Source organism: Hyposmocoma kahamanoa, unplaced genomic scaffold (assembly GCF_003589595.1).
Source record: "Hyposmocoma kahamanoa isolate Upper Pololo Valley unplaced genomic scaffold, ASM358959v1 99879, whole genome shotgun sequence".
Taxonomy (NCBI): domain Eukaryota; kingdom Metazoa; phylum Arthropoda; class Insecta; order Lepidoptera; family Cosmopterigidae; genus Hyposmocoma; species Hyposmocoma kahamanoa.
The window spans coordinates 1,198,594-1,270,682 of NW_020656077.1; the positions used below are offsets into that span (position 1 = coordinate 1,198,594).

Genomic DNA, 72,089 nt, shown 5'->3' on the forward strand with positions numbered 1-72,089 from the left:
CAACGAGCTGAAAGCGAGCAATGCTCGGCATTTCTCTACGTGATCGAATCGGAAATGAAGAGATCCGTAGGAGAACGAAAGTCACCGACGTAGCTCAAAGAATTAGCAAGATGAAGTGGCAGTGGGCAGCATAGCTCGTAGAACTGACGGCCAATAGGGCAGAAAGGTGACCACGAACCGGAAGGCGTTCAGTGAGACGGGCCCCTACTAGATGGACGGATGACCTGGTAAGGGCGCCGGGTAATCGATGGATGCACGACGCGTCCGACCGGCTAGTCTGCCAATCTTTGGGGGAGGTCTATGTTCAGGAGTGGACGTCTACTGGCTGATATGACGATGATGAAAGAAGAGTGTGGATTTTCCCTTCTACAAATCCCCGGACTTCTCGGAACTGATTGTATTTGAACATGCGCATTATTTATTAAAATTTCAGTACATTTGAGACGAATTATTATTTCCTATTAAATATTTGCTATAAATTATTGTCTCAAAAATAATAATGAAGCTAGTTGTGTTTCTGTAGGTACGTATTTAAATACATTAGCCATTTAAAAAATAAACATGAGACAACCTATATCCTGGAATGTTTAGAAAATAAACAGTAAAAAGAAGGAAATCTCATACGCATCGATGACGAAATGGATATGTTCTTGCTAGAAAACGTTCATACTTTAGGTAACTTCCTCTTCTGAACACTGATTATGAAGCAAAATTGCCAAATATTGAGTTCACTTTTGTTTGTTGTAGAGTGAGAATATCCTTTTTAAGTTGTAAGGTAAGTCTGTTTATTTTCTTCAAGACCATACATGAGGATGAAATTTTTTGGGCAAACTAAGATGACCTGTAATGCACGCGGGATAGTCTGATATTTTTCCATGAGTTGGTCTATTAGTAGCAGAGCTAAATGTTGAATTGAATGCATGAACTAAAAGAAAATGTGTTTTACGTTTGGTGATCTTCTGTTATGCATTCAGTGCATATTAGAGACGTTATCATGCGCGTACGATGCAAGTGAGCTTTAAACCTCCAGTGTTCAAATCTCAGTGTGTTTACAATTAGAGCGGAAGTATTATAACTATAAAACGGTCTGTCAAAATCACCATGCCGTCTTGGTTGAACTATAGTATACTTTGTACATGTGCTTTCTAGAATGAGAACACCACATTGTCCAAAAAACCATATTTTCATTTCATTTGAAAGGCTGGTTTCAGAGTGACTCGTGTTAACAGCTCGCGTTCACAAATTACATAATAACACGTCATTTCCTAGTGCTGACGGTGTGGTCAGCGCCGACGATGGCGACCGTGCGTGTTATTTGCGCCCGCGTATATACACTCGCGTAGCTCCGATACCAGCCAAATACAGAAGTACATACAAACAGCAAGCAGAAGCAAACCTGTCTGGGTCGACTAAATTTAATGCTTCGTTACCTAACATGCTCTTTCAACTTTAGCAGTGATTAAGCAAAATGCAGTATTGGATACGGGCACATTAAAAAAACAAACATTTCTGTTTTTGCAACTGTGGCAATAGGTGTTGATATATCTAGATAAATAAAATAATTATAATTGAGGAAAAATTATTGAAAATTCGCTCAGCTTGTCGTAAATATGTATTTATTCAATTAAAACATCATTGTAATATTTATTAAATATTCTTATCTTTATCAAATAGACTGCGACAGAAAGTTTGACAACAAGATGTTAATTACACTGACTTACAACTATAATACTTTTAGCAATAAGTACTCGTATTAGTAGACTAACTTACATTTTCGTTAAGTACATTTAAACATTAAATTTGGAGAGAGAGGTTTACAAGCCTGTTCTTTGTGGCTCAACGCGGCATGGCTATCGTTTTATTTCGCAGTACTGGGATACCTAATCGGACAGTATAGAACATTTTACCTAAATTACAAGAGAAATCTTAAAATTTATATGAAGCATAATGTTTTGGACGAAAAAATCTCACACCGGCTCGAATAAGAAATATTAATTTATACAAGTATATATAAAAGGGCTCATAATAGATATTTGGTTTTATATTTATTTGGGGCTGAGAGTGTTTAGTCAACGCAATAGTTTGAAGCTCCGTAGCTGCAAATGCCAGGGCCGTGTCGGTTGCTGCGGGGCAGAGCGTGAGCGAGTGTGCGGCGCGGGGGGGTCGCGTCAGCGGCGACGCCCAAAACGCAAGAACGAGTGCACCACATCCTGCCGCTTCATGCCCGTATCCAGCAGCTGAGGGTAGTCTCGTACCAGAGCTGTTAAACAACATACAATCAACCTCTGTTTTGACCAACGACCTTTATAAACTTTGCATAACTCACCTATTACATTAGTTAAAAAAGAAATATTAGCATACAAGAATTTTACCAAACCTTACATCCGTAAACGTTTTAAAATTGTCTCTAATCATTTGGAATACGCGCTGTAGATGCCCGATATTGTTTTGAGGCTAATATCGTAATGTCTGAATACTAACCTTCTAACTTTCCTGGAAATAAAAAAATAAAATAAATAACTTAAAAAAAATAATATAAAAAACCGTCAATTAAAACAAAATTAATAGCAATAAAAAATTGTATTGTAAACCCAGGCTAACGGTCTACTTGATGATACACTCCAGTGTAAATTGAGTGCAGCTGTAAAAAGTAAATAGGCAAGGCGGATTTCAGAGCGACACCAACGGCACATGCGCTTAGAGCAGTGTATGTGTAGGTATAGGTATGTACGTAGGTACACATCCGATCGAAAATAATAAAACCGTACGTTAAAATAATCGCGTTCAAAAAACGTAGTTTAAAATAGTCACCTAAATTGAAAATGCCAATTTTCAGAAATTCCAATTATTAACATGATATGACATATGACAATGATATGAAATATCAGAAGTTAATTCAAAGATACAATGTTGAAATGTATTAGAATTGTGAATTTAAAAAACGATTTGCCCAAGTGCAAGAACTTTCGAGATTTTTTTTTTTCAAAAATTTGCATATATGTATATAATAAATAGTCGTTGTTGCCAGAGCAGACCTCGTTCAATTCGTTCGACTGAAAATTAATATCAACAAAACAATTATTGCCAAATACTCCTAAAGAAATAAACCACTTGCCCAATTAGAAAGCTAAACAACATATTATTGGATGAAACAATCCAGTCACTCCAGATGTACCTCAGACATAATTTAAGGACTCCTCGGGAAATACAACAACTTTTTATAGTTTAAAAGTCTGTATTACTTTCATTTTGTGCTATTTTTGTATAAACATTGAAACAACTTATTAATATATGAACATATTTTTTGACTTTTCATAAAAATATTATTTTATTATATTATATTTTAGTTTTATATTATCGTAATTAGCGAAAAGTATGAAATTAGTGATTAAACTCCGTAGCATAAACAACCTAAGTCATTGACATTCTTGGTTATTGCATTAAATTATTGAACTTGAAAATTGGCTGAACAGACACAAAATGAATATTACAGCTGACTACATTGACTTACAATTATGTAAGTCAATGGCTGACTACGATGGTTTTACCCAATTGTGATTATTGTATAAAAATAATACACCAAAAAGTCGACAGATGGCATTAAAAGGTCGGTTTCATAAAAAAAGTGACATTCATTGTTTTTCTCGTGGAGTCTTTATTTCGAGAAAGGTTACGGTTGAACAAGGTTTTTAACAATAAAAAACATCTGTCTATAAAACATATATCTATAAAAGCAAAATTTTCTAAAAAAAACCGACATCAAAACTCATTCATCCCTTAGTTTGCCACCCGTAGAGGTGGAATATTTCCTTCAAATTATAAATAAATGGGACCACTAATGAGGTGCCCTCTTTCCAAGGAAAACAGAACCATCAAAATCGATTTACAAATTATAGAGTTATCCCTAACATACGTACAAAAAAACAGTCGAATTGATCCCTGCCTCCTTTTTTTGAAGCCGGTTAAATAAGGGTCAGGAAACGAATCATAAAGGTATACGGTAGCGAGACGTGCATAACGACACAAGGGGACAGAGAATTATTGGAAGCGTTTGAGATGTGGTGTTGGAGATGAATAAATGGAATAGTGGAAAGAAGAAGTAACTGGTAAAGAAAAGCCTATTAAAGACTATAGAGAACCGAAAGGGAAACATGTCTAGGATTCTGGTAAGAAAGAAAAATCGTGGGAAAGAGAGGCAGAGGAACACCGAGATAAAGTTATTTAATCAGATACGGGAAATCAAATTTAGGGCGTTGGACTCTCCAGAGTACCTACAAACTCTCGCCAATTGCGATCAATCTGTGATTGTTGCTATAGTACCTACTATTCATTAGATACTTAATATGTTTAATATTAATTCGTTTAGGTAATTTTAGGCAATCATAACAATTATTATAAATAAAATTGATGTAATTACCTACTTTACTCTCATTCTTGTTTACAAATCCAATCAACATTTTAGTTATAGAAACCATATTCAATTTAGTGTAGCTATATTTTCTCCTCTTTTTCAGATTATGTGTATTTTGAATAATGATATTCAGGTGTTTTTAATGTAAGTCTATAGAATTTCGTCAATTCGGGTTTTGATATTTCGTAATTCGGTCGTAAGATCATTATTTATTTTATTTTATTTAGCATTTTAATTTTGGGATTTTAACCTCATGTTTCACAATTTTCGATGTTGAGATATGTAACCCACGATGATTTATCTTTCCATACTGTTTTGCATGTATTCTCTGTATCACTCTGAAAACAGCCGAATAGAAAAAAATGCAGCTGCAGCTCTTTATAGAGAAAGATACCCTAATGCACGTCACCCAGATTACCGCGTATTCATGAGAGTCCATGCTTGTTACTCAGAAGGAAGAATGCCTGGTAGTGGTCTTAGTGGTATTAGCACTGGAACTGGAAGAATACCTCGTGGTGACAACGTACAGATGGTGCTGGAGGAAATTGAGCAAGATCCTTCCAATAACCGTAAACACTAAACAGGGCAAAACTGCAGTTTTTTTGCTGTCAACTCAGATCTACCTATTATCAGAAAAATTACAGCATTGTGGTGTAAAAAAAAATCTAGGGTAGGAAACATTATCATAGAAATAAGAACAGGGAACTATTCACTTTTAACAGCAGTTTTGCCACTCTTGCTCTAAGAAGTAGAACACATTTAGCCACAAGTATGTGACAGTCCTCCCATGATGTGCGAGGACGTGTAATTGGAACGCTCTCGATCCATCAAGCCGATTTAATAACGACCAAACAAAAATGCGAGTAATGTCATTAGGCACAATACTCACTTTGCTCTTTTTCATCGGCTACTTCGGAGTAGAGTTCAAGGAAGGTGTTGAGCGCCTGGCAGAATCGCGCGGCACGGGGGTCGTCCTGCACTGCGCCAACACAGAGCGGCTCGGGCGCAGCTGCCACGTCCGCAGCGCACCAAGCCACCACGGCGCACAGAACCGCCACACGGTACGCTTTGATGCTGCATAATATGGACAAAACTCATTAGGACTGACGACTGATTGGAACATACAGCCATTTTGCTATACCAAGCAGGGGCTTCAGCCTATTATATTTATATACTAACAGGCTAGCACGACAGGGCGCGACTTGCGCGAGAGCGACACAAAACGCGAGACGTATGCGAGAACCGAGAACATATTTATCTGACGCTTTATGTCGCTCTCGTGCAATCGCGCCCTATCGTGCTAGCTATGTAGATGTAGGTACACACGCCAGCACATCAAGCTACACATTGACGTATCTTGTTCCGTTGCACTGGAGGCGATTTTCGAACAAAAATATGTAGTTTGATGTGCCGTTGTCCGTACATACTACAGTTTAACCTAATACGCACTATAGTGCCTACGATGAAGAATAATCAAATTGTGACGTTATCTCTGTCTCGTTCGAAAACTGTTTTGGACTCAGTACCCTCTGCTTAGCACATACAATACTGCATGTGCACCTATCGCATGTCGTCGCGTCAGTGGTGAAGTGATACAATCGCGAAGTAATTTTTAAGACAAAACAATAAAATTTTCAAAAGTAACAAACGCAGCAGCTATATACCTACAATGCCATTTGCATCTATGTACGTATTTGATATGAATAACGATATATTAGTTTTATTTCGTATTTAACATTATTATTTAAATTTATTTTATCAGATTTACAAAAATTCTACTTTTTCATTAAATGTTACTTTCCGTATAGTTCATGTAGACCTTAGAGGATGGAAAATGTAGACATAGACTGAGAATCTACTTACGATTCTGCCCTAACGTTTTACAAAGTTACGAAAATCATAAAAAATAAAATGTTTACTTTAAAAAAAAAGTTTTTACTTTAAAATATTTTTACTTATTATACTTAAAAGTTACACAAGGTAGGTGCCTAGGGTGTTAACTTGACAGCTATTTAAACAACAAATTAATCAATCATTTTGCACTGATCAATGTTTATAAAGTCATTTTAAATCCGGAAAAATAGTTTCATTTCCTATTGTTTAAAGTTTTATTTAAAGTTAAATAGTGTTATAAGTAAGGCTGCTAATGTAATAGTATTATGTAATAAAATTAGTACACTGCCACTCAAATAACAAACCCCCTTACAGGGTATTATAACACATGTACATACTATGAACTCAAAAATATTGTTAATACCTGTTATTATGTGACTATATTATAAACTATTTCAATTGAATTGAACTACGACGAGAAAACACGTGTTCCAGACAAATTCGGAAAAAACGTAAATGTAAATTATGCTCAACTTTCATATTTTTATATAATAAACCAATTATAAACCTGAAATGAAAATTGCATCTATTACTTAGCTATAAGTAACTTACATAAATAAACAACTAATTATTTTATCAGCAAAGCAGACAAAATCTCAAACCAAATTCTTTGTACCGAATTTGGCCCCTTTTATTTTGTGATAATCTGTGATGTTCGGGTTCAAGAATCATTTTGTTATTCGAGACGGCTGCAAAGGAAATCAGCGTCGGTCCTCTGCAATTTTTCTCTTCACGTCCTTTGTGGTAGTGATAGTAAAGCGACGCGAAGAGAAAGTTTTCTTTGCGCCTCGCGTTACTGTTCTGTACATTTCTGAACTAACAAGGTTCGCAAATAGCATTTTATATTTTCTCTTGTCGTATGTTTTTGTTGTCCATAATACGTTTCTTTTCTAAAGATGGTAATTTGTTTATGGAACAGACTTCGCGTAGACTTTGACAAGGAAGAAAAAACTATGTAGTGTTCTGATAAGCTTTTTTCTTCTTTTAATATACTTTGTTAAACTGTGACTAAGTATGCAGAGATCAGTGTTTAATAATCCACTTATACGTTCCGACTAGGGATGCCGCAGACTTCTACATCCGATCCGCAACTGCGGATCGTCTGCATATTCTTAAACATCTACATCCGCATCCGCATCCGAGATCCGCATAAATCAATACTGAGTTTTTGCGGATGCGGTTTTTTTGCAGGTCACGACAAGATAGTCGGAAAGGGGCCTTAGCCAATCAGGGATGCAGGCAACGACCTGTTTGTTTTATAAACAAATAAATAATTATTGACTTAACTTACGTTACGCGCATGGCAGCTGGGAACAATTTTCAATTGTATTTTAATTGATTTTCGTCACAGCTTGTTAATTTTTGTAAGTTTAAGTATAAACGATGCTACCGATATAAGTGTCAATAAATGCAAATATTCCATCCAAGTCTTTTCTAATTGAAATATGTAAAACTTTTAATATTTGTTATAAATAGTAATACAAAGATAGAACACTTAGGAAAAATTCCTTCGATACAGCCAAATTCGAACAGGCAAATTATATCTTTTTTTAAATTAATAATAATGTAATAATTACCAGGCTTTATCGGCGAATGTGAATCAAGTTCTTTTTTCATAAAAAAAAAACCTATTTTTTTTCACACATCCGCATATATATCCGCATCTGCAGATTTGAAGGTGGAAACATTTGCATCCTTGTCCGCATTTGCAAGTGTCGTCATAACCCACATCGGCAGCATTCCTAGTTCCAATTCCAACGTAACAGGGAGCCTACTCTCGAAGCACGAAATTCGTAGTTACGGCCGTTTCCCCACTATGGAGATGACCTACGGAACTACTCTCGAAGTCTGTCAACGAAAAGGCGGGGCCGTTCGAAACTGTCAAACCGCGTTGTCATCATAGATATTGTTGTCATACATTCTTAGTTCTAGCACTATCGAAACTCAAGTCTGTAGGTCATGCACAGGGGGAAATCGGTCGTAACTACTGATTCCCTGCTTCGAGAATAAGGCCCCTGGACTGTACTCTAGATACTTTTGTGAATCGACTCCTACAATAAAAGGAACCTAAACAACGACGCGATGTATTGGGGAGGTCACATAACGCAGATAAAAACCAATAAGTTTCATGTTACACACAATGTGCGAAGCATTCCAATATTCAGGGCTCACACGATTGTAAATGTTTCCCAAATACCGAGAATTGCCTTTTATTGTGATCGAATACTTGTAAGATTCAATAATAATAATGTTAAGCGGTTAACATATCGCTCAGCATTATTATTATTCTAGAACTGCGGTAGAAATAGTAAGGGAACCTTACCTTCAAATTATAATTATGTTGACTGTGTGCGTTATAATACCGGGTTATAACTTGAAAGTTAAAGTTAGGGGTCGGGGTATATGGTTATTTTAACGCTACCTGTTATTTCACTTTTGAAACCAATAGCCATGATGTCAATAACATTAAAATGGCATAGGTCTTATCATTTTAAACTGCTTCTTTGGCCGAATGGTTACCATACTGGTCTGCCACGTTTAGATCCCGAGATCGAATCCCGGGCCGTAAGAAACATTTGTATGGCCTACATTTAATTCTGTCGTGAGTTCGTGAGAATGTAGAATTACTTTTGTTAGACTCTTTTTGATACGCAAAGAAATTCGACACCCTTTTCGGATCACTTTTACCATCAGCCAGTACCATTGATGGTACAACTGATATGATTTGGCCCACTAGTATGTACCATGATACAAAATAAATGTCCCGGTGTGAACGTTTATATCGGTTTTTGACACTATTATCATACCACAAAAAAAGATCCGTTTAGGTATGTATATTTATTAACCCCGACGCAAAAATAGAGGAGTTAAAAGTTTGAAGCGTTTGCCTGTGTACCTGTCTGCTGCTCAAAAACTAAAGATCATCATCTCTTTTTAACCGACTTCAAAAAAAAGGAGGAGCTTCTCAATTCGACTCTATTTTTTTTTGTATGGATGTTACGCAATAACTCGGCATTTATGAACCGATTTTGATGATTCTTTTTTGTTAGAAAGAGGATACCTCAATATTGGTCCCATTTAAATTTGAAGAAAATATTCCACCTCTAGGGGCGGCAAACTAACTAACACTTCCCGGTACCCGATTTCAATAAAACTATCAAATAGATGGTGAGGTAGGTTTTTTTAGATTACGGATTGGGTTTTTTTTTAATTTTAGTAAAACATTCACCGAAAATATATGTGTACGTATTTGCTATTTAATGTTACTAGTATACTGGGTAACTTTTCGCAACTAACTAGGAAAATATTTAATTATTTTATTTCAAACAAATCACACTAATTTCACCTAGTCTCATACACGAGAATCTTCGTACTTTTAATAAATTTATATATAATAAATCGGAGTAATACATTGAACAAAAAGTAAACCAAAACCTTTTAAACCTTATATGCCAAATTACTTCTGCTGCGAATAGAAACCTCCTACGTGATATCCAAAGCAACTAACTGCTGATCCAATAGGGCCTTAACATCATTTTGCGTTTGATGCTTAACTGCGTCGTACTTAAAAATCGTATAGAAGGTAATCTGCCTAAATATACTAGTACAGCGCTTTCCATAACGGCCTAACTGATAAGGATAAGGCTTTATTGGATAACGCCTACAATAGAGACGAAAGCCGTCCGCAAACAAGTGGCGATCCTCTCAATCCCCGGGTAATCTGTTTGTACGCTACTATAAGTCGAGACTCAAACTTTTCCTCGCCCAAGCAGCTTTATGTTATTACTTAATTCTAGCTAATTTCTTCATTTCTTCCAACGACAACAAAGTCAGAATAAATTGTAGTAGGGGAGAGTTGGTTATTACCGCACGGCTGATAATTTCGCGCTTCTGTGTATCTCAATAACTACACGCTATTTAGAGTTTACAGTGCCCCAGTATCATAACCTGACACATATTACTTCCCGCATGAACGCTATCACTTCATTCTGAGCGATCATTCGAAGATTACGCGTACTAAAAGTGTTTACACTTATTCAATATAATTTTACGGGTGTATTCGGTAAGAGGTAAGCCACATAACATTTTTATTTTAAGTAATAGTGTTAACATATTTGAGAGGTTATATCTACAAAATTCTTACGGAAATATAGTTTGCTTTTTTATACTATTTTGTGGTTTGAAACCAAAGTGGCTGTGTTTGACAATGCCTTGCTTAGAGCACGGTATCATCAGATTTATGCACGGAATTGTAAACTATAAAAAATTATTTGGCTAACATGTTGAATGTAAGTTGGAGTAGAAAAGAAAAAACGAAGCTAAAGAATAGTTTCGAACAGCTACGTAAACAGTGAGAAGGATAAGTTTGTGGAAAACGTGTACATACAAATATGTCGAAATAATAAAGATAAGCAAAAATTTTAAAAAGGAAAAAGAAAACTATCAAATATGGAAAGAAAATATCGACAATAAAGAATTATTTTTAAGACTAAAAACATAACCATCTTCAGTTTGGTAGCTCTTTGAATGAAACATCTTCACTTTCATTCAAAGAGCTACCAAGTCTACCAGTTCTTTAAAAAATAAGTACATGGAAGGCAAATGTTATTCACCTATATACAACTTTTATTTATTGTTGAAATTTTAATACTCGATTATCTTGATGTAAAAGATAAAATTCTAGACTCTTATTAATACACACGAGTCTATGCTTACTTAAAAATTTGTTTTTGTATTTATATCATATAAATTTATTATGGCACGGTTTTATCAGACCTAAACACGATGTTATCAGACCAGTTTGATAATATTGCGTTATCCCATTTTTCGAAAATTTTGCAACAACTGCCTTTTGCATTTCTTTATGAAGATTATGCTATGCGTGTACCCAATAAATTACCTACTTACGACTATAAATTTTGTTTTTACAAATCAAGCCTGAGCTTAATTATAGGCCTTATTGCTTAGGGGTTCGGTATTACCCAACTCTCCCCTACTTACATACGTAGCCTATGTTCATGTATTTTACTGGGTTTTTGTTTTGGGTTTGATTACTATTAGTCTTCCAAAATTATCCTTCCATGGAATCCAACAAAGGACAAATTTACTCAGTAGTTATTGTATTTATAAACTGGTTTAGAATGAATAGAAAATGCACATTTAAAGTTTCTTGACATTTAAGTACACAATGGATATTCACGAGTTCAACTATTCAGCATTCCATTTGACTTGAGCTAAAGCTACAAGTGTTCCTGAATTGAAAATTAATGGATGGATAGAGTGAATAATGTGTAATTTTAATATAACTTGAACAAAAAGACAAACGTCTGGTGAACAATTTTGTAATGACAATTTTAATCAGTTTAATATATTTTATTGACACTGCAGTGCTGTTTTTATATATTTTAGCACGAGCCTAAATAGTGTTTAAAAAAGTGTAACCGAGATTTTCAGACAAATCGATTAACTACGAAAGATCGGCGAAATTTCTAGCGCTCAGTATATCTACCTACTTATTTACTTCAGACGTTGTTATTCCCTCATCGGCATAGATATTTTCATAGCCTTAGCTCATATAACGCAATATTCGCATTCATTAAGAAAAATGAAGTCTGCAATATGCAGCACGCGAACCGAAGCGTAATATCTGTAGACATCAACTGTAAATGTTCTTTGCGGTGATCGCTTCTGGAATTTGAGCTTTATTTGATTATAAAAACAGATTTCTTTTTAATAGATTGTTTAGAATTATTTAGAAGATAAGTAGAGGGATATTTTTTGTTTCATGTGGACTTTGCTACGCGACCTTACCTGATGTGTACTATCTTCTCTTTTCTAACTCAAAATCGTTCGGTCAATGATTCGTCTAACGTAATTATTTGCTGGTCCTATGAACGGACATTGAACGTAGTCCATGTATTTTCATGATATATTGTAGTCTTTTTTTTAGTTCATTTGTATCCGCGGTTCGCTGTTTGACTTATATTCATACTACTTGGCTTTAGGTGCGATTTGTACGCAAGCTTATTAGACATAGGTTGAAACAAAATTACAACTTTCTTTTTTTTTCTTAAAAAGTACTCAAATGTTTGTGGAGCCTCTGTGCAAAGTTTTGGGGGTTACTTCAGCAGCAGTCCCATTCAAATTTGAAGAAAATATTTTAACTGTAATGGTGACAAATTAGAGTAAGAATCCGATTTATTGGATTCATCCACGTTCCGCTAACCGATTTCATTAAAACTTCGCATAAATGTAATTCCACAAACATTTGAGGTCGGTTTTTTTTAATAAAATAGTTATAAGTATTATAAATTGCAAACACTACTAGTATAACTACTTAACAGTATCATTATTTTAAATAAATTGTACATATATCGCATACCTCTTTACGTCTCTGTGGTTGCTTATATCGGCTATATGCCGTACAATAATTAGGAGTATTGTTTACAATATTATCTTCATACCTATAGGAGCATCGGGTTTTTAAGTTCCCTGTAGGCGTAGAATAACGAGCTATTATTTTGAAATTAGGTTCAGGTTTACAAATTATCGTTTCCGACAACAATATTATATTTTACAGAAAATCCACGAAATATTACTCCGGTTTTATGGTGCCACAAAAATTCATAGTGTAAGCTCAAGTTTCCACAAATGTACGAGAGTAGGTCGGCCGAAAGCGTGTCGAAAACATTACAAAGGTTATTCAGACTGTAATCCGAATAAACGAAAAGCGCTCTGTGTCGGCGGAATAATGAATTCTACACAGAATCTGGAACGCCGTACGGAGATCTTTTGTACTTTGCTTTTTACTTACTATCATTGTTTTTAACAATGAATATTGCTTAGCTAATGGTTTGGTATTATTATTTTAACATAAATTTCAAACGTAAACGCGCTTTTGAAAACATCCTCAAGTCATACGCGCCCCACGGCTAGGCTCAGGGCCTAAGAACAATATCAGAGTCCACATCCAATGAGTCCAACGTGGGATGTTGATTTACAAACTCAGTTAACTGTTTATTGACCCTAAAAATTGTTAGGTCAGAACGCCACCAAGTAAACAAAAATATAAAAGATCTAAAACCGTATATTCTGGTGTGTTTACATAGACAATCATAAGCAAACACAATTTGTTTTTACACGAGAACATAACACCTCTTTCAAATTCAAATATGTGACAAATAATCTATTGGCCAACTCTAACTTTAGTGATATGCACAGTGCACTATTTCCACAAAAATAACCTAATTAATAATCACTATAAATAGATTCACTTACTTGATAACAGTCATAAATACTTCCTTTGATCACTTCTATTTATTTATCCAAATTCCTTCATTTATTTTAAACATAATACCTACTAAGTTATAAACGAATCGCTTTGAAAAGTAAGAATATGAAACAATCTTTATACTTTAAAGTACTGACGTGATTTGTTTCAAATAATGATTTAAAATTTTAAACTGTGTTAATTGCTATCGAGAATATTGAATGAATACGTGTCGACGCTCCCGCATCCCGCGGGCACTTACCAGGAGTTGGGCCATAGACCGCATTAATTTATCTCGACACTTTGTGGCGCCAGCCCTATACAGATGTATTAAGGTATGTACATACCTAAGTCTTACTCACTCATACTTGGCTACTAAGCATAAAGTACAAACTTGAGGTGATTTTTAAAACAATTAAATTGGTCAGTAAACGATCTGCAAAGCTGTTTGTAGCAGGTGCAAAAATAAGGTGCCGGCCGGAAAAAAAATCACCGTTTTTTATGACGCGAAGTGACAACGCGACGTCCAAGTACGAAGAAGTCATGTGCATCACCGCGACACACCTGTCCATCAGTTGCAGTGCCACTCAGGACTTTAATTCGGTTTAAGGGACACTGCCACTGCGCTCGTCACGATGAGGCATAGGTTTTCGATTCCCATATGCCTGTAATTTCACCAACATTACCTTTCAAAACCGGAATACAGTAATAACTGCTTGGCGGTAAAAAGGTGGCAGTACTTTCCGGGACGAACTCTTCCACTTTACTACTGTAGTTATTTAAAAGAAAAGTTTTGTAAGTTTTAGTAAAAATAGAACTAAGTATTTTGTTTTGATTTTTCGTCTTTGGTTTTTAATCATTCTGAGCTAAATATGGCAATTTCCAATCACAAATTAAATAAAGTGTACTTTGAAATATTTCAACTGAGAATTACATTTATAATAAAATCGAACATCAACAAGGAACATAATTATGAATTTGGTAAAACATAAAAATTTTCTTCTCATTAAATGCAAGCGGCCAATCAAAATTTCTTTTATATAAATTCAAAACTGTTTTTGCTAAAGTCGTTTGTATCATGAATACTATCTTTAGTTATTTTTATACTTTTTATTATTATTTATTTATAAACATAACAGAATTTACATATAATTAATTAATTATAATTATATATAAATTCCGTACAATTGTACGGTGTCACGTTATCCAATTTTAGTTTTATCGTACACTGCGACTCGTCATATAGTAGCGTGTTATTTTACAACTTGTATATTTTAGTTTGTATTCCTGTTTAAAACAAACATTGCGTTGCGGACGTATGCGAAATCCTGTTTTGCCTTATACGAAACAGAACTCTTTGATCTTTGGGATATTTCGAAATAAATCCTCTTCGATTTCTGGAAGTAAACAGGCTAAGTGAACAGTCCTGACTAAAAGCGAAAGTGGCTTAATAGAATTATTTAAATCATTATAATGCGTCGGTCTATCTTCCCGTGGCTAGATTTTTCTTCCACGAAATTTATTTTCCATGAAAATTTATAAAGATTTTGCAGTTGATTCAGAACACTGACTTTATTCCTCTCGATTCTAATTCGTTTGTTTTTTTTTTGTATTAAATTAGTATACTTTTTTAAAGTCGTATTCTATCTATGCTAAACCGAACTTTGACTTCGACTAAGCAAAGATGGCAAGTTCAGCCAATTTTTCGTATTTTTAAATCTAACTTTCAATCGCAAGTGTCGGGGGCAGTCGATGTAACGATAAAAGTAGCAATGACATTCTGATCTTTTTCCAGCAAAAGGTAACGATTGCTTGAAGGTTTAATTAATATAACGGTGAAAAAACAAAAACGCGATTGGTGAAACTTTTCTAAGAGGATTTATTTCGCGCTTGCACAATTCCCAATTATATTTTTGTAATGGCACGTTTGTTTACATTTTCGATCGCAAATTCTACCGTGTCGAGGATTTGGACGTGTATTTGTCGACAAATTAATGTAGGGGATTTCTATAGAGTTATGTTTGTTTCCTTAATGTAAGCTCAGCATTTGGAATCATAATGTTCTGTATTCAGAAGTAAGCTACAAGTAACAACTATGTTCCATTTCGACATTTTTTTTATGATATTAAATGACAGGATGAAAAAGTCGTGCGTCCATGTTAAGCGACACGCTTGTCCGTAGCAGTGCACTCAGAGCTTTAAATCGCAAAGATCAGAGGGGCACTGCCACTGCGCCTGTCACCCTGAGACATAAGTTGATAAGTCCCTGCCTGTAATTTCACCAGCACCCTTACCTTTCAAAATCGAGTAATACTCATATTATTGCTTGGCGGCAGAAATAGATAAGGTGTCAGTGCTTCTCTGGACGAAATATTTCTTAAGGAGCTCCGCTACTACAATGTCATGTCAACAAACGCACTGAGCTCCCTAACTGGGCGCGCGGCGATAACTTCTTGCAATCCTATAATACATCGACTTCGCATAAGTCCATCTGGTAGCAGCTTTAGTTTGTCCAATTTTAATTGAATGTAATAACGCACATAAAATATAAGATCGTATTCCGGTCTCCTGAACAAACCGATGTCACGGCTTTCACAATTCATTTGCAATTCACGGATTCGGCTATTTTTAGTGTTGAATGAATCGTAGATCAAAACGAACACGTTCATCTAATGCTATAATACCACTCCTTACTTGTGTAAATAGTCTAAGTTTACTAATGGTATTCCAAAGTCATCTTACGCCATTTACAATTCAATAAACCACTATTAATACAACGAAACCCTTCGCAGCCGAATGTAAAACGAACTAAATTCACTACATAATTGGAACTAAATCTCGTGTCTGTCACCGAGAAGGTTTATTAGTTTCCCGGCGTGTGCGCCTGCCGTGGGATATTGTAGAAATACATTCTCATTTGTGTCTATTTACACCTTGCTTTAGCGGACACTTGTCTGGATTAAGTGTTTATTGTTTATCGCTTTCTTTCTCTTCGCTTTATTACATTCAGGAGTTCTACTTTTGCAGGAAAACTGTGAACGAAGTCAGTAAATTTATTGCGAAAGACATGTGTAATCCCTTTGGTATTTCTACTTGTAGCACGAAAGAGTGGAACTAGTAATAAGTTTTATTGTGTGAGTTTTATATTAGTGTCTGGGAATAGTGTTTTGTGTTTTCGCATATTCGTTTGTTTCATGAAGCGAGAGGTGGCAACGACTTGCACCTATCTATGTAGTTAATACTAGATTAGGAAAGTTAAAAGTGTTTTCAAGATCGCTGTTACTGGCGTTACAGTTCTAAATTGCGTCGGGCTATTGGCTTGGCACGCTAAACACGGTCTCGCACACTATTTGTTACAATCAATTGGACAGGTATTTTATTTATTTGACACCCTATTCTGTTTACAACTCTTCTGGGAACATTCAGCAAATAGCTATACACTTTTATCGTCCATAGATTATAAGATAGGGTGGATTTGGTATTCTTGGTTTGGCTTTTAATTCTCTGATATACATAACATTTATAGATATATTAGTACCAATCAAAAAACTTTTCGTTCTGTGTACCTATAGAACAGTTCTGATTTTCTGAGAGGCTATATTATATATATTATATATATATTAAAATGAGAAAAGTTCGATCATCATCATCCAGCGCCGTACCCTGGGGCATCGTGCCCAGAAGGCTGGCAACATTCATCCTTTTAATTGCTAAACTTATTCTTTGGCGGAAATAACTGCCAGGCTTGTGGTCACAGGGGGCTTCTACGAGGCGATCCTACAACTCGTTCGCTAGAAGTTTCGCTTGTGATCCAGGGACCCAGGGTCTCAACCGCAAAAGGTACAAAGCTGTAACACTCTAGAATTCTAATTGTGAAATAAAGGAATATATCATACAATTCAACTTTAAATAGATTTTTCGTTTTAGTTCTCCTGATTACTTGGTCTTAACAATGCGGGTTAAGACATGATTCTCTCAAACACACAAATTGTTAAGACCGTACTTCTTTCTACTTTGCTTCTTAAACAAACCTAGATTTGGGTTAACAAATACACATGCCTCATTAATGTAGAGCGATGGTAAAATTAAGTCCTAGGATGCTTCCCTGCAGTATTGACCTACGAAACCACTTAACATAGTTGTTATATTTAATTTTGATACTTTTTCGCAATATATGTGTCACTTTCCGCAATAATAAATTTCGATAAATATTAACTACAATGAGATTATATATGACGACATGCGACATTCAAAAATGATATTATAACAATTTTTTTTTCTAAAAGGATATAATTATTTAATTGTACAAACATATTATTAAATTAATAATATAATTAAACGTATTCTTAATTGATTTCATACAATTAAGAATACGAATCGAGGTTGCTGGTGTGGTGTATGTGTTGATGTCTAGTACGTTGATAAATATTACACCGAGTGCGTGTTTGTTAATAATAATGGTTCTTTTTTAATTTCAGTTTTAGTTACTTACCATTAGGTAAGAATATACGAGACTGAAATGATCTAAATACAATCAATTACTAAAAAGTTCTACTTTCTTCTCAATTAATATTTCTTGTTTCACTGTCTATAACTTAATTTTTTATTGAATTGATATTTAATTATTTTTCATGTGAAATTACTCCACTAGTTTGTTATAATTATTAATACAAAGATCGAACACTCAGAAAAAAATCCTTCGATCCGGCCGGATTTAATGCCTGACGCTATATCAACTAAGCCACGGAATGAACCAGTGGACCTCACGAATTTTTCTATGTGCTTGCGTCCTATCTTAGTATTTGTTTTTTCAACGTTTTAGTCGTGGCGCCATCTATGAAAAATCTACGATATCTATAACTTGTCTCAGGTATGAACCGTCATTACTTTAATAGTTTTTAGTTATTTCATAGTCTTTACTTCACGGGAATATGTGCGACCTGGGCCTACTCTTGAGGTTGTGCACGTACGTCTACCTTGACCAAAATGTCCAGCTTGGCAAGCATAACTTCGAGAACGAAACCAAAAGGAGAATTCATTTGGACTGGGCTGCATTCGGGAAATTTTGCCACTTACACAGAATCTAAAAACAACGACATTCAAACAGTGCATTCTGCCGGTTGTGTCTTACGGAGCCGAGACTTTAACAGCAGGCTTCTTCCAGAAATTTAAAGTCACTCAGCATGCGATGGCACTGGAGATTCTCTGATGAACCGACATAACTCACAAAATCAGTAAGTTTAAGTGACAATAGGGCGGACAAGTCTGCAGGAGGGCTGATGGCCAATGGAGCAGAATTGTTCTAGAGCGGTGACTACGAAATTGAGAAAGGTGGCCGGCAGCGGCTAGATGTAGGCGACACCGGACCGGAAAAGTTGGTGTGCTCACTGCTCAGGGGGAGGCTCAAGTCCAGCAGTGGATGCGTGTAAGCTGATGTAAAAAGTTCATTTGTTGACCAACGTTAAACAGTACATAGTTGCCAAGTGAATAGCGCTCCAATTTCGCTTCTTTGCCAAAACAAGCTAATTATGCATAGCACTAACCTTTATGTATTTTCCTATGAATAAGTATAACTATTCTCGGGTTCACTTCTTTGTCACAAGTGGGAGAAGTCGTTATCTATATGCTAATCAAAAAAATACCTATTCCAGCATTATTATAAATTCATTTTCTTTAGGCGGTCACTTGGTACTTTAATTGCTCCCAGGACTTGTGAAAATGTAATTTACATTTCAAAGAAAGTTACAGCGCGGTAATGCAAGAATTAAAACACTTTAATAAAGCCGTCTTTGAACAAAGACTTTCATGTATTAAGGCCATATATGTCACAGGCATAAATTTACCTACTAGTGCATGATTCGCTTTTACGAGCAATAGGGGGAAGCTGGGCAGATTCGTACACTTTTTTTAACTTTAATTTTGCTATTAATGCAATTTTAATGAATATTTTTTCTACCTAATTGATGATATAACTAATAAACATTATTAATTTAATCTTTTCTTGCATAAATAGCATCGAATAATTGAAAAATTTTGATTTTAACAAAAAATGGGAATTGTCCAATACTGCCCTACCTGTGGGGTACTTTGTTACATCGCTTGGGGCACTTAGATGTGTGAATCAACGTAGTGTGCCATTCCTGGTTGCCACGTATTATCAGCACTAGGTGATCAACTGTTCATAAAGTGTGACGCTATATGTGCCTCAGGACCTACCAGATCAAGACTTCTTTCTAGGGCACGTAGGGAAGTAGAAATACAGGAGGAAGAACTGACTGTAGCGCAAAATGTCACTAGTTCACCTCTTTACAATAACTTATTGAAACAGTTTTACATTTTTCGTACAAAATAACTAATAGGGCACTTTGATACGTACCAAACTGCCCCACTCACTAGTGTATAAAAGTACTCCAACGGCCACCTTAAAAAAATATTTATTTAAAAAAATCTTCATATATTCTCTCAAAATCACATGCAATTCTAGTTATTGGAAACACTAGTTTACAAAGTGTTAAGACATAAAACCCTGTAAAGTGAACAAAACTGCAGTGGCACTCGTATTTGTGTCGCTTATTTTTTTAGTCAATGACTGTGAAAACACCTTGTGACCTGTCGAACGACAACGGCTAACAGGAGAGCTGCATTATCGCACGTACAAAGGCATGTTTTAGTTTATCATAACTAATAATATGTTTGAAGGTATGGAGATAATGCAGTGTATGAATGTACCCATTACATGATCATACCCCCTGTATCAAACTGCCCCGGTTCCCCAACGAACAAAACATTTTGTACATAAGTAGCAAGACTGCCAAGAATCTCGACAGCTACAAATAGAACGGAATAGAACAAAATCATTTATTTCATATTAGCAATGGATAATATCGACTCACGAGCCGACTTATCGTAAGCGACATTTTTACCTAAACAGCGCTTTATATTGCAAATGACATATTAAACTATAACGGACGGTCGAAATACAATGACTTCGAATAAAAATTATTTATGTAACAAAATCACACAACAGGCAACTTATATTAGTTCCGTCGCGCACTGCTAGATGGCATTGGCGTCGAAATAGCAAATTCTGCATCGCGGTGTTAAGATTTTTCCTCGCGGTATGACTACTGGCGGCGATGCGAACTTGAATGGAATCCAACTCACTACGCACGTAGCTCTACTTCCTTGTTTGGAACTCCGCTTTAGATCGTTACTGTTGAACCTACTGCACCTTACTACGCTTCGAGCGCCGCTTCTTAATTGGAACTGCGCCTTAGAACGTTGCACTAGTTGTTGCACCCTGTGCCGCTCCCTAATTGTAACGTGCGTACAGGTCCTCAACTACGTGCCGACTAGGGGGAGTCCTTTCCCACTGTACGTACCCCTGAACTGTATGTACTGTTTATGTTGTGAAATAAAACCACCATATTGGAGAAAACCTGGTTTCCCTCTGCCACCCCAATAAGAACTTACTACATTTATTAATTATGACAATTTCTTCGAAACAAATTTGTCTTCACCGTAAAATTCATTAGGTACTTTTTAGGTATATGGGGGAAGGTGTTCGTAGAATTTGGGAGCTTAGTAGCAGTAGAACCCTATGAAAGAGTTCGTCCCGGAAAGTATTGTCAACTTACCTATTTTTACCGCTAAGCACTAATGTGAGCACTATAGGTACTGCGTTTTGAAGGTTAAGGGCATTGGTGAAATCACATGCACACGAGACTTGTTAAATTATGTCCCAAGGTGACGGGGATGGCAGTGCCCATCAGATCTTTGTGATTTAAAGTTTGAGTGGCAGTGCAATTGTTATGAACGGGCGTGTTGCTTACCACGAGGCGCGCAATTGTTCGTCCCATCACTGGGTATCATATAAAACCTATTACTCGCTACGATAGGTTCCAGGGACACATGGACAGGGACGATAGGGACCACGTAAATTCTGTTACATTTTCGTATGACAAATATGCAGCGCTTGTAACGATCACTAAAGAATGCAACTTCGAATGGACGCATAATAGAGGTAGTGTCATCCCGCTGAGTTATGACTAGGACTGATTAGAAGTCGCCTCGGCCACAGTTTAAACGTAAGTTGACACGTCTGCCGCGATGTCACCACGATGGATAGTGGCTACATTATGCCGCAACACGAACCGCCCCTTATTAATTACATCTCTGCTAATAGCCTTGCCTTCAAATGAATAAGCTACATATATATATATATTTATTTATTTATTTCGTTTATTGCATTGTCACACTTATATTAATCTAGGTACAGTAGGTTTTAAATGTACATGTGACACCCTATAAGGGCACAGCAAGTTTGTGAGGGTACCATTATTACAAAATTGTCAAATAATAGTAAAAATAATAATTGCATAAAACTATTATAAAGCTAAATAAATTTGTTCATATAATAGATAACAGATATTGAAACATTTTAAATTACATTTCGTCCTCGAGAAATTCCTTAACACTATAATAATTTTTATTTAATAGAAATTCCTTTAAACGTTTAGAGAAAATTTTAAAGTCTTTCGTTTCTTTTAAATCAGTTGGTATGTGATTATATACTTTGGTTACCATACTTTGAGGTCCTGAACAAACTAATTTTAATTTAGAAAATTGTACTTGTAGCTGATGAAGGTCTCTATTGTTGCGCTTATTCCCGGTTTTTGGAGTAAATGAAGTTGGATGGTTTCTAACAAATTTGCACGACTCGAATATGTATATATCTGTTAAAGTTAATATACCTAGTTTTTTAAAGAGGGGTTTACAAGAGTCTGTCCGTTCACTACTCGTCAGTATCCTAACACACTTTTTCTGTACTACAAATACATCGTTAACGTTAGTTGAGTTTCCCCATATAATGACGCCATAAGATAATCTTGAGTGACAGTATGCATAGTACGCTGCGAGGGCAGATTTAAAGTCAGTAACACGCTTTAAGTGACGTAGGGCGTATGTGAACGATGACAACTTATTTGTCAGATTACGGACGAACGATTTCCAGTCCATGTTTGTGTCGAGGTCTAATCCCAATAGAGTTGCAGTGTCAACAGCAGTTAATTTTTGTTTATTGTAATTATAGTTTAAAGGTAAAGGAATTTTTTGGGAAGGCTTAAATTGAATTAGTTTAGTCTTATTTAGGTTTAATTTTAAGTTATTACATTCAAGCCAATTGTGAATTTTGTCCAATATGAAATCCAGTTTATTATTTAATTCATTAGTGTTAGAACATGGTACAATAACTGATATATCATCCGCGAAGAGAGTACATTGGTCATCCAGTTCATGGGGGAAGTCATTTATGTAGATCAGAAATAATATACATCCCAATACGCTACCCTGTGGGATAGAGCCCTTCATTGATACTTCTTCAGACCTGATATTTTCTATCCTGCCCGTATTAAAGTTAAGTTAAGTTAAGTTATATATATAAATATACTTAATAAATGTTGTTGGGTTTAGGCCCGCTAACGCCTAACCTCTGTCGGGGAGACCTATGGTAGGTAATGGTGTGTTCTGGCTGATAATGATGAAGACTATTTAATAATGGGTTGGCCAAAAAATACGTGCGGTTTTTGCCACATTTTTTTAATATTACTTAGTCTATAGTCATTTTAAAAATAATATTTAACGCGCATTTTAAGAATAGGCGGAAAAGTTTTAAGTTTATAATTCATGAAAAACGCCTAGTACGTTCTGGTGAATTGTAAAAGCATGTTTGTAAATGTATCGTATTTCTGACCGTTTATTGGTAGTCATAATTAGCATGTCATACTGATATGACCAATAAGAATTGTTTGTATTGATGGTCGTATTTAGTCAAAATTAACACCCCGTAGGCATTATTCTTGACTTAAATGATAATAAATATAAAACAAACATCATCTAAGTTTTTCTTTAAATCTCTTTATGCATTTCATCATGTTAATGCTAAACTACACACATCTTCCCAAAGCCGTTAAAAACGACTAAGGTTGGGATGTGTTACCTGATCCTCCGTATTTGCTCAACATTTACAAAATTATTTGAATGGACACAACTTTGACAACAAAAAGACCTAAGAACGACACTTAGAGCTATATTTTATAAGTAAAGATAGGATTTTCTATGAACGGAGAATTCTAAAACCACCCGAAGGATGAGGAAAAATTGCAGATCAACATGGACACTGCACAATTGGTATTTTCATATAGTGACTTCCATCAAACAACACAGTATACATATCTATCTATAGTGTACCTACCCTCAAAATATAAATACCTCATTAAGATAGCAGAACAGTGATTATGTGCATTTAAGCAAAAATATCCTCAAAACTCACAAAAAAGCTTTAGAAGACAACAGACGGAATTCGTGAAAAATGGTGTTTAAATGGCCGGAAGATATCGAAGATAAAACCGAAAATCGAAAATAACGATACACAATTAATTTAACGACTTAAAAAGAATCAATCCTAATAATTCACCCTTTTGATCAGGATCATAAAAATACAGGTTTTTTTTTTTTTTTTCACTTTTCGGTCGGTTCGATTCCCAGATAAGGCAAGCAACTTCTGAAAAACCTTTTATTACAGTATTACTAACTTTAAAAATAAAATAATGTCTCCAAGAAGCAAAATATCCTACCTACAATATTCTTTCCATAGCCGTGGGACATTCAAAGGTTTTTTATCAAATTGTATATTTAGTTGGGAAATTATATTAACCTTTGAGACTTTGTACGTAGATATGCTTTACTCACTGTACTTTTCAATTGATGTTCGTATAGGTATCACGTATACCATGAATAAAACGATGCAGTGTAGGAAGCACGCATATAAACGATGCATACCCATACATAATACGTATTCAAATAGAGAGAAAAATTGGTTTCGTATGATAAAAAACTGAAAAATATCGCCAAAAGATTACTTGATTGTAAATTCCCTAAGCGTATATTTTACACACGCAAAAGTACCTACGCTATATCTATATTTGTTCGCACGTTTTAGCGCAGTGCCCGATTGCACTAAAAGCTTGATACAACTAACAGATAGATATGTTATAATATGATATTCGTATCAGTGTATTAATCTGTATTAGTACTATGATAATAAATAAATAGGGAGGCGGTACTGATGCATTTTAGCATATAATAACAGTTATTAAGTAAATGTATTCCGTAACAGACAAAACACATATTAATACCAGTACAATAATAATGATTAGAATATTATTGTTCACGCATATTATTACGTTTAGTTTGTTGTGTAAACATAATTTTTATTTGGTTTAATGCTTTTTTTATAGAAAGAAAACCTTTTATTTAGAATATATTTTCGGTATAATGTGGTGAACAAATAGGGTTAGTTGTATTTGTTAATACTAGATGGCGTTAGCAATGTTGTATGAATATTCTGAATCATGCTTGTAACATTTCATTTTCCCGCATATATTTAGAGAATACCAGTGATCAGCAGTGTAAGGATTTTTAGGACTCAAGAGTAGGTACGAATGTAAAATCTGTAACTGTAGTTATTTTTTAAAACCTCAAGTCTCTTGAAACGGCTTTCTTATCGTCAAAAGAAAAAGCTTTTGTGCTACGATTTCAAAAAATTCGAACACATTCATTAAACTTTACAGACAAACCATGTGTTCCATTGGTTTATATGAGATTTGTTTTGTGTATTTACTGAGGCGGTATAATTTAGACCCAAAAATAGTAGTCACCCGGCTATGTTTATTTGAGAGGATCAAAGTTTACACAAGTAACTTACTTATGTACTAGTCTAGAATAATTAAGGTGGGTAAGGTTAAAAAAGTATTTGGGCGTCTTCAAGCACTCATTAGATGCTTATAGAAGCGCTGTTGCAGTCATTTCATACAATAATGAAAAGCGCACCTGCAGCGCCACTATCGTGATATGCAACTAAAAACAAAAATTAAAGAGTTAAGGGGCTTCTTCGAGGGTCTAATTTGAAGCCGTTTGTTGTTGTTGTTGAAGGCGAATTGTGTTTTAGTACCATATAAATAATATTTAAAGTAATAAGTTTATTAATATGACAACGAATACATAAATGTCATTTAGCAAATTACGAATTCATTCAATTGTATTTTAAGTATACTTACTATTGTTAATGAATGACTTTTTTGGGCCAGCAGTAGATATGTTTATAGCTAAACAAAAGTATTTTTTTTACAAGAAGTGCCTAGCAGTGGAACGTATAAGTGGGTGCTCTCTGGTTTCCTCGAAAGTATGTAAAGTGAAAGTACTGCCATCGTGCCCATTTCTGCCGCCAAGCTGTAATGTGAGCATTACTGGGTTCCGGCTTTGAAGGTTAAGGTTGCTGGTGACATTACCGGTACTTGACAACTTATGACTCAGGGTGGTAATGATCAGATCTTTGCGATTTAAAGCTTTAAGTGGAACTGCAACTGTTATGGGCAGGCGTGTCGCTTACCATCAGGCGCACGACTCGGTCGTCCTATCACTTGGTGTAATAAAAAAAGTGTATACTAATTTTTTAATCGCAAAATTAATACTACGTCCTTAGTAAAATTGTGTTTGTGACACACTACAGTCCACTATTACAAAAAGCCACCATTGGTGCTTACACTAAGTATGCTATTCACAACACCAAAATATTTTACTATATTTTATAATAATATATATACCTAGTAAAATATTTTAATATGTCAATTAACCCGAATACCGATTTTCAGCATTAATTTCAGGAATAATATGGGAAATCGCGTGTCTGACTAAATCCCTAGAGACAATCGATTATAACCCGTAACTTCTTTACGTACCTCACGACAACAACCCTCCTATTATTATTATTATTATTATAGATCAATGCAACTTGCGACTGAATAAATTTGCCACTGAATGAGTTAGAAACCCTCCTACATAGTAATGGCTGTTGTATTCTGATTCCAGACTCAACAATGCAAAAATAAGGGCACCACCATGGGTGCATTTGCGAGTTCAATAACGCTGCATAGACCATAGCTAGACCATGTGTCCACCTCCTACACAGCTTGGCAAAGGGCAAGCAAGTCATGGATGAAGGCAGTTCTGGAAACGTGAAAAATTCAACCCTGATACAATTAACCTCCACTTGGCATTAGTATTGAAAGTTATACGAAACATTCGTTAGTTTTATTCATCCCGTTTACATTAAGACAGTTTTGCACAACATAATATGTCGAAATTAGATTTCTTTACCGACGTACGCAACGATGAAATAGTGGTAAGTGTAGTTTTATTAAAATATAATAATCCTTAAAATCAATCGATTTAATAATCATCTTGAAATGTCTCAAATTGCACCGTTTACACTGCGAAAATATATATAATTTAAATTGGATTAAGGTAAAAATATTACTATCTTTCTGTACATAAGTCAGTACGTCAGGTTACATAACTCACAAACTAAAAGATTTAAGACTACAATGAATATGGTTTAAATCAGCACTCAGAATGTCCATACGCCTTAACTCATGCCAGAAATGTACATGTAAATGTCATTTTCGTAAACAATGAAATTCCAAAGTTAAATTACGTTTTAACATAGTCTATGTATTTATTTATTTAAAAAAAAATGAACAACCTAATACAATTAATATTTACATAGTAATATAATAAGTCTCTATTGTATACCAAGGACAATTACAGATTTTATTAATTATCCTTTGATAATTTAGTTGCAAAGGGTAGAATAAATAATATACGTTATGGTAACGTAAATAGTGATTTAAGCAATACTAAATGTTCATCAAAAACAACAGCGAGTAATTTATAAACGAGAAAAAAAACGCTCATGTCGTATTCCGGCAAGTACTTACTTACAGATACAATAGCATTAAACACAATGTAACATCCGTGCGTTAACAAATTAACCTACTTACTTACGCTTATATTAAACACTACTCGTTAAATGCAAAAACAAATCAATTAGATACAATGCAATTAAAAAACAATGTAATATATTAAATATTACACATAACATTAATGGTGTTGCGTTCTCTCCAAAGAGCTAATTTCGCGTGTTGCAAATCTTTACAGGTGCATCTACACTTTGAAATTTTTATGTATTATACATTATTTTACTTCCACTGTCAGCTCCTTTCTTTGATTTCTTTCTTTGATAATTTGTTTGAAAAATAATAAACAATTCGCCACGATAGTGACAAGTGAGATTCGTTTTCATAAGAACGATCCAACTCGGGGAAACAAAAGATCATTTCATTATATAAATACTGTGTTAACAGGTTTGTGGTAATTTAAAATAACTGTGTAATATTCTTGACAATTCTACAAGGGAAGTGAAATGTGAACGTGATTGTAGCAGAAGGCGAAAACAATCGAAGGGAAAGAATTTCCTTTGGGGCCTTCTTTCATTGAATGCTCCAAACCAAACAATAGGAACCAATAATATAATTCACAATAAAGATCTGTAGTAAATTAAATTCTGCTGTACTACTATATATGTATACTACCACTATAAGCCGTGGTAGCTTGACCTACCGTCTCTCAAGCAGAAAGTCGAAGGTTCGAATCCGGCCTCGCACTCCTGAGTTTCTCACAATTTACGTGCAAACTTTAATTTGAAATTTACCATGAGCTTTTCGGTGAAGAAAAAAATCGCCTCGTGATGAAATCTGCACGTTGAAGAAGGTTCACAACCCTCGGAAAATCTGTGGAGTTCCCAATCCGCAATGGGCCAGCGTGACGGACTATGGCCTGAAATCTCGCATAAGAGGAGACCCGTGACTCGGCATGTTTAAATGGGTTGATTATGATGAATTAATATTATGATAACGTGGAATTTGATATATATGACAATGGAAACAGATTTTTATGGTGGTACAAAGTTTGTACCTACAAGCACTCGCAATACATCAACACGTGTATGTGATTCTAATTAGTTAAATTCTAGCTGTCTACGTCCGATCAACCTTGGTTACAAAGAAGTGAGGTCTGCTGAATAATTCCGTAGTTCAATTGGGAGAGTGGTTAACCCCGGTCTGGCAAACTAGGGGTCTAGTCTCTATTTCCGTCCGACATCCGTCCGAAACAATTACTGCCAAATAAGCAATACTTGACTAAATGAAAAGACGCGTGATGCGAATGAAGCTTCATACTGGATACTTGTCTTTTAATTTTGTCGAATATTACTTATTTTACAGTAATTGTTTCGGACAGAGATCGAAAGCGGCCCCCCAGGTTCGAATCCAGCCGGATGGAAGGAATATTTCTTTGCGTTTGTTAGATATTGTATCAATAATAACACCAAACTAGTTTCACAAAAAATATAGATATAATGGTAATAAAACTTAAGTAATATTCGATAAAATAAACATTACATGCATTGCATTTATGTCAACATTTTGCCGTATCCAAAAAGACTGTACCCACTTCGCTGTCGCCAAAGACCTGAGGGAGCTGAATGTGCCAAAATGGTCTGAACTGGCACAAGACCGTAAGAAATGGCGTACTCTGATTCCTCACCGTGACAACACCCAAACTTATAAGTTCTTTACAGCAATTTACTTACGAAGACAGAGAAGTAAATCGATCATAACACTTGCCTTACAATGAAATTGTTTCCGACGAAAGTTGAATTTTATTCAGCTCTTCTAAATATTGTTAGAAGTTAATTGTTCGGAAAGCCGAACAATTAATTTCTGACAATATTTTAATTCAGCTGACATTCTTGAAATGTATAAGAATTTTTTCTTTGTGGCGCAATTTCGTTTAAAACATATTGTAATATTTTCTAAGTGTAATTGCGTAGAATTGAATATATGTTTTAAAGAAAGATTATATATTACAATATTATGCTCCTCTCATACTATACTATATATGTGAACCGTATTCTGCCTCTTCTCCTCCGTAAAAAAAGTCTAAACAGGTAATGGAACTGGCACATATATTATCATGGGGAAACATGATACATTTTATTATACGTAAGTCCATTGCTTATTTATGTCGAAAAACATCCAATTCCAATTTCTTTATAATCGGCACCATCGAAATCCACGATGATTTTGTAATGTCAGGATTAAAAATGACTATGTACGGTAGTTAGTAGAAGTTAATAAAATAAATATGAAAATTATGGTGATACACGCCAACGTCCAGTTGAAGAAAAATACTCGGAAAATTTAATGGATGGAAACATTTCTAATAGCATTTATATCCTGACTTAAAAAAAAATCGCGTTTCGATTGTGGTCTGAGGTTGGTTAAAATCACACAAAGCGCCCGCGGGCACTATATTAATATAATATTAAGTCGCTCTCGTACAACGATAACTCTTCGATTATTCGTTTCAGCAAATATTAATTCTACAAATATGTCCCAGTTTTCATGACACTGAATTTATGGCTTTTCATAAAATTTTCGATTTCATGCGAATGATTGTGGACCTTACAGCACGAAGTAATTTTAACATTCACCGTGGTCGTCGCCAAGAAGTCGTAAACGGCTAAACATAGTTTTGACTGCCTCCATGGTCGACGGTTACTATGCTGGACTACCATACACGTTTCGGGTTCAATTACCGGGCCGGCAGAAATATTTCTATGACCCACTTTTATTTCTCTGGTGAGTTTGGGTGTAATTTGTGGTTGTCTATGTGTAGGTACATGGCACCCGCGATACAGAATTTCCCTAGTGCGGAGCTAAGTGTGTGATGTGATGAGAGCGTGGGTTATTTATTTATTTGTTATTTATTTGAGGGCTTCCCCAATTTAAAGCCACCACGCATTATTCTAGGCCACCTACGTACTATACTAACCTTGAGACGAGAAAGGGCACAACTGCTGTATAAGTACCTTTGTTGTGCCTTTTTTCGTTACGAGAGCAGTATATATTTTAGTAGCATCATCTAGGGAAATACTGCCAGCTTAACAATCACTGCAGTCAAGCAGTAATGTGAGTATTGTTGCTTTTCGGTTTTGAATGGTATGTCTGAGGGTGACGGGCGCAATGGCAGTGCCCTCTAGATCTTTTCGATTTAAAGCACTAAGTGGCACTACAACTGCTATGGACAAGCGTGTCGCTTACCACCTGGCTTCGCTTCGCTTACCAACCGTTGGGTTTTTATTGATGATACCTCGTGACGGGACGATCAAGTCGTGCGTTCATCCCGTCACTAGGTATGCACCCTTCACCTGATTCTCGATCAACCTAGTCATGATTCTCCCTCGAGAACCTGTCTACACAATCGGCTGCCATTTCTGCATTCTGTGTGGCCAACCAATTAGATAGATAAATATTTACTTCCAAAACAACGCTAACATTACATACATACAAATTTTGAACATATTTACTCTAGTCGAGCTGCAGATGGTCATCACATCAAGCGGAATCTTGATTATTATGGAAGCGTATACATTTCCACTATACACCAGTATACATTGTATTTGTGACTTTGTGAGACTATGGTCAAGAACAGCAAGTTTGTTTTATTGTTCGTATTGATATAATTAAGTCTACGTATCACTATTTTTCACGAAAAATTACTGTTCTTCTTAACATAAATTACATTTTCATAAAAATGCTATGATTAACGTCACGTAAGAACGTTAATTTCTTTAAACACATATCTCGGAGACACTCTGGGCCCTTGGTTTGTAATTTTCCCTGACAGCACGTCTTTGCAAAACAGAGATTCTATTCATGACGGCGGCATTCCCAATATAGCTGTTTCTACATCTGAAAATTTTCAAATATTTTGAATCGCATACGTAGCTAAGCCGTTTCGACAACTTATTTATAAGTATGTGGATCCAAGTAACATAACGAGAAGCAGGTTATGAACTGCATAACAAACCATCGAAATTTCACATCGTTTAGGAACATTGGAGCCTATTAACTATAAATTATAAGGAAGTATTATTAGTTAACAAAACTACCTCATGTTTTAGCCCTTCCATGAGGCTAGGTAAGTCATTAATGTAAACTAAAAATAAAAATGAACCTAGAATTGTACGTTGATGGACGCCTATGCTTATTGCGGATCTGAGGTACCCATAACTTGGACCCCTATGAATTAAATCATTAAAATACGATTAAGAAGGTTGAGGTCACGTACCACTAAACTGTAAGACCAAAATTTCCTGACCAAAGTATAAATCCGTCATTTGTGTCTTTCATGCATTAAATATATGTTTCATGAATTTCAACACTAGTATCGGTGATCGAGCGACCCCGAAAGAAAGAGTAACTACTCTTAAACTTAAGAGATTCAAGTTATTCCTTGAAAAAATGTGCCCAAAATTAATTGAGTATAATTTTAAGAAAGTCTGTATTCAAATAGGTTTTGTAATTGGAAGGGTCTGAATTACTGACAGATTCAAAAAGAGGAATAACTTTAACCCAACTCTACAAAACAAAGTACCCAATTAAACTACCCTTGAACTTCAAAATCAAGCGTAGATATCATCTTAAGTCCAATACTCCAACAAAGTGTGAAATGAAGTGTGTATTTCATATAATTTATCTCCTTCATTTGATTTTAAGATGCTTGTTTATTTAATTTATTTATTTTATTGTGCTTGAATGTTTTTTTACTAAATATTCTTTTTTACTGTACTATATCTTTACTCATTTCATTACAACAATGAGTGACCCCGTTAATGTTTTATAAAGCAAAGGACGACAATCGGTAGCTAAATTCCTCAACATCAGGTTCAAGATCGTAACATCGGCAAATAATTAATATCTTCTTAGTTCATTCACATTCACAGAATACAAGACATTATACAGGCGTATAATTTATATTAAGTTCAAAAATAGAATAAAATATTGTTGAAACTTTTATTGTACAACTACTAAACTGAACTAGATAGCAGTAGATCGTAGTTTAGTAGCAGAGAGTTCGTATATGGAGATACCCTTGCCACCTTTCCTAATGACTGCCTCAGTGGCCGAACGGTAACCTTGCTGGACTGCCACGCAGATGTGTGTGTGTCCGTGGCTCCCGCCTGTATATACAGGGTTTGCTTAGTGCGGGACTATGTATTATTATTATTATTTCTGCCGCCAAGCAGTAATGTGAGCATTGTTAGGTTTTGAAGAAGGGTGCTGTTGAAATGACACCTGGGACTTGTCAACTCATGTCTCGGGGTGACGAGCGCAGTGGCAGTGCCCCTCAGACCATTGCGTTTTAAAACTCTGAGTGGCACTGCAACTATTATGACAGGTCTGTCACTCACCACCAGTCTTACGTCTTGTTATCATAAACAAGGTCCCGTCTCTTGGTACGATAAAAATAACAAAATATGCATCGTTGTGAGTTAAATCAATAAATTGTGTTGCATGGAATTTGCGTACATAGTAGTTAATTACTTAATCCGTCTCAAATACCTTTACAATGTAGTCATGCCTTTCTCGAAGCTAAATTACCGTAACGACCAATTTGCTAGTCAAAGGGAGTTTGTAGCAACTCGTATTTCGGGAGACCTGTAGTAAATTGTTGGCAGCATACACTAATGGAGTAATTTCCTCTCGTTTACACCGAAAGGACAGCTGAATGTTGTTTTTAAAGTAAATAAGCATTTAAGTATAGATTATAAACCTAATCCTATTGAGTTGCCAGAAAATGAGCTCAAAGAAATGGTTTCCGAAAAAAAAAATTGGATAATTTGTTACCTCTTCATAACAAAAAAGGAATACACATTTTAATTCAATTAAATAAAAGTTTCATGGGTTGCCTACGTGTCCTGAAGCCAAAGGAGAAGATAACTAATTAGCTGTTAAGTGTGACAGCCTGATGGACAGCCAAGGAGCGGACACATAGAAAATTACAATTTCCTTTTTAATATTGGCACACAAAATAAGGACTTCGTTATGCAAGTAAAGCAAATTCTACGTACACTGTACGAGTGACAGAATAGTCGCAGTCGTGATTTTAAAATACAGTGGCATTAGTCAATATATACATTTTTGTGTAAGATCCAACTAGTAACGTGTTTGTATAAATAATTACAAATGTGTTTATTCTTCACGAACTAACACAGCTTTGCAGTTATATAATTGAGTAACTGATTTACCGTTCTTCATTGCGACGATTCTTCATGGCGTCGGATGTGTTTTTAGTATTTGTTTATGGTTTGAAATATTGATATATTATAAAATGTAAAGGATTGAATTTAGACAGGTAAGCATTGACCTACCAACAATGCAAGTAAGGTATAAAAATAAAAAAAATACTAGAATTTATACTAGGGTTAAATTATATGAATAAAATTGGGTACCCGCGGCAAGGTGCCCAAGATGCTGGTAGCATTCCCTTTGTTTAACTATGCTAATATGTTGGGCATGATCGGGTTTCCCAGGCAGTCTATTAATTTTTTTGTTAAAAAATTAATTTCAGAATACAAAGTTGCACAGGGAGAACTGAAGGTATCATAAAATTTTTATATAGAATACTTGTTAACAAAATTTCAAATGAAGGTATACATACATACATAGAATAATAACGCATAGAATGATAGTTTCATATCAAACGAACTGTCACAAGTGAGGCAAAAATCATGTAGGCGTAAGCAACTTGTGTCTACACTCATCGGCACGCACACAAATATACAAATAATGATGCCATGGAATAACATTTCCCTCATAAGTGGGGAAATTGTATCTTGCTTAACTCAACATTAAGTTAAAGGTGCGTACAGATTTGCTCGATTTTGTCGATCGTTACTGTCGATCCACAATGTCGATCAGGTGCATACAGGTTTTGTCGATCGACAATGTCAAGTAACAAGAATTTTCAAAAATGTATTTTTGGTAATCTTTATGGAAATGGCATTTATATCTGAATATACGATGATGGACACGACTTTTCAAATAAATGCAATATGGGAATCATTTTCGAGGTTTTTGAGTTGCTCATTGCGAATATAGCACTCATTTCTAAATCCAAGATGGCGGGCACGATTTTTCGAATAATGGCAAGTTGGGTATCGTTTTCAAGGTATTTGGGGGTGCTCATTACAAATATAGCATTTATTTCTAAATCCAAGTTGGCGGACACGAGTTTTCAAATACATGCAATATGGGTATCATTTTCGAGGTATTTAGGGGTGCTAATTACAAATATGGCACTCATAATGAGCACCCCCAAATACCTCGTAAACGATACCCAGAATCAAAATAATCTTTGTTTCATAGTTAGGCATTATTACACTTGAAATCATCACATTGGTTAAACTCTACCGCTCATTCGTAAGGCAGATTCCTCCGAGAAGTATGAGCAAGTAACTCTAGGGATTGCTCTTTGTAAGCAACATGTGTACGCATTCAACTTGCAGAAATGGAGGTCAAATGCACAATTACATTAGAATTAAAAAAAATCTGCAGCCATCGCGATATTGCCTATTCTCAAAAAATTACGTATTATAATTATTTTGATACAGAATAGCAAAATTGGGAGAAAGAAATTCGTTACTTTGCAACATTTTCGTGTCTTGTTGTAACGAAATTAATTTTCGGTTTTAGTGAATATTTATAAAAAAATACAAGTTGAAACGCGTTACTTCCTTGTGAAATGTGATGTTAGTATCTATTTTATATTTGTCTGACGTATTTTTACACTCATTTACCGCACATTTCGTCATTTTTTGCTAAAATTCTTAAGCTGTTCGTGGTGCAAGTTGACCTTGAGCACTGACGGTCCGCTCGTGTAGGCCCATTGGGAGCGCTACAATTTGCCTCACTTAGCGTGTGCGGACTAGGTTTCTATGCGTTATTATTCTAAGCATACATATAAAATTTCGTGCTCCAGTATATGTAAAAAGTAAAAACAAGGCCATAGACAAGTATTGCATTTCTTTTGCCATGGTGATAATTTAATAGCTATTATCTATATTTCTTTATTTGTAAATTGATGCCTTTATGCGCAGACAAAATAAAATATCCTAACATAAACTTATAAAATTCTGAGCACAAGAAACATCACTGTCCAAATATGTTGGAATATGTGGAATATATATATGAGCAGGGATGGCCTGATGTTTTACAGTACCTACTATTTTATATTCGAAACATACATTCAGAGTGTAATTTTAGCTATCCAAAGGTCAAATGTTGCCACCTTCTTGGGCACTATGCCCCAGGGTGTGGAGCTCGATGAAATCATCTACCTCTAACTAGATAAGTTGAAAGTAGAAAATGTCTATTTTTTTTCTTGTGTGTTAAGCATAATTTAGTACACTACTTCCTTGGTTGAATGCCATGTAAGTACTACACACACAGAGACATCGTATAATTACGTATTATCTTTGTGTATATTTATATAATAAATTACAATCTTTATTTAATATGTATCGTTAGTGACTCGATAACTCTGAAATGAAGTGTAACTCTAACTTAGCATTGAACAAGCAACAGGCGTTGCAACTAAACCAGACGTCGTCGATTCCTTTAATTATTGTACTATAATTAATAGTGCCTAAGAGTCAGTCACTTCAAAACCGTATGTCTGCCGTCCACTACCTACAACGCGGCTAAGTGACAAATGGTCAAATATCCGATTTAAATAAAAAATAGAGCACAAAATTATCTTTTAAAAACAGTTAAAATTAGTTAACTTGTTTGACTTATCGGAACTTATATTAACTATGCATAGTTGCAATATCATTAAATTTTCTAAAACTTCAATATTCTAAAACTGGGTTCTGGTTTTTTATAATATCAGAAAAAAATATTTTGTCACTTTGCTGTGTTTTAGGTTTTAGTTAGCGGTGACAGATTTATTAAGATAACAGGATATGGTTTACTATATTTTTTTTACACTGTGAAACGTGTCTTCTCAGTCCTACAAAAACATTGTGTGAATCGTAAATCAGAATGATGTATCATTTATTTTTTTAACCCACTTCAAATAATCCAAATGTTCTATAAACGACTGCATTATTTTTGCTATATGATTTAGGTACTAATTGGCGCCCCCGACTTCATCTGCGTAGGATAAGTACTTCGCATGGAATGTACTATACGAATTTTAATAGTTTTATTAAAAATTTTATGTCCTATTTCAGATTTTAATGGGTATTAAGTCGTACGTTTGTGTCCTGCTAATAAGTCCCATCTCTATACCAAAATTCGTCAATATTGGTGCAGCGGTTAAGGCGTGAAAACGTAAAAAACAGAGTTACTTTTGCATTTATAATATTAGTTTGGATAATATACATAATATTGTATCATTTTATAAAATTTGTCATACGGTCAGTACTGTCTTCGCACATTCGATTTTGTATCTGTAAATGTAATATTTATTACGGCATAAAAAATCACAAAGCAAAAAAGTGAGTTGCGAATAACTGGTACAAAAATGTTAAAAGAAAACATGCCAATGTAATATTTAATAAAATAAGTACTTTTATGTTTACTTCGAAATTCGAGTAACTAGGTATTATGTCTTAGAAATTTACAAAGACAACGTGATCACCTTCGAACCTTGGGCCGTTAATTGTCCCTTAACATGGAGCACTGAAATTGGAACCGAAACTGTCAGTTGATGAAAATAAGGTGTAAAATAGGTAGGTAAGGTAGCTCCTTGTGAAAGAGTTCGTCCAAGGAAGTAGGTACTGCCACCTTACCTATTCCTGCCGCCAAGCAGGAATATGAGCATTACTGTGTTCCGGTTTAGAGGGGTAAGAGTGCTGGTGAAGCTACAGGCACACGGAACTCGTCAACTTATGTCTCACGGTGACGGGCGCATTGGCATTGCCCCTAACATTTTCGCGATTTAAGGCTCTGAGTGGCACTGTAACTGTTATAGATAGACGTATCGCTAACCTCCAGGCGCACGATTTGTTTGAATTTGGTTTTCTGCAACTACTTAACTAACTTTGCAAATACTTTTTTTTGTTCATAGACTTGTGGGACTCCCCAATGCTGTAACATTGGGGAGTCCCACAAGTCCCATCGGGAATTGCAACTCCACACCAGGACATAATTTTCATTTTATTATCAAACTTACTAAAACGAATCCTGAAATAAATACTATATTATTATTATTTAATTGATATTTGGGCTTATAATGGAGGGTAGAAATTTTAAAGTAGATCACATAATTGAATTTTTCACAATTCCAAATCTTTATTTTATTTATTGTCTTTTAATTGTATATGTATCACGGTAAGTAAGATTAATTGGAAATTATTAATAATCGTCAATCATTATTAATTATTTCCGAAATTTGAGCTAAAAGTTATAAATTAATTACTTTTACCGGTGATTATTAATAATTAAACCTTAGAATTGATAATTAAAATAAATTTTCTATTTACTTGTTTACAAATAAAATTTCGCTAGGCAGGACACTGGAAACGCAAAGAAAAGACGTTTCCAATTGCAATTACAGTTGTACTGGCGAGTTTTATTACTATTACCGAAGAGAGAGAAAAAAAATTATTTTAGTAAATGACACATTTTATTAAATGACGCATTTCCTTACATTTAAGTTTTAATAAACAGTCGTTAAAACGTGAAACATGCTTCCCCGATTTTTTTTCGAAATGCCGCTTACATCCTTCCTACAAATCACCGACGATACGTACAATTAAGAGTCGTACCCTTGGCATAATAGAGCCAAATGTGATTATACGTCAAAAGTGCTTATATCATAAGAAAGTCATAAAAACATGAACCAAATTATGTATATTCATGAAATTTTAAAACTCCTAAATATGAGTTTTAAAAAAGCATAAAAATTATCGACTATTTTCATTCGTAGAATATTTAAGTTAACGGGTCTCCTGAAAAGTTGTCATTTTACCGATATGGTCTTATTACAGAAAGGGTGCGACACTTTCCTCTCTCCATTTAATTAAACATATTAATTTTCCGATTTCATTAGAATTTGTGATGAAACTTTCACATTCAATAGCTATTAATGAAAATCGTTAAACCTGATTCTTCACCTCACGGTGTTGAACGTTTCGAAACGATTTGCCACATAGTATCGAGAAATTACTTTACGTTGCCTTACCAGTACCTCTACCCTGCGTAGTGATAAGTAAGTATTGTCGCTCGACCGCGAGTATTATTTCTATAGAACATTTTAATAGTCCTTACCGACATATTATAGAGGCGATATAAAAATGCCATGGGATTAACTGACCCCTACTACGAGTTTAGGCTGTTGATAGTCGTTAATGACCGCTTAAATATGCAACAATTTTTGTATGGCAAATTTTACATCCCTGGCGGTCACAAGGATTGAAATTTTCTATATCCAAAAGAACGAGGAGTTGGAGGACATCATGTATGAGCCCAATATTATCCGTAAAATCAAGTTTGCACGACTCCGCTGGCTCGGACACCTCGAAAGGATGCCAGCTCGTAAGGCGGTGAAAAGGGCCTACATGTGACGTCCTATGGTAGTCAACGACTGGCTGGTCGTTCCAAATACCGATGAAGGGACGAAGTCGAGGTTTTCCTCGTGAAGTCGTCAGCGCCCTTCACGCTGAGAATTGGGAGAAGATAGTGCGCGTTTGGGTCTACTAGTATCGGATACCGAGACCCACTTCGGGGCACTGAACCAGCGGAGCAAGTACATCATATAATATAAATATATTACATGGTTACTAATGACGTCTCAGTCTCATAGTAGAGATAATTTACCTCTGGGATGAGTTTACGTAAAATATGCTTATTGTACCCTTATTATACCTCGAGAACTAAGTTTTCTATGGATATGGAAATGGAAGATGTTTTCTTTTACAACCAGTTTATGATCAGTATTTCCTCTGATCAAGAAACTCAAACAGATTAATATGTTTCAATTTATAGAAATAATTTTTCTATTATTTTTTTTATTATTTTCCTATTAATTTAGTAAAAAAGTAGCATTCAGTAGCAGTAGAGCTCCTTGTTCAAAGAGTACATCCAGGGAAATACTGCCAGCTTGTCTATTTCTGCCGCCAAGCAGAATCGTGAGCATTGCTGTGTTTCAGTTTTAAAGGGTGGTGAAATTACAGGCACGAGGGACTTGTCAACTTATGTCTCAGGGTGACAGGCGCAGTGGCGGTCAAACTTTTGCGATTTAAAGCTGTGAGTGGCACTGCAACGTTATGGGCAGGCGTGTCGCTTACCACTATTTCAGGCGCATGACTTGTTCGTCCCGACACCTGGTATTATAAAAAAAGTAACGTATATTGGAATCATTGGAATGTTCTTTGGTAAATTGAAAATAAGGTATTCAAATTAATAACTTTTGAAAATATAAAGAAGAGTGGGGCTGTTTGCATTAATATATTAGAACTATTATATTTGGTTGATGACTTTATCATCTCAGTTAGGGGTGACCAAGTAAAGGTCCCGAACCGGTATATTAAAAAAAATTATATATGCGATTTAGTTCCGAAAAAAATAGTTTCGCATCCAATATACAATATTCGCGAAAATATAAGAAATTGGTAAGTATTTTCTACAAATATTTAACGTGATCGCTAGCAACAACAAACAATGCAACTTATGGTAGGGGTTCCCTAACTTAGTTGGGAAAACTCAGTTTTGCCAGTTCTCCTTTACGAACATCAGTCATTTTCAAATTCCCTTTTATATAATACTTTCAACATGACCTCAAAACAGGATATCCTGTGGTTAACTCACAGAAATGGAATTTAGATTTCTGGGGGTTAGCTGAATGCAACTAACTATATGTACGCCGAGGTCGACCTTTTGTTACGTTTCTTACGACGTTCGCTCTATATATTTGTGTTATTGTTACATTTCAACTTTACATGTCGAAACGGACAAATATAGCGAATAAAACAACTTTACTGTAGACATACGAGTACATACAAAAAGTGTACCTAAGCATTGACAGTTTTCGCTTTTACTACCCTAGTAAAGTTTCCCCTTACTATATATAAAGTAGCAGTCTAAAAATTTTAATCCATGGGATTCACCCCATAGCGATGACAAAAAGTCTATATATAGTAATTGTAACAAAGTAATTGTAACAGCCTCGATTTTTCAAAATAACCTCCATTTACTCTCCATTTAAATAAGTTTCGGCTTTCTATGAAAACAAACGTGACGCTCGAACTTTAGTTGACATTAAATACTTTACATTATATTTTGTTCTTACGATTTATTTATATTTGGATATTACATTAAAAATGTTTTCAAAATAGTCTTAAAATTGATGTAGTCAAAAAAATTACAAATAAATTCCAGTTTATAAAAAAGAGTGGAAATATAAAACAAATTACATTAAACCGATTAGAAGTTTGAGAAAAAATTCGCTGAGGCAAAGTGAGTGGATGGTACTTACCCCATAGTGGTTGCTAGGAAAGTGCTGTAGTGCTTCGGGGCTACACGTTGGCCGTAGAGTGCCGTCGTAGCCGCGTAGCACGCTTTATATTGTTAGGGCGGCACCCTCTTCCACCCCGCCTCTAGGCCGCCCAGTGCATACAGCCTCTCTGCAAACAGATATCACTCGCTTTATTATCATTTAATTATATCCCAACCATTTGTTACCAATTATAAATAAATTTATTTACCTTTATCTTCCTCCTCTTTTCTGACTACCACCTATTGACTTACCTCTTTTAACAATCACGTTATAGGCTACTGACGTCATCACTGAAGGCGCAATGACGTCACAAACAGTATGTATCACTTTCTGGAATTTACTACACTGTCTATCCTTTATTCAGTTTCGTCTTCATATGTAGAAAAACCCTTACGTGCTCTGACCAAAAGTTGTAATGATAACGAATAGTTCTAGATTTTAGATCTTCTTAGGTGACGCTATTTTATTGGTATTTAGGAATGCCATATATGTATATTTGAAAACTTTAGAAAATAATAATCTCAGTACAGAATAGTAAAAAACATTTTCAACAAGGGTGTCAAAACAATCATTTTGACACCCTTAGAGGTGGAATAATTTCTTCAAATTTAAATGGGACCACATCTGAGGTACGCTCTTTCCATCAAAAAAGAATCCATCAAAATGGAGTTATCGCGTAGCATACATACAAAAAAAAAGTACAGTCGAATTGAGAACCTCCCCCTTTATTTGAAGTCAGTTAAAAACTGTAAAGATTTTCACATAGTTGACACTAGTACGAATTAACCACCCTTGAATTATCACAGAATGCAATTATAACTCGTATGTTCATTCACATTCATATTCCACCATGTGATGAAATGCAATAATTCGTACGAACGAACACATTAAATAAATTATGTATATGTGAATTGGTAACTTTCATATTTAAGCAAAAAAGTTATCAATTGACTTAGTTCGTAGAAAAGATATACTCGTGTAATATGTCTGTGGTTCATAGAATCTCCCTCCTGAAAGTGGCTTTTTTACACTAAGGATGCGATTTATTTATAAACTATTTATTTGAGATGTCTTCTATCTCACTTTCACGATACCTATTATACACAAACACAGATATAAGATATAATCTTGGTTCAAATACGTTAACACAAAAGCTATTCTCTCAACAAACAATATAAAGGAGTAATTTCATTTTATTGTATTATTTATGTCAGAATTTTTTATTATTTAGAAAGGATTCGTATAAATTAAAAAAAGAATGTAAAATTTTCAAGCACATTCTGGGTTCAGTGTGTCTTGGAACATTTTGTAAGTCCGGTTAGAAGCTAACCTTATTATTCGACTGGCTGCAGACATTTACAGACGTACTCACGAAATTTTTAATGTCATTTAAGAAAATGTTGAAAAATATTTTCAGTTATCCATATTATTGCAGAAAACATTATTTTTAATGGATTTGTTTCGATCAATTTCTACGAAATAATAAACGGAAATAATAGTTATTACGAGTAAGGTGCTGGTGAAATTACAGGCACACGGGGATATGTCAACTTGTGTCTCAGGGTGACTGACTGGCGCAGTGGCAGCAGTTGGTATAAAAAAAAATCTATGTAATATCGTTGCTTATTTTATATTTATCCGAAACCCAAAGGAACATACAATTTCCATCGCTTTAACGAACAACTATTATATTACAAGTAACGAAAAATTTTCGACTTTTTTGACTGTTTATCAAAATTTAAATGCTAATCAGACTAACTGTCGAATTAGACATACTGCTTTTCGTGAGATTACGACTTGGTAGGTATCTTAGTTCAAAATGTGTGGGTGATACCTAAACGTCAGCTAAAACAAAGAATAAAACAAATGGGAAAGTAAAGGCGTACAAATAATACTGACGCTAAACTTAGATTCAATTCAACACAATTTACTCGTACTGATGAAAACAAACTGCGCACCTAAGTTAAATCTGCCGCAACGCAAGAGTCAAGGGTCAGTCAGAAAAGGTTCTGCTATAAGTTTAATTATATCACCGAAACCTTGAATGTGAACAAATACTGGAACAATTGAAGAATTGATTTGGGTGGTAAATTTTTGTAACAACTTACTTACACTAACATAACTGTATCCTATCAATGTATTGTGGTATGTTCTTCTTTTTATAGCGCTATAACTCCATCATTCAATCGATGATTGATCAATCATCGATGCTATCGATGTCGATCAATCGACCAATGTCGCTAAGAGGAGAATCTACAACAAGAGGCAACATACACAGGCTGTTATAAAAACAAATTGTTACTTTTAATAAATTTACATACTGCATATTCGGAGTGGACTACGGTTAGGAGGAAAGTGATATTAACGGGACGAGAGATTTTGGGGTATATAAAGCCATTTAACCTGTTCCTAACTACTTTGCTATTTTGTTTTTTTAATTTTTATATATTTTTTTTAAATGGTGGTTGAAAACACAGCTACGCGTTAATGTTGCAAAAAATTTCTTGTATCATAATAAATCAGTACCCATAGATACCTATCGATTACATTATTTGAATCAACATCACATTACAAAATGCCTAAACTGAGCGTTTCTCTTGCTAGGAATATCATTTTGATAAATCAAGAAATTCCAGATTTAAATCTATAACTCTACCAATAAAAGAGAGCTCGTATCTATTAAAATTAAAGACACTCGCTGTTTTTCAAGGATAGTGGCCTGAACCAAAATTAAATCGTTTGTCTTATTACACAGGTGCAGTTAGATGAATGAGAATGAAAATGTTTAGTAGCAGTAATGGCATAGTAACAAATTAATTTTGTGACTACCTAGCTTCAGTACCTTATCAACTATTTCCATAGTTTTGTTTATGCTGTATTTTTATTTTTAGTTCCTTATTTTTATATTTAAATTTATTATTTCGTAAAATTAGTAAGTACTACCTAATGCAACTTAGATACACTAATAATCCAATGCATAACTCAACATACATGATGTTTATTAATAAACTTTCATTCTTAATTAAAAAAACCGATAAGGAGACTTATTACTACAAGACACATTGTTACTACTGTCATACACTAAAAATCATTTATATACTTATAATAAACTTCCATACACTTAAAATAGGTACTCAGAAGCCCTCCTGTGTTGTGCCTAATAATAACATTGCTTACAATTCGATAGCACACGACTAAATCTCAATGTGAAGGCAATAAATGCGATCTGGATTACTTTTCTGTTGCCCATTCTTGCAAATGCGACGTTGATGGCCTGCGAAATAAAATACCTTCTACCTGCCGTGATCTTAGGATTATTGGACAAAACATAAAGAGTGTAGCACGTTATCTAAACAATTTTTCCACTCTACTTATAAGATCAAAAATTAGTTTTGACTTTATTGTTTTGACAGAGTGTTGGCTCCGTTCCACATCGTATGTTCCAGAACTGGACAATAATACCTACGTATCTACTACAAATCATTCCACACAGAATGAAGGTGTAGTTATATACTACACAAAGGATATAAATTTATTAACCGAAGTACCTTCGCTACGCGATGCAAACTGCCTCTCGTCAAGTTAAATAGCAATACGTGTGTTATAGGTATTTATCGACCTTCCAGTAAACAATGTACTACAGATTTTGTTGATTCCCTTGACAAATTACTACATTCCTTAAATAATTTCAAAAATATAATCTTGATAGGTGACATTAGTATCGATATTGCACAAAATACTCACGATAAACGATCATTCGAGTATCTAAATATGTTAGCGAGCCATTGTTTGCTTCCTGGTCATATTATCCCTACACAAGGACGCACTTGTTTGGATCACATCATGATTAAAACAAAGTTGAGGGCAAATTGCTACATAGTCGAGTCCTCGATTACTGATCATGAGTGCAGCATACTTAATCTAAATCTACAAACATTGCAAATGCTCAACACGTTTGACAAAATTCGTAACCATGTTGATTACTTAAATTTAGACATTACAATGAATAATAATTTAGATCTTAACCGTATATATAATATTACTGACCCACATTTAGCGACAGAATTTCTAATAGTTACATTACGTCGAGCTTTAGAAGGTAACACTAGTATGAGTAAGGTAATCTAAAAGTCAGAAACGAGTCAGCAAACTTTGGATCACAGTGGGCTTGTTGCGCTGCATGCGTAACCGAGGTAATCTCCATAAAAAACTTAAAAAGGATCCAGAAAATGAAGTCTTACAATTAACGTATAGAAGATATCGCAATTTCTGTAATACAACACTTAAAAAGGCAAAACAAGCTTATGAGAAACAAAACATTCAGAACGCAGGTAGTAATACAAAGAAACTGTGGGAAGTTATTAAAAATATTTCCTACATGAAGAGGAGAGCGGATCATTCTGCTAACCTTATTGCTGACGGTGAAGATTCGGATGGACGCGTTAATGATGTGAATTCCTTCTTTGCAAATATTGGCCGAAATCTTGCGAAGCGGATGGGTAAGACAGAAAGTCATGAGTTGGTTTCAGTAACCCCTTCCACCGTCAACTCAAAATCATTAGTACTTTTCCATGACCATGACCATGATGATTATTTATTCTTTAAATTTAATGTTCATTATGGGATTAAGAAATGAGTGTGCTGTTGGTGACGACCAGTTGTCGGGTAGTTTCCAAAAAAGGATATAAAGACCTACTTATACCACCTATAATTTACGTCTGCATTCTCTATTGATTCTGGTATTTTTCCTACTCCGTTAAATCATCAATTATAAAACCCATATACAAGAGTGACGATAAAGGCTGTGTCGGTAACTATAGGCCAATTTCTGTCTTACCAAATTTATCCAAGATCTTGGAAAAAATTTTGAAGAAACGCCTAGTCAACTTCCTAGAGTCAAATTGCCCACTATAAGCTGTCCAATATTGTTTTCGCGCTGGTGTTTCTACTGGAGACGCAGTACATGACCTCACACATGATATTGTCCGTAGCCTTGACGAAAGGAGGAAATGTTTAGCTGTCTTCCTAGACCTTGCAAAGGCATTCGACACTGTCTACTCATTTTTGGATGTATGACTTTGCGATGCCGTACTTATTTCGGTGTCATACCCAACACTTAATTTCTTGTCTCCTAGCAGTTTGCTAAGTAATTAATAATGCATATGATAATAATGTAAACGACAACCAATGTCCAGCGGTTGATGCGTGTAAGCAGATGATTTAAAATTATTAGCCTTAATTAAGATATCGAATTCTTAGGTTTTCGCGATTGTTACACAAAGGAATTGAAACTAACTTTTCCGGATCTCTCTCTCTCTCGAGTCGTGCCCTCATGTCTGAGGATCGTGGTCAGCTTCGTGTCTACTGCTGAAGCCAGCGCGTCCAAATGATTGAAACTGAAACGACAAAATTTGGAAGACGATGAGTCTTTTACTTGGTCGATCCATCTCGTTGGTGCCCGGCCTCATATTCTATCCGGAGAATACTCCGGACTAATATCATCAACCAATTACTGTTTTGCTGAAAAATAGTTTCATTCCCTAGTCTAAAGATTTTATTAAAAAAAATAGTTTATAATTTGATCCTATATACTGTAAATCAAAATACTTTATATAATTTTAATGTAGCCAAAACTTTACAACGGCAATTAATTATGAAAATTATAAATAAGCGAGTATCACAAGGGAAGCTTTATGCATATTAAATTCCGGCCTTAGAAAACTCGTTCAGGTTCATTAAAATTTCGCAGACACCAGCACGTGTAAAGTTTAGGCTGTGACTAGAATCTCCTTAAGGATTACGCTCTCCTCGTAGACCTCGTAGACACTCGTAGACTTAGAGGCTGAACCCCACTCTCCCGCACAGCATAATAAGCGTCTATTTTATATGTATTTACTTAATGCCTTTTAGGACAAATGCAGTGCAACCCAAAAAGAGCGAAATAATATGGGATTGCAAACTATTTACAAAAGAAAGTGAACCGAATAAGTAATTACCTTAAGACCACTTCACTTCACTTCACTTTTTATTTTTATGGCTCCATCAATACGAGAACTGATGATTTTGCCAATGTCACAGTTGAAAGAAAAAAAACGAAACAAAAAAAAAAAATTTTCGCTAAGCTCTAATAGGACATTAACCGGTGTTGGTAAGTTGGACTACGGGAGTACTCAGTTGAGAATGTAAAACAAAACAGCAAAACAATATTTATAAATATATGTTATTTAAGTGGATAAATTTACATAGAGTAACAATATGGGGGAGAACACTAAAGTTAAGAGGTTGTTTATGTTAATGGGGCGGGGGAATTTTGGAGAAAGTAAGTTATAAAGTGGAACAGCAATATTAGGACAATTGAAAAAAATGTGTTCCAAGATACCGTCTTCTAGGCCGCACTCGCACAGAGAGTGATCTCGAACTCTGATTTTACGCAAAAATACAGGTGTGCAAACATGGCCTAAGCGCAAACGAATAATAGTGGAAGTGATGTTTTTAGGCAAATCGCGACGTTTAAAAAAACCAGGGTTTAGTGGGTAGATTTGGTTGGAGATTACCATAGTGTCTACCAACAGTTTGTCGTGATTCCTGCCAAAGGACCGACCAGGAGGCTAGCATTTGGGGTTTGGTCATGGCGAGCAGATCTCTGGGAAAGCACTTACAGTATTTGCATACGCCAATTCTTGTCGCATCCTTTGCAAAGGCGTCTACTGCTTCGTTGCCACTAATCCCACTGTGACCGGGAATCCAGGCCAGAGTTACCTCAATTCCCGCACAATGACATCGGTACAGAGCTTCCTTAATTTGGAGGGTGATGGAGAAATTGTCTTTGGAATGAAACGGTAGCTTAATAATGTCTTGGAGGCAACTTAGTGAGTCTGAGAAAACCAAACATTTATTAATTTTATGGGACTCAATATATAAAATGGCTTCGAGTATTGCAATTGCCTCTCCCGAAAAGACCGAATTCAGATAGGGGGATTTAAAACTGAGTACGACATTGAACTTGGGGAACCAAACCGCGGCTCCCAAGTCGCCATGTTCGTGTAATTTTGAAGCGTCGGTAAAAACAGTAGTCCAGTCATGCCATATATATATATATGTCCTACTTTTTTAAAATACGACGTGCCAAAGTTAACTGACATCATTTTTTTTAAATTTTAATACAAAGTCTCTCGAGTAGCGAGCCTTCTTGCACGACATGCCATTTATTTTCCTATGCGTTTCGACGAGTACCTTACACTGCTCATTGGCAAATTCTTTCACCACGATGGCAAGCATTATAGTGTATGTCATTGACACGATAAGAAGAAGAAGCAAGATGTCTTATTGTAAGAGAACTCGTTTAATAGATTAAACAATCACTTCGAAAGTTAGCATAGCAGCTATACATAGACATTATAATAGTACTCAACGTACGTCAAAGTTATTCTGAAAACGGGAAATCGTCAATTAACACCATCAAACATGTCATATTTCCATTAAGGTGTTACTTATTTTATCTCTAATAATTGGGTGTCAGAGATGGAAACACTCGACAACTATGTCAGAACATCATTATTATCGGTTCGTAGATAAACAGCCTAAGTACTTGGGTAACTAAAGCATGGTTTGTTTGAAAAAAATCGCGATTTAGATCGAAAAAAGAGGTTCATATCCAAAGTGTTACAATATGGCGTATAAATTTCTTATGTAGTTATTAATTACTTCTATAAATTGTGCTAATAAAAGTAATATTATAAATGCGAAAGTAACTAAGTCTGTTAAGTTTTCACGCCTAAACCGATGAACCTAATCTGATAAATTTTGATATAGAGATAGATAGGACGTAAGAGAAGGACACAGGTTTGAGACTTATTGTCACAATAATAATTCTTAAAGTTTCTGAAATAGTGAATGAAAGTTTGTATGGAGAACCAATAATTTCTCAATTAAGTAATACATAGGCCACTATCTATTCTACGCAGACGAAGTCGCGGGCACCAGCTAGTTTTGCATTTTATTTAATTATGTGGATTTATTAAACAAAAAATGTACATCCACGACAACATGTTAGACATCTTGAGTTCAAGTTCCCGACAAAAGAATAACGAATAAGGCCCGGTAACCCAATGCCACGGTATTCTAAATCGACCCAATCGCAACCTGCATGGCTGTCCGCCGCGCAGGCAAGATACTGCTCACACACTGTTCCTGCGTATGGCCCTCGTATGGAGTCTCGCAGGGCGCATTGCAGGATTCCAGGATGGCTTGCACGCTACGACTACGTTCATAATCCTGCATTACGCGGCAGACGGCAAGGCAGACTGCAATGCAGGATAATGAATCTCATCTGTCATCCAACCGTCATCAGATCAGCTAGTGGTCACCGTAACATTTTATTTTCATTGGAATTACATCTATATGAAAATAATCCTTTAGGGCGCATTTACTCGACACGAATTTATCGCGCTCACCTCGCGCGTTGACCGCGTGCACCTAAACTGTCATGGCAAAATACGCTCTATAGTTTAGCTTTTACGTTTTAACTTAAATGAGCGTACCGGGCGGGCGGGCGAATCTGGCTTGTTTGGGCTACGCGTTGTATTATTACGAAGAATTTATTTATTTAAATGTTGTTGCCTAGTAAATAAAATTCAGGTTCGCCATTAATGTACGTGAAAGCATGGTACCTGGGCGGTCATCACACGGCGGCCGCGCAGTGACTACACGATAACTTTGGCGTCGTGTAACTGAGCGTTCAGGGGGAGAAATTTTCTTCCATCTTTACAACGAAAAAGAATCATCGAAATCCAGAAAAATCAATCACAAATTGCGAAGCAACCGCGTAACAAACACAGAAAAAAAAAATACAAACTGAGAAGGACGTTCTCCTTTTCTGAAGTCGTTTCAAAATTACGACTTGCTGAAGAAGAAGAGAACTACATTCCCAGAAGTAAAAGATTTTGGGTGAACAAGCTTTGGAAGCCTGCCGAAGCATCCCGAATCATCCCGAAGGCTACCGAGGCATTCCGAAAGCTGCCGGCTCGTTAACCCTTTACAGAAGCTTTGTTTTTGTAGCTACGACCATTATAATTGGAATTTTAATAATGAGGTACATTACTTAATATAAAAGTATACCTATTGCTATTCATCACCTAATAATTCCCTGCCATGCGGCCGATCAGTGGGCGCCACACAAACTTAACCAAATATTGATGATTAGAGATGAAAGATAACTAAAGTTGCTCAATGGACTAAAGTGTAATAGAGGGGTAATTAGATCATTTGGCAACAGCGTTTTATAAATTTTACAATAAAACATAAAAAACCAGCCGTGGTAGCCTAATAGTTTGACCTACTGCCTCTCAAGCAGAGGCTGTGGATCTGAATCCATTCTCGCACGTCTGAGTTTTCAGAATTTATGTGCAAAATTCAATTTGGAATTCACCGTGATCTTTTCGGTAAAGGAAAACATCCTGATAAAAACTGCACGTCAAAGAAGGTTCACAACGTTTGGAAAAGTGTGAAGTCCCTAAATTGGGCCAGAGTGGCGGATTATAACCTAAAAGCCTAAGAAGAGACCCGTGTCCAGCGTCTGGTCGTATAAATGGATTAATGATGAAAGTAAACTAACCTAAAAATTACCTATTCCTACTTGCATGTTATAAAATGTATAGGTCAGGTAGAGTAACATATATTTAATAGTAATTCCGAAATATGATAACGTAAATTCTCTGTTTTTTCTTTTTTACCTAAGTAAGAAAAAAAATGTGGAAAAAAGAAAAAGTGCTAGCGCAATAATATTTAATTTTCATTATACACAAAATAATTAATATTGCACACTAAGAGATTTAAGATTTAAGAGATTTTAGATTGTATTTACGTTAATAAAAGTAGTAATTAAAAAAAATAGTGACAGACAAGGAGCACTAAATGCAGCATGAGGAAACGGCCGACATAACATTAACACGAAGAATAAAAATAAACTAGCTGTTATTGACAGTCGTCTTCACAAAGTCACAAATTCGCTTATAGGGCAATGTATAAGCTTCGATAATAATATTCCGGTTAATATTCAATATTTGCCATTTACGACGTTTAAAACTATTTCGCACACGCGCGCGCGCGCGTTCTAAAATGTATTGTTTAATGCACTGAGAGTATAAATACATTTATAATTTATGTGTATTTTACTTATAACACAGAACTACACACTAAACGTTCTTTGATATAAGTAATTATTATAACTAACCAATTGATTCGCCATAAGTTCTCAAATCTCAATAGACTCAGGGAAGTTGCGAGCTTTCCCAGCACAAGCATAAATTTACTTAATGGGAAAATCTCATCTACAATATGTATAAAAGTTGAGAAATAAACACATTTTAATATAATTTTTTATTTTATTTTTATAGTGAAATAAAAACTTTATACTAAACGTTATTATACAGCTTTGCGTACTTGGATGACAAGAATCACTGGTAGTGGTAGTACCCGTTTAGCTCTTGCAGGCAGTCTCAATTTAAGACGATTTTTAAAATATTTAATTTTCTAATAATGTATTTGTTTATTGTTATTACTTATATACGTACTTTATTGATGAGTAGTGAATTTATTCGCAACACTTTCATTACAAATATTCTTTACTTGACCCTTTCCAATTCTTAAGTTTCTATCCTAAGGTTGCCTGGCAGAAATTGCTAGTTAGCAATAAGGCCGCCTGCTTACTCTGTGATACTTACATTACTGTTCTGTGTTGTCATTGTAATTTTCATGTGCAATAACGAATATTTTTTATTCATTCATTTATTCGTAGTTATTACCGTCAATCTGTATTATTTTAAATTTAAAATAGGTCAAAGCTTATATATATAGAGCACAATTGTTGTATGAGTTTTACAGAATTAAGCACTCTGCTTTTGCGAAGGAATAAAAGTAGATTGCGTATTAAACTTGCCTAGGTTATATTTTATGTCATTGCATTTATTTATAACTCATATTAGGGCACCGAAAAAATATCAAAGGAAATTAATGTTTTTGATTAAATAGCCACCCCTATTTATTTTTCAAACAAACCTTCAATGCTTCTCAGCTTAAGGAAATCACAAGACGAACTCAATTAGGATGGATCGCCTTCAATGGGTTGGAAGATGTGTTCATGTCTAGAATCCCTCAATGCCTGAAGACCAAGATGTTCAACCAATATGTCCTACCTATACTTATTTATGTTTCCGAGACATGGCCGCTCACGAAAGAACACGTGCACAAGATTCGAGCAACACAAAGGGCAATGGAGCGCGCCATGCTCGGAATTTCTCTGCTGGACCACGTACCCAATGTAGACATTCGACGTCGCACAAAGGTAGTAGACGTAGGTACGAGGATAGCCAAGCTTAAGTGGAAGTGGGCGGGGCACTTGGCTAGAAGGGACGATGGAAGATGGACGAAAGCCGTTACCGAATGGTGGCCAAGAGAAGCAAAAAGACCAAGAGGCAGATCACACGTCAGACGGATTGATGACGTTAAGGCCGTAGTTGGAAACAACTGGACACAACTCGCAAGGGACCGGAAATAGCAGCGCAATAGAGAGGAGGCCTATACTCAGCAGTGGGTGCAAGCAGGCTGAAATGAAACATTTAATGAATATTATTTGTTTACAATTATCGAGGATTTATAAAAATCATTAGAATTTTTCATTTTTAAAATGATTTTTATAAATCCTGTTGTAAACGGTGTGGCCGAACTTTAATGTGATTACTTTTAAGTAGTCACACTGGCCACACCACAGTATTTAAGACTAACATAAAGATAACAAGTGAAAACATGTTTTTCAACAAATTTTAAAGGGATTCCGAAAATTAAACCCTGCAACTCGCTATGAAATCAACGTAGTTTGCTGTTTTATTTAAAATTAAACAGAAAGGCTTAAACGAGCATGCTATCTGTGATGTATTATTAAAGAAAACACCGTTGTACGCGAATTTCTTAATTATTTTCTCATATTCTTTGATACTTTTCTGTATGACTCAAGGAAAATGGTAATTATCCTATCTGTTTCTTTGCAAATAATCTCTATGCCGAGAAAACTTAACCCTTCGGAGCTACAATTTCAAGATTAATATATACGATTCACAAAAAATAATTTAATAAAACATAAAACACACAGTGCGTTAATAAAATATAATTTGACACTGTTGCTGGACCGTGGTTGTATCCATTTTCTAGGAGCCAGTCAAAATATTCAGATACTCTTGTAAATAGAATAGTATGGTCCAATGTCCTGCCGCTCACAATACCTTCAAGTTGGTCAACCGTTTCGCGAGTAGTCATCGGCATACCTGTACAAACGAGGGGGCCTCCTATGTCAAGACCAGTCATATCCTTCACCGCAGTCTGTGTACATACGAAAGCACTCATATTAATTTCCCATAAAGTCGAGCAGCGTGTCGACGGTATAACAGACACTGGGGTGACCATAATCGCGGGAGTAACTCCTTTACCGTCACGAAGTGGTACATTGGCGTAACCAGCTGACACGCAATTGTCTAGCTTATCCACGCTCCGTGTTGCTGGTCGTATATATCCCACGTCATCGTTTAACAGAAATGGTATGTTCACCAGTATTATTGCGATATCATTGGTAGGAAAATAAAAGTGTTCGTGAATTTTTATATCTACTATTGTTCTCCATTGAATTGTGACATAGTCGTCATACTCGAGAAAGTAATCAGTTCGGGCGACGAAGTTACCTTGGTTGCCTGCCGCTACCCGCAAACGCCGCGGATCTTGAACGTACGTGAAGTTATCGTATTCAAAACAATGAGCAACTGTTAAAACCCTAGATTGGTCGATAATGCTGCCTATACACATGTTAATCCAGAACGTTTCAGCGTCTGTCCTCACATTATTCTTGACAACTTTATTCTTTGCAGCAGGTTCTTTGATGACAACTATGTATGGCACTTGTCCAGGTAAAGCAGGGGTTCTGGTCACCAGTACCGGAGTATATTTAACTTTTGTATGATTCAGTGTTGTAATGATTCGGTTGAAAACTTTGCATTCGAAGAATGGGGTTGTTAACACAATCAAAATCACAGCAGAAGCATACATTCATTGGAATTTAATAACGCAACAAACCATATAGAAAAATAAAATCTTACGAACATCACAAAGAGAATATCCAAAGTCTATTTTAGTCTAAAGAGAATTCTAAATAAGAACTATAGACGTAATAAAAATCTCTTTTGAATAACAGAATGTAAAAGTGGTTTTCGATATGTTTTATGGGTAGTGACATAGATTTAGCATTTGTGTAGGGGAGAGCGGGGCTGAACGTTCCGATTTTCAAAGAAGTTGAAGTTTCGTACTGAAAATGAAGGATTTGATTTTCCACATGTGGAAATATTGAACATATGTTTATCGCTTTTTGTAATAGTATAGTCACTTTTTTTGACAAATTTCGGAGCGGAACATTCAGCCCCGCTTTGGGGCGCGTTGTTCCGCCTTTGAGGCAAATTGTTCCGCCTAGATTATAACAGTATAACAAAGATTTTCTTAAATAAAACCACCTTTTTTATAATTGTTTGTAAAAGTTTGTTTGTTTGTTTTATATTATGCACAAATAACTTTAAAAAAAAAACAACTACATTCTTATACACCAGTTATATTATTCATCGCTCATTTCTTCATCTGAATCACAGTTGAGACACACAATAGTGACTCTATCATCTTGTTTAAATATTTGACATGAGCCCATTTTTAGTTTCGCATCCTTAAAAGAAAGAAAAATGGTCATAAAAATTTTAAATATGATTGGAGGTCAATTGGGGAATTGTTCCTAGGAACAACCAGCCCCTCGAGGGAGAAACTTATAGCCCCAAATTACGTTTTTATACGAAAACTGACATACCGGCAAAGTAATAGAATCAATCAAAAAAATACTCAAACAATAAGATTCCTTACTAATGTCACTACAATTTAGAAAAGTTACGTACGAATCGTAATAAACAAAGACAGACCAAAAAATTTAAACAACAAAAAATTTACTTACGTGATATTTTGACAGCTCTACGCACATAGCCACACATCGTCGCCGGAATAACTGAAATGACTGCCGACAAGACGCATCACCTGACGCTTTAACGACGCGCTTCAAATGTATTGCTACATATTTTCCTTGCAAAGTTATTGCTGTGAGAACAACTTACCCCGGGAACTACCAGCCCCGGTCTCCCCTACCTTACTTTTTTCCATCCTCTAAGGTTTCCATCCTACTAAGATGGCTAATAGTTTCCATAGTCTAAGTTAGGTATGCACGTTCACTCCGTAGTTAGGGCAGTTCCTTTCTTTTATTTTTTTTCCATCCTCTAAGGATGGGTACCTATCTTTTGTCTCTAACATAATATCGATCTCTGATCGAACATTTGGGATTTGGCAAACATAATAAAGACTTCTTAAAAACAAAATTAGAAATATTGCGTCCTAATGTTCTCCTTGGCCTTTACTGAAATAGGAGAGGATCAAGGGCTGCCCAAGCAAATGGCGTATACATCAAAGAAAATTAAGACAAACGATAGATAAAGCAGTTTGTAATTAAAGAGGGTCTCCCGTCAAGAGGTTATTATATCCAGAAGCCGAGACATTTTCTGCTATTATCATATTATACCGTTTGAATACTCATTCAACTTCAACATGATTGGCCAAGATTCGCTCGATTTTACTTGTCAATACCTATAAATCATGGAATTAAACCATACTTTCTTTGATGTCAAGTCTGTTCTGTCCTGTAATAGGCAAAGATAGATCTCAAATTATTATAACTTTTGTTTATTTTTTTAGATCGACCAATATCGTAATTACGTTACATTTTGTAGAATTACGGTATGCTCTGTCTTTACATTGCATTGGTTCACCAATGTAAAGAAAGTAGATGCAGCAAGTGTACCTATCTACAGTAGGGTACTTCTATATAAAAACAGATACAGTAATTTGATTAAAAGTAGTCAGAATTCAAAGTCTCATATAAATCAACCACATGAATTACTGTAAAAAAAAAGTGAGTAAAAATCCTCTCAAATCCCACTCATATTTTATTATTATTAAGGAGGGTTATGTTTTTCGAGTGTAAATGTATGTATGTCCATTTCTACGTCATGCTGTACAGCCTAAACGGCTCAATGGATTTTGCCAATTGAGTTGTCGCTATGGCTATAAAAAATTATCGAAATGATGTGGTGGAGGTATTAGATATGAGGGTATTTTTATTTTTTGGTGTCCTTATCTTACGCTGGCTAAACCAAAAGAGATAAATCAAATTAAAAGAATTACGGAATTATAGGTCTTAAAAAAATCTACAAAAAAGTCCAAGAAAGCATTGGTCTATCTCCTAAGCATAACAAACAATAACCACTTTTGTCTTTCGAAATTTAATACTATTACTTTCCTTAATAAAAAGATATCTCAAAGCCAAAATCGAAACATTTATTGCAATCACGTTGCTACATTTATAGGTCTTAAATTATTGATACAGATCAACACGAATCCTGTAAGGGCGTAGCATTGACAATTGTAACATTAAATATAATTTGAATTACGTTTACAATTACTGAGAAATTATTACAATCGTCAAAGAGTAATATTAAATATGATCAAGTAGTGATAGTATAATAATAAATTACAGATTAAAACAATAACTACTTCATGTCAAAGCATTCTACATATAATTAAATTGAACATTGGTCAACTGAGCGCCCAGTTGCACAACGCGGACTCCGCTCTTCGGCCGCGCGGCGGCCGCGCAGGGTGAGCGCGGTGAAATTCGTGTTGAATAAATGCGCCCTTAGTTTTTCTAAATAATTAGCGTAATAATAATTTACAAATTTATTTAAAAAATATATTTTTGGATTATATTTTGGATGACATAGTAATAATTCTTATCTAATTCAACATGTTACATATATTAAATAACAAAATGTAGTAGTAAATAAAAAACACTAGCAAGCAAGCGAGTCTATGGTCCGCGTTGAACCTTTACAACACTGTATTCGACCCGAAAAGGCTCATCAGACGCAAATTCGACGACCCGAAGATACACGCCGATATGAAGCACTGGCCGTTTAAAGTCTGTGTCAAACCGAAGAAGAATTCAAAGAGGAGACAAAAAGGTTCTCCCCTGAAGAGATTAGCAGTACGGTGCTGACCAAAATGAAGGAGAATGCAGAAGCGTATCTTGGCTCCACAGTACGTGATGCCGGCATCACAGTTCCGGCTTACTTTAACGACGTACGACAACATATGGTCTCGACAAGAATTTGAAAGGCGAGCGAAATGTTCTTATCTTCGATCTAGACGGTGGTACCTTCGACGTGCCTATTCTTACTATCGACGAGGGTTCTCTGTTCGAAGTTAAAGCTGCTGCAGGCGACACACATCTGGGCGGCGAGGATCTCGAAAACAGATTGGTGAAACAACTGGCAGAAGAGTTCAAACGCAAATACAAAAAAGATATGCGCGGCAACTCGCGACCTCTAGGACGACTTCCCACGGCTGCCGAACGCGCCAAGCGCACACTATCATCCAGCACAGAAGCTACTATTGAATTCGATGCGCTCCATAAGGGAATAGACTTGGTACAGGCAACGCCGATCAGGTTACAGTCCCGTATCCGGCTCTAGTCGTTTACAAGTAACGATGCCACATTCGACGACGTAATTTTTTATGTATGTAATTAAACGGATCATTAGAAATTATCCGGAAATTAGAACGGATAGGAATAAGAGGACAGCCCCTAAAATTGCTAAGTGACTACTTACATGGTCGAACTCAACTAGTGAGACTTGGAAAATACATGTGTAATGAGGCAGATATTACTTACGGGGTGCCCCAAGGAAGTGTCCTCGGCCCAACGCTCTTTCTACGGTGTAATCGTATGGAAATACAGAGGTTGCTTCTACCAAGTATCTTCGAGTCATGCAATTAGTTTTGTAACTTAGAAATTAATAGTTTGTTTCATACAATTATAAGATAAAGGAAGAGCGGGATTTCCTGTCACAGGTGGATGACACCTACTACTAGGAAGTCCCAACGTTTTTCAACATTTTAAACTTCGTAATAAGCTTTCGTATAATAAACAGTCGCGTAGTATCCTACTTGCTACTATGACGGCCATACCACTGAACGTCTGTGGTCGTATTGTTTTGTTTTTAATCAATTGTATTGATCGTATTAATTGAATTGTTAAACAATCAGTGCCCATATAATTATTTTTGGAATAACATGACTGTTGCACCTGTTCCACCGAAGTTAGATTGTCTCTCTAAGAAAGAGCTGCTCCTCTTTTCCCGCGTAAAACATTTTATAAAGGCGTTTGAGCGGTCGTTATGGACAACAAGATTTTAAAGGGCAGGCCATCCTCTTTGCTCAACAAATTGAAAAGGCAATAGAGCAGCTTCCAATTAATTGATGCAGCGAGTGCAGGAATAAGTACAGAGACATTGGAAAATATAACTACTAATCGAAGGTTCTCGGTGGATATTGACAAAATTAAAAGGCGTTAGACTGGCCAGTGCTTCATAGTCACTCGTATTCGAACGTGCGCCTTAATTCAAATGTAAGAAATGTAGAGCTGGGATCAAGTGCAAAGGTGGCTATCGTGACTTTACATAATAAACTTGAGGTTAGAGATAAGCCACAAAATCATTTTAAACCATTGGGAAATGACCAACACAACTTGCATGGGTCTTTACGCCAGGGTTGCAAACAATTTGAAGCGATATCTAGTAGTGGGCATTGCACGGCAAATGCTGCGCCTTAATCTTGCTATCTTTAGTTTCAATTTCAAGTTAGTTCACCATACAGCTTACTTACTTGCCACTACTTCACTGGAAAACTTGTTCCATAATAAACTAAAAAGTTTGAAATTAACTGAATTATTTTAAAAAACAAAAATCCGACTGCAAAAAAAATGTTTTATTCTCAGCAATTCCATGTACTCAGTTCAACATGGAACTATTGAAACCCAAAAGTTCCATGCATAGAACTAGTGGGTATAAATAATAACTCAAAAGAAATAAACAAGCTCTTTAACATAAAGAGCTTTGTTTGAGCAATGAGAATGTACTATGCATGCGATGTGTTTTGTTCAGTACCTACTTACTTAAGTGAATTATTAATATTAGAATTCATTATGGTCATTGACAAAGGTACTTAGGAAGTTGTTCACTTAACTACAGAAAATATGCAGTTGACACCCGATTTAAACAAATAATAAAATATATTATAATATAAATATAACTTAGATTTAATTAGGAGACCAGGCGGGGATAAACAAAAATTATGAAACCTACGTTATTAGTTTATCCCGCCCACACTGCAGCAACCACGCATCTGCAGATTTGAAGGTGAAAACATTCGCATCCCTATCTGCAGATATCGCCATAACCCACATATGCGGCATCCTTAGTCTATCCATCAATGATTAAAGCTTAAAGCTAGGCGACTCTAGGCGGTTATTAACAGTTAATAACAAGCTTCAGCAAATTTCACTGCGGTCCTAAAATGTGAATCAAGGGCAATCAATGGCTTGTAATCAGAAACAAGTGTCAATTTTATACCATGTAAATGTTGGTCAACTTTTCGATTCCGAAAAATAAAGAGCTTCTTGATTTATAACTGAACATTTAGTATTCACTAATCTTATTTTCCTTGTAGCAAAAACGATGGTTTTAATTTTGTCAACCGCCTTATAATATGGCATAACACCCACGCTCATTTCCAAAGCATTGCAGGCTAAGATCAACGGATGTTCCTCGTCAAAAGCGACAAGAGGCTTTGATCTACTAATAAGGCCTTTTGCATCCTCAAACACTATATTTTCTTTGTCGATTAATCACCACTTCTGGGAACCACTATGCCTCAGATCCGCACAGACGATATGCGATGTGGTATACATTTACTGAGAAAATGTATGAGGAAAAATCAAAAACGACCGTGCTTCTTGAGCGTTAGTAACCGGTCTCGCGCTTGTTATCGCCTCGCGCTGGTCGGTCGAAAATGGTCGAAATCTGTCATTGCGTTTTTTTTTATAATACCAAGCGACGCGACGAATAAATAGTGCGCCTGATGGTAAGCTACACGCCGTTCCATTACAATTGCAGTGCCACTCAGAGCTTTAAATCGCAAAAATCTGAGGGGCAGTGCCATGAGGCATAAGTTGACAAGTCCACCGGTCACCCAGTGGCATAAGTTGACAAGTCCCATGTGCTTGTAATTTCACCAGTACCCTTACCCTTAAAAACCGGAACGCAGTAATGCAAACATTACTGCTTGGCGGCAGAAATAGGTAAGGTGGCAGTACTCCCCGGTACAAACTCTGGCTTATTATATGCCATAGATAAAATATGAAATAATGAAAACAACTGTATTTTTATAATGTCAAACGACAGACATGTCGAAAGGTCACCATGAAATATTACATTTAAGTTTAGGAAAATTAATTATAGTGTGTTTCACTGTTTCGTACTTAATATAATATATTAGATAGGTACAAAGCACAAAGAAAAGAATAGAAACTTCTAAAAATATCGGCATTATCATTTCATACCCACGAAATACTTACTTCCTTGCAGTATAATAAACTGCAAAGTGCACGTGGACCGGCTAGATGTCCGGCGAAATTTCCAGATCTGATACCATTAGCTTTCTTTTTCTGGGGATGTTTTCACGTATCCCTAATAAGAGAAAATAAAAATTATACAAGAAGCAATTTGACAATGTAATTCTTTTAACCCTGACCCTTCGACCGGCATTATAAAAATACAGGGTTTTTTTTAGATTTTGTGATTTCGATTCCCAGATGAGTCTATCAGCAACTTTTAGAAATTTTTGGATGTAGTATTACTTATACTGTGAAATATAAAATAACTGCTACTAAAAGTAAAATATCCTATCTATTATATTTAAAATACTTTACCTCCGTGTCCCATAGCCATGAAACGCCCTGCATATGAAAATTTAAATTTCACCAAAAAGATGATTTAAATGTCTTCTTTTCCTTAGATATTTTTTTCCATCCTCTAAGCTTCTTTTCCCACCTTTTTCCCACTGTCTACAAATATTCTCATAATATTCCAGTGTTTTTTAGTTTTGAATTTTTCACGCTGATAAGACAACTAATACCTTTTTGAATATCTATAGTATAATACTCTTTGGTATGTAATATTTGCTCTCTTGTGAGTTGTATTATTCTATGTATATCTTAGAGGATGGAAAAAATGTATATGCTCTACATTTTGACATAATATGTCATAGCTCCAAACACAATTAAAATAGTAATTATGGTTATATTTCGACCAAAGGAGGCGATTTTTTTAACAACGGGCCATTCGTTCCTTGTTTGAGATTATTTCTTTACACGAATATGTCAGAATCTCACAAAAAGGGCTACCACGCCACGTGACATTAGTCCACCACAGTTAAAATTATAGTCCTACATTCATTGCAAGGTCTGCACTACAGGTGTATAAAGACTTTCAGTTTGAATGTCTATTGAAAGCTACTTAGCGTTTGTTATGATAATAATAACACCTGCAGAATCCGAACACGTATTAACTACATTGAAATATTCAAGTCGCTACCGCGTTAAGCCTACAGTAGTGAATGGTGTAACCGCAGAGTCTGGAGAAACACCTTACGTCGTGTCTATAAAAGAACCTCAAATAGAAATTGGCCAAGTGGAAAAGTATTGGAGCAATATTTGTGGTGGAGCAATATTTGGAGAGAATCTGGTACTCACTGCAGCCCATTGCTTCGAAGAGAATGACTTTATATACGCTAAGCGTCCACAAACATTGCGTGTCGTAGCGGGCGCATTAAAAAATCATTTGCGACGTGAAAAACTATTCAATACCCACGACCAATGGAGGAGTATATCCAAGGTGATTATTCACGAATATTTTCATTTTCCAAACAACGACATAGCAATACTGTTCCTTAGAGACCCCTGGAAATTTTCTACCACAGTGCATAGTGTAGCGCTTGCGGCGCGATCAAAGGATCATTACCGCGAATGCTGGACGGCCGGCTACGGAAGGGTGGGGTACGAAGTAGGCGACCAGGTGTCGGAAGAGTTGCTAATCGCGCGCGTCAAGACTATGCCTAGCTGGCAATGTACCACATTCTGGGAAATGAATATGGACAAGTTCATATGTTCCGATTCTACCATAAGTGATGTGAGTCAGGGTGATTCGGGCAGTCCTATGGTGTGCACTGCTGTCTCCAGCAACGACAATCATCCCATAGTGGAAGGAATAGTATGTGGTAAAAACTTCGACAAGACAACATTATACACACGAGTATCTTCGTTTCACGATTGGATCAGCAAAAACATGGCTTCTAAAACACGAAAACGCTATATCATGTTGATCATTACAATGTTTTTAACAAATTAAACAGTTCTAATATTAAATAAAACAACGAGTATGAATATAAAATAATTTAATAATAACAAACAATAATCTGCATTTTATAAAACACCGGCATTACATACCATTATATTATCGTAGTCATCATGCAAGTTTATTTGTCAACATCTTTACATCCAGTCTATGAAGTAAAAATAATACAGGTAGTTTATGAAACAGATTGCTGAGTGAGATAAATAAGAAGTTGAAACGACTGTAGTACGCATAGACTTATGCGGAAGAAGCATAAAGAATTAGTTTTCCTACAATCTCGACAGCTAGCAGTCGGAGTTATATTTCATTATAGTTACTAGTTACTTAATGGTCATTCGAGGAATGTTGTAGGAACTTGATACAAACCATTGTTAAACTTCTTTAATTTTACTACTTTTCACCACGATTACAGCATATATGTATGCCATAGATGAGATAAGAAGTGCAAAACTAAAGTTGTAACGCAGCTTGTGCCAGAGACGTTGTAGATCTTTCTGTATTTAGTTGGAAGCCCTATTGTGATTGTAAAATATACATACTAATGTATCTCACTCATATTAAGTCAACTGAGCAAACTACTGTTCTGGGTCAAATTTTATCAATTAAATTCTGTTAATTTCTTTGTCACATTTGGTATTTGTTCATATTTTATAATAACTATGTATTAATATAATCATATTCTTAAGTCTAGAATACTTCGCTTAAAAAATAGAATAAAACTTATCTATTAATTTGATAAGCTAAAAGAATAATATATATAATTAACATGATTAAAATTGATTACTTCTGTAGAATAAGTAAACACTTATCACAACAATTATTAGTCTATTAGTACATCGGTAGAAGTTTTTTTGTTTAACAAGTGTAAGGGCGCCTCTAATCTAAAACGCTTATTGAAGCGCTGCAGTGGCGCCACAGTGGCGCTGTAGCCACTACTATAAATTTTCATTCAGTATTTAGAAGCGCACATGCAGCGCCACCCTCGTGACACGCGCCACCATCGCAGTCACAATAGTGAGCTAAAAATTACTACTCTATTCTACTGCAGCGCTTCTACAAGCGTCTAATTTGAAAGCGCTCTAAAAATGAATTCCTTAACCCTTAATTGGTCGCGTGTGGGGTTTGTCACCCCATAGCAGGTTCCTCGGCTCATAAGTTTTTAAAATTGGATGTAGACGAAGTTCCGTAAGGTAAGTAAAATTAATTGTTTTTATTATTACGCATTTAAATAATGCAATTGGACAAACTATGTTGCAGTGATATGTATAAAAATGGTACAAAACAAATATATTGGCATTTTAAAGGTTTTGTTGTAATGAGTTATTTTTTTGTTTTAAGGTAGCTGTAAAATGTCATGTGCATCAACTAATCGAGAGATTGCACAGCAGTTGGAAGACGAAGAAATAGCTTCTTCGATTTCTTTGATTCTGAAGGTGAACAACATCATAAAATCATCGTAAATTACCATAACAGTGCATCAGAGCAAAATGGAAACAAAAGCGACGGGATTCGCACACCACCTCTACCGCTACAAAAACGACAAGTGGTTTGAAAGTGCGGATCCTGAATCAGAATTTGGAGCAAGCCGATCGCCTTCATATAAACGATGCCGTATTAAGTCCTAGATCAAGGCCCAAAAAACGACGTAATGATCAATGATTCTAGTCTGCAAAAATTGTATTGAATAAAATTAGCTTTTACACACGTTATCGTTTTTTTATTACTAATATGTTTTATAATTCAAAAAGATATAAGTTAGAAAATAAGTGTGTTCAAATATTTTCGTTAATAAAAGTCTGATTTTGCATGTATTTAGTACTATATTTCACGATTATAATTTGGGTTGTTGCACACCCCACACGACCTATTGCGTAACTTTTTTGGCTCGACTAATTAAGGGTTAAAACAGTAACAATTTATAATTCGGTTGTTTTTTCTATGTTTTTTATTTGCTGAAACCGAAATTATAACAAAAAATGTTAGGCTTTTCTTTTGCAATAGTTACTACAAATAGATACGTCAGTATCGCAATTGTACGTTTTGAACAATCACTTGACAGTAATAAGGTACTCTAGTTCCGTGAGGTTAATTTTTACTATAACTCAATAAGAAGAATGTGTCAAATTTTTCAATTGATTAATTCGTTGAACTTAAATTTTAACCTAACCCAAGCTGTGATTAACCACTCGTTGAACTCCACCGTAACTAAGAAGACTTCAAAAAATAGCGATTGAACTCAATAGATCAAAATTTACTTAAATATATAACATAATTAATTACTTAATTACCACTACACTTAAAGTCAAATGCTATACTTAATTTCTTATACATTATAATAAAAAATAATAATTTGATCTTAGCGTTAGGCATTTAAATTTGATAAGACTCCATTCCTAAATCTGTAACATTAATTCCTTAATTAAACCAAGGTTACCGTTGTTCTGTTACTTAAAAATACGTAAATAATGCGACGGTTGTATTTATATATTCAATGACTTGTATTGGTCTCAATATATATGGTCCTATGAAGCTTTTTAAATAAAAAACCAATCGTAAGTAGAGTCAGCTTGCATTTAGTAGACACAAGTGAAACTATCACAGACCAATGTTGATCTTACTGACAATGCCTAAATAACCAGATTTATATTATATTTTTTTAGTAAATTGTCATAGTGCGACCAAATTTACACAAATGTTGTTTCATAAAACAGTAGTTATGCTAATGTATATATTCGCAGCATATTATTTTTTTCACATTTTCACATGTGTTATATACATATATGAATAAAAATAATGTTCGTCGAAATTAAAACGTGATGATAGGAGTATATATTATTCGTTGAAGTTCGTTTGCAACATAAAATTATTTTTTTTTGCGAAAATTTTATAAAACTGTTTACAGAATTTATAGACAATCAAATACATCACTTGTTTACTGATGATGGAGACATTTACTATTTTTTTGAAACACCAACTGATCTTTATTTATTTTGTTCAACTTACACTGACAATGCTTAGAACTGCACATGTAAGAGTTGAGTAGATCACCGGCCAAAAGTAGGCTGCGGAATTTGGACCACAGAGCATTAGGCAGTGACTGTCTCCAAATAGTAACCAGTTTTTTACAAATTTAGATTCAGTGTTACTGTACACGTCAATCTTCCGAGAGTTACATTATTATACTGTATCGCAACGTTAGGTATGGCGTAAAAAATGTCCCGTTTGAAAAGAAAGAGTATTAAAAAAAAATATTACGTAGACATGCGAACGAAAAAAGCTTTACAATATACAGTCTTATTATAGGTGTTTTATACAATGCAAAATATTTAACAAACTTTTGACTCTTTCTCGTTAATGGCGTGGTGTTCTAATATATTCCTTATGCTTCTAATAACAGGAATGCAGGTTATAGTCGACAATTGTCAAATTGCTTACTTATCTTGTAACTGTACGTAGTTGGCTGGGAACAATCCGTATGCACCTTTACATAGGCCCTGCCACCACCCTTCGTCAATCTGGAACAAGAAAATATTATTGTCAATTATTAGTTTTCATACAATATCTGGAAGTGGCAAGCGTGCGCTACTTTTGCGATTCGCCTCTGGACGAACGTACAGCCGTCGCGCCCATTTCTGCCGCCAAGCCGTAGTGAGAGCATTACTGCGTTCCGGTTTTGAAAGGTAAAGGGCGCCGGTGAACACACTTGGTATAATTAAAAAAGAAAAACGCTCACCATTTTGCATTCGAAGTTTCCTAAGCGCTAAGTAATCGAAATAGCTTAGTACTAGAGGTACCCTTGGCGGAGCATTATTTGTTAACATATCGTTGGTTAAAAGGTAAAACTCAATAAATTCCACTTTGCTGAACATCTCACATTATAAAATTTCATTTCGAAAAAGTTACAATAACGGACACAAAACATTATCCCTTTACAGTTAAAACACTAAAACCTGATCGCCAACAAAGCCGAAGCAAGAAGGGAAAACGATAAACATAAAAGCTCCAGCTCTAACCGTAAGAACTCCAGCCATATGGGTCCTAAGAATAGTCGCAGCAGCCCGTCAACAACATCGACAAACATCGCAAATCTCACCGCGGTAGCGACAAGCCTTCAAAGACCAACGACAACCACAAGGACGTCAATAAGAACTCCAACCCTCCCACAAGCGCTCAAGAGACGACACCGCAGGTTCTAAGAAAGCTAAGAAATAAACAGCCGCGAGGATACTTTTGCATTTATAATCAAACGGGTCTTAAATGATGCAAGGGCACGCCTCTTGCGGACCGGAATTGTTTACCGAAATGTTTGATTATGTTGTATTGTATTTGTAACCCAGTGTCCATCTGCAATTCATGTTCAAATCAGGTCTGATGGTGGAGGACGTTATGTTATGTTTATTTCCAATTGTAATTTAAATTAGACATCGTGACAACTAAATGTAGAAATGTGAAATCTTTATTAGCCGATTTGGGTTTTTAGTGAGTTTTACCTTTAAACGACGATAATATCAAAGTTACATAATATGTGTCGATTATTATAAAGGTGGTGTCAGTCCATATATTAAAACACATATTTTTTGCTTAAAAGTATCACAATTAGTCATGTTTCATCATTGACTTACAAATAAATGGACGTCGGATCCGCGCTAAAAAGTGTCCGAACTTACAGGGCGTTAAAATCGTATACAGAGCGACAATCACGCTTTAGTCTTCGTTTGTTCGACTGACAGTGCACTTGTCAATGATGCCGTATTGTGTAGTAAAACCTTGTAAAAATTACTCAACTAAAGTGAAAAAACAGGATGGTATATCATATTTTCAGTAAGTACTACATTGTGTTATCATAGTTATCATTTAAAAGTGTTATTTTATGCACTAGTTTTTAATTTATTTTTAAATTAATTGTAAATATTATTTACAAAAGCAATCAAAATAATCAAATAGCTAAATGTCTCTTTCCGATTCATTGCTTGCGTAAAAGACTGACCGAGACCCATCACGTCAATTTCAATTGTTTGAAACACAAGCGTTTGAAATAATTAGAACAAAAATTTCATAGAGTCGCTTTGATGCTAATGTTATTATTAAAATATTTTTTAATACATGTTAGTAATACTTTCAAATATTGTTGTACTCTTTCTACGGCTCGAGGTTACGAATCAGAAGACCGAAAATAGATTTGCTCGAAATAACGTTTGCATGAATTTCCATAATCCCGAAAGTATTTTTTTAGGTTTTTCGGGAGAAATATGTGTATGACCTACATTCATTTCTCTCGTGAGTTTGGGTGTAATTTGTGGTTGTCTATATGTGTGTCCATGGCACCCGCGACACAGGGTTTCCCTAATGCGGGGCAATGTTGAGTGTGTGCGTTATTATAATTCTTATTATTAATTAGTACGTAAGTGTTTATTTTTTTTTATTTTGGAAAGCGTTTCTCTTGCGCAATCAATATCGCGCATTTTAATTTTGTGATTATCTCACAACGGCAAATAACCTACTACCGTCATAGCCGTACTTTTTCATGCACAAGAAACATTTCCATGAACTATGAGCAGTACGACTATGCCTGTTGACGGAATCAACCGTCGTCAGTGATAAACCGTAACAATTATATTGAATCAATGTAAGCACTGCGGCATATAGAAAAGTGGTGACGTTTTTGAGCGCAGTATAATTTCAGTACTATGCACGAACGGGTTAAGAAAATGGTAAGAAAAGCCTAACGGTTTGCACTGTGGGCACTGGATGTGAAGTTCCCTGGTTCGATACCGGTAGGATCAATTTAACAAATTAACTTTTCGAAATAATTCTGGTCTTGGTATTCTATTGTAAGACAATCACCTGGTCTGAAACTAGGGAACTCTCTGTACATACTCCCCATGAGTATCAGAGTAACAGAATCCCAGAGCAGAACCAATTTACAAAAGTTCATTTCCCAAACTGGTTCTACTGGGAATCGAGTCTGGGATCAAGAACGATGGAATTTATTCTGGGGCATAACTCAGAACACCCAGGCCAAAACCAACTTTCGAAAAGTTCACATTTAATTTTATAGTTGATTGAGCTGATTTTTTACGGTTTTAAAAAAAATTCTCGAATAACTCGAGAAATCGGGTACGAGAATTCTCGAAACTCAAGAAAAAAAAAATCAGACATCCTAGCTCGTAATAAATGGCATTGTATAAAATAAAAAAAAAAAATTTATTTATAAATAATAAAGGCTACTCCATTATACCTGTGTTCAAGCAGTTTTCACTAGAAGCTACATATGGTGCATTTTGGTAAGTTTCCAGTAGAAGCTGAATATGGTGTTTTTTGCGCCTTTCAATTGTTGCAAGCAAAATTAGGCAGTACTGCAATGACATTACAATTTATATTCAACGTTTTAGCTTTTTCATATTCCTTTACATGTCACTACGTTTAAATAGGTTTACTTGGGACATTTTTTTCGTGGTTTTTTTGTATTAGACCCGTCGTCCATTTATTTGTAAGTCAATGTGTTTCATTAGAAAAGTGAAGCAACTCCAATAGATGCACTAACATCCCATAGATGGCACTACTAGTTTACTCAGAGAACTAAAATTACTAGACATTAATTTGCTAAAAGCTCATTATTTCAATATTTAATTACACGGACATAATTCACTTTTACAATGAACGACACATATTCTATTCTCCCCCTTACGCTAATGACAGATAGATAAACAGAAAAAGCATTTTAACAAAAAAACAAAGATTACAACAAATAATGTACTGAAAAGGTTTCGGTTCAGCACAATGCTGCCAACTTTATATATTTGCAGCGCTGATATTCTGCCGACACCTAAATGTTTGCGCAAGCGAGCTGCGCGCAGCAACGGACAGTCGGCGGCAAGTCAAGTGCAACAGTTGCACTACAAATCCGCTACTATTTACAGATGGAATAAAAACGCGCTCAAGGTCAAACTGCTGCATCCGAAGCGCCGCCGTCCGCAAACAATTTACTTAAATAAAAATGAGAAGGTATTACAAGTATATCTCACCATGACAATGTTTGTAATTATGTCGTCGGGGTCGAACGAGATCTCGTCGGGAGCGGCGGCTTGGTAGTCGTAGAGTGCACGCGCCGTGTACCCGTCCTCGTCATCCGCTTCTGCCTCCGAGTTCTCCACTTCCCAGCCAACTGGCGACACTACTATCGTGGGCTGCCGGGTTATCTGTTCATCAACACGAGTCAATAAAATATTATTTCGGAAATAAAATAATGCAAAGTGATACGTACCACTGATGAGTTAAAGATAGAAATAAATTTTCCGAAATCAGAGATCATCAATCCCACTTACACGAATATAAATTTTGGTAAAACATTGTAATCTTGTAGCTTCTTAGTAGCAGTAGAGCTCCTTGTTATAGTTCGTCCAGAGAAGTACTGCCACCTTATCTATTTCTGCCGTCAAGTAGTAGTGTGAGCATTACTGCGTTCCGATTTTGAAAGGTAAGGTGCTGGTGAAATTACAAGCACATGGGACTTGTCAACTTATGTCTCAGGTTGACAGTGTCCATCAGATCTTTATGATTTAAAGTTTGAATGGCACTGCAACTGTTATAGACAGGCGTGTAGCTTACCATCAGACGCACGACATTTTCGTGCCGTCACTTAGTTATTACCTTATAGTTAAAAGCGGTAGCCCCGGTGTGACAACAGACAACCAATAATAATAACAAACTAGTACAATATTTTCACAAAAAATATGAATGTCATAAGAAAAACATCATGATATTCAATAAATAAGTATCCCTATATATCTGTATTTTTAAACCATAGTATAACAAGACACAAGATACAGCGTAATTCCATAAAACTTGCATGTGTGCACGCTCGCCGCACGCCTTGTACGGACGCGTACATTCGCATAATCTCGCGGAGCGCTCGAGTCGCATGCACCATTCATAATAAAATTGCAAGCGTTCGCGCGGTGTGTAAAATATTTAAAATATTTCACTAAGTCAAATTTACCAATTTTCATTCATAAATGTGTAATTATGTATACACAAACTCACATTTCATGTCAATCTTATGATCATACTACATAATCGACATACAAATCCACAACGCTGGTATAAAAATGTCAAAAGATACGGCATTTGACGAAGGTTATTTCAATGTACATTTAATAATAATCATCATCATCATATACAGCCTGACTTCACCCAATGCTGGGTATAGGTCTCCAAGTTTCTGTGCCACTCCCCACGATCCCGGCCAATCTCATCCAGGTTCGCCCCCCAATTCCTGCGATGTCCTCCGCCCATCTCGTCGCTGGACGCCCGACGTTCCTGTATCCAGTCCTTGGACACCACTCAGTTATCGTCTTACTCCATCTGTCATCTTGTCTCCGTATCAGGTGCCCTGCCCAGCACCACTTTAGCTTCGTAATGCGGTTCCCCATGTCCTTTACCTTAGTTCGACTTCGGATCTGGACATTGGGAACACGGCCTATATAACACATTTAATAATACCTTAATTTAAATGCTTTTTACTGAATATGGGGATGTTTCACCACCATGATTTCAATTACTTTTTGTGAAATGACTCCACTAGTTCATTATAATTTTAACAAAAACATCGAACACTTAGAGAAAATTCCTTCGATCCGGCCGGATTCGAACCGACGTCTTCAAGCAAACCGTGCTAGACACTATGCCAACTAAGCCACGGAACGAACCAGCGGATCTCATGTATTTTTCTATATGCTTGTTGTCTGGTTTTAAACGACTTTTTAGCCGTAGCGCCATCTATGAGAAATGTATGAAAGTATTTCGTCACCCAGTTAGGCACCTTTACAGTTACCAGCCTTAATTTTGCAATTGATATTTTGCAACCAGTAGTCATAAAACTAAAATAATAATGTTCGCGCGAGGGACGTGTAGGCATCGACGCACCAAACAGGCGGAAGTTACACTACTTGCCTTGTTATAAATAAACGCAATTATTCTTTTATCAAAACCTTATTCTACATATTGCAACAATGACAGTATATTTCAGTGTGTGCGTTTACTAAGTACCTCTTCTTTATCCTTCTGCTGATGATCAGGTTCTCCAACCCGGGTAACATCAGGTAGATTCTGTTTAGGTTCCTCGGGCTGGCTTCCAGGCGCTTCTTGCACAGGAGCGGGCGTAGGGACAGGTACAGGAGCGGGCGTAGGCGGTGTAGCGGGAGCTGACTGAACGACGTTCGCCGAAATGCGCTCTTTTACCGGCTGAAACTCTTCATGCTGCGGCTCCTCAGCTTTCTCTTGACCCCAACGTGCTTTTTCCTGCAAAACAAATCCTGGTACTAAAATTGATCAACAATATATTTTTAATACAGGAAGTTAAGGGACGGACAAGCCGTCCGTCTGGTTGTAAGCGACACGCCTGTCCATAGCAGTTACAGTGCCACCCAGGGCTTGAAATCGCAAAGATCTGAGAGGCACTGCGACTGTGCCCGTTACCCTAAGACAAAAATTGACAAGTCCCATGTACCCGTAATTTCACCAGCACCCTTACCCTTCAAAACCGAAACGCAGTAATGCTTGGCGGAAGAAATAGGCAAGGCGCCAGTAGTACCGTCGTAATCATAAACAACGTAACCGACATTTTTAGCGAAATTAACTTTTGACGTATTATCTGGAATCAGCGACAACCTCTAAGTGCTTTTTTTATTTCTTACTTAATTTCAGTTTTATTGCTAAGCAAAATCAGCGTAATTGACAAGTTTCAAAGAAAAAAACTATAGGTGCCAATATTTCGAAA

General features: G+C 35.7%; 4 protein-coding genes and 1 pseudogene across 5 annotated transcripts in view; 2 read left to right on the forward strand and 3 right to left on the reverse strand.

Moving 5' to 3' along the window:
- Positions 1–2,026: 2,026 nt before the first annotated feature.
- Positions 2,027–40,958, reverse strand: LOC113239447 (myosuppressin-like). 2 transcript variants are annotated; one of them, XM_026476460.1, is made up of 4 exons: positions 40,860–40,958; positions 5,301–5,485; positions 2,482–2,493; positions 2,027–2,260 (listed from the first exon to the last, which is right to left on the reverse strand). In XM_026476460.1, the coding sequence occupies exons 1-4, from the start codon at positions 40,862–40,864 to the stop codon at positions 2,169–2,171; spliced, it is 294 nt and encodes a 97-aa protein (XP_026332245.1). In that variant the 5' UTR covers positions 40,865–40,958; the 3' UTR covers positions 2,027–2,168. The 2 variants fall into 2 exon arrangements, with proteins under 2 accessions (XP_026332245.1, XP_026332246.1); XM_026476461.1 differs by lacking the exon at positions 2,482–2,493.
- Positions 40,959–51,978: 11,020 nt separating this feature from the next.
- LOC113239538 lies at positions 51,979–53,929 on the reverse strand. The gene is made up of 2 exons (XM_026476601.1): positions 53,052–53,929; positions 51,979–52,038 (listed from the first exon to the last, which is right to left on the reverse strand). Exons 1-2 carry the CDS (start codon positions 53,727–53,729, stop codon positions 51,979–51,981), a joined length of 738 nt encoding a protein of 245 aa, XP_026332386.1. The 5' UTR covers positions 53,730–53,929.
- A 2,178-nt stretch (positions 53,930–56,107) lies between these two features.
- On the forward strand, positions 56,108–57,532 carry LOC113239539 (annotated as a pseudogene).
- A 3,706-nt stretch (positions 57,533–61,238) lies between these two features.
- Positions 61,239–62,604, forward strand: LOC113239325 (tryptase delta-like). Its single transcript, XM_026476260.1, has one exon. It carries the CDS (start codon positions 61,397–61,399, stop codon positions 62,303–62,305), a length of 909 nt encoding a protein of 302 aa, XP_026332045.1. The 5' UTR covers positions 61,239–61,396; the 3' UTR covers positions 62,306–62,604.
- Positions 62,605–65,400: 2,796 nt separating this feature from the next.
- LOC113239399 (src substrate cortactin) overlaps positions 65,401–72,089 on the reverse strand; it is a 16,123-nt gene continuing 9,434 nt past the window's right edge. Inside the window, exons 10-12 of the mRNA XM_026476392.1 lie at positions 71,360–71,611; positions 69,337–69,510; positions 65,401–65,826 (exon numbers count right to left, since the gene is read on the reverse strand). Of these exons, the coding sequence (XP_026332177.1) occupies positions 65,743–65,826; positions 69,337–69,510; positions 71,360–71,611 (510 nt within the window). The 3' untranslated portion in view covers positions 65,401–65,742. The remainder of the gene's footprint in view (positions 65,827–69,336; positions 69,511–71,359; positions 71,612–72,089) is intronic.

Coding starts and splice junctions, on each gene's coding strand:
- LOC113239538 (XM_026476601.1), bottom strand. CDS start 53,729: ATGTGTATAGGCAGCATTATCGACCAATCTAGGGTTTTAACAGTTGCT. Junction 52,039..53,051: donor ACAACCACGGTCCAGCAACA/GTGTCAAATTAT, acceptor CTTGGTCTTCAG/GCATTGAGGGATTCTAGACA.
- LOC113239325 (XM_026476260.1), top strand. CDS start 61,397: ATGTCTATTGAAAGCTACTTAGCGTTTGTTATGATAATAATAACACCT.